This window comes from Myotis yumanensis, unplaced genomic scaffold (genome assembly GCF_028538775.1).
Source record: "Myotis yumanensis isolate MYYU_CA2020_CCGP unplaced genomic scaffold, mMyoYum1.0.hap1 SCAF_3, whole genome shotgun sequence".
Classification (NCBI taxonomy): Eukaryota; Metazoa; Chordata; class Mammalia; order Chiroptera; family Vespertilionidae; genus Myotis; species Myotis yumanensis.
The window spans coordinates 34155681-34227769 of record NW_027223754.1 but is presented as its reverse complement, the minus strand read 5'-3'; the positions used below and the strand labels follow the sequence as shown (position 1 = coordinate 34227769).

The 72089-nt window shown below is 42.2% G+C and overlaps 1 protein-coding gene across 1 annotated transcript; it reads right to left on the bottom strand.

Annotated features, from left to right (window-relative positions):
* Nucleotides 1-23156: 23156 nt before the first annotated feature.
* EFNB2 (ephrin B2) lies at nucleotides 23157-68634 on the bottom strand. The gene is made up of 5 exons (XM_070408616.1): nucleotides 68142-68634; nucleotides 45742-46025; nucleotides 29166-29258; nucleotides 28336-28449; nucleotides 23157-26895 (listed from the first exon to the last, which is right to left on the bottom strand). Exons 1-5 carry the CDS (start codon nucleotides 68261-68263, stop codon nucleotides 26507-26509), a joined length of 1002 nt encoding a protein of 333 aa, XP_070264717.1. The 5' UTR covers nucleotides 68264-68634; the 3' UTR covers nucleotides 23157-26506.
* Between the last annotated feature and the right edge of the window lie 3455 nt (nucleotides 68635-72089).

The window sequence follows — 72089 nt, the reverse complement described above, 5'->3', positions numbered from 1 at the left end:
CCTATTTTCTTTATCTGCTTGTTTTGTGTGTGTGTGTGTGTGTGTGTGTGTGTGTGTATGTGTGTGTGTTGTGTGTGTTTTGTTTGTTTTTTGCTCAAGTATTTTATAGGAAATCCTGAAGAGCATATCACTACACTTTCAAATATCTGACAAGCATGCTGATTCCCTTACAGGACTGTACGGCCATTATCACACCCCACAAAATTAACAATAGTCTCTTGAGTCATCTAAAGACCAATCCATAAAGTGTTTCCCCAATTGCCTTTAAAATGTCCTTTACCATTTGGGTTTAAATCAGGGCCCAAACAGGTCAATATGTTGTATTTGCTTGCTATGACTTGTAAGTCATGTGTCATCTAGAGTTATCTCCCCTGGTTTTTATGTTTGTCCATATCATTGACTTTGAGGAAATCCCATCTCTTGGTTGTAGAAGGTCCCACATTTTGGAGCTGTGTGTTTGTTTCCTTGTGCTATTTTTCCTTTTTCATCCTCAGAGGACATGCTTTTATTGGTTTTTGAGAGACAGGAAGTGGGCGGGGAGAGAAGAGAGAGAGAGAGAGAGAGAGAGAGAGAGAGAGAGAGATGAGAGTGAGACATTGATTTGATTTGTTGCCTTCCGAATATACCTTGTCCTGGGGATGGAACCCACAACCTGGATATGTGCCCTGGGAATAGAGCCCATGACCTTTTGGTGTATAGGATTATACCCCAACCAACTGAGCCACATTAGCCAGGGCCCTTGTACTATTTATTTTTACTATAGTTTTGAGCCTGGATGATTACAAGAATATTGAAATCACTGGCAGAAATAGGGAAATCTCAAGGAGAATGGTCTAGTCTAGAGGAAAGGTAGGTTGTGTTGCTTTTTAAAAAATAAGATTTATTTTTAGAGTAGTTTCAGGACAGCAAATTTGAGAGAAAGGTACAGAGCTCCCATATAACCCCTGTCCACACACATGCATAGCCTACCCCACTATCAACATTCAGGATGGTACATTTGTTACATTCAATGAACCTGCACTGATACATCATTATGACCCAGAGTCCATAGTTTGATTTAGGGTTCACTCTTAGTGTTGTACATTCTGTGGGTTTGGACAAATGTGTAATGATGCATGTCCAACATCATGGTGTCATACATACTGTTTCCACTGCCCTAAAAAGCCCCTGTGCTCCACATATTCATCCCTCTCTTTCCTCCCCTGGCAACCACTGATCTTTTTAAAAATATATATATTTTATTGATTTTTTTACAGAGAGGAAGAGAGTGAGATAGAGAGTTAGAAACATCGATGAGAAAGAAACATCGATCAGCTGCCTCCTGCACACTCCCTACTGGGGATGTGCCCGCAACCAACATGCCCTTGATCAGACTCAAACCTGGGACCCTTGAGTCTGCAGGCTGACGCTCTATCCACTGAGCCAAACCAGTTAGGGCTGATCTTTTTTATTGTTTCCACAGTTTGGTCTTTTCCAGAATGTCATATAGTTGGAATCATATAGTGTGTAGCCTTTTCAGATTGGTTTCTTTCACTTTATGCATTTAAGTTTCCTCCATGTCCTTCCCTGGCTTGAAAGCTTATTTGCTTTTAGCACTGACTATTATTCCCTTGTTTGGTGTATCTCAGTTTATTTTTCCAGTCACCTACTGAAGGACATTTTCGTAGCTTCCAAGTTTTGTCAATTATAAAACTTCTATAAACATCTGTGTGCAGTGTTTTGTGTGGACATAACTTTTCAAGTGCTTTGGGTAAATATCAAGGAACACGTGTGCTGGATCGTATGGTAAGAGTATGTTTAGTTTTGTAAAGTAACTACCAAACTGTCTTCCAAAGTGGCTGTATCATTTCGCATTCCTACCAGCAATGAATGAGAGTCCCTGTTGCTCCACATCCTCGACAGCATTTGGTGTTGTCTACATTCTAGATTTTGACCATTCGTGTAGTGATATCTCCTTGTTTTAATCTGCATTTTCCTGATAACCTCTGACATCTTTTCATGTGCTTATTTGCCATCTGTACATCTTCTTTGGAGGTGTTCGTTAAAATCATTGGACCATTTTTTAATTGAGTTGTTTATTTTCTTAGTGTTGAGTTTCAAGTGGTCTTTGCATATTTTGCAAAGAAAAAATAGTTTCATTGAAAAATAAAATCCTCATGTTTCCAGTTATGCCAGTGACCATCACAGTTCCTCCTCTGAACAGTCCTTGTTCAGATATGGCTTTTACAAATATTTTCTTCCAATCCGTGTCTTGTCTTTTCATTCTCTTGACAGTTTGTTTTACCAAACGAATTTGTAACATTTTATTAAAGTCTAGCTTATTGTTTATTTCTTTAGACAACTGCGCCTTTGGTTATGTGTCTAAAACACCATCGTCGAAGTCATCAAGGTTTTCTCCTATGTTATCTTCTAGAATTTTATAGTTTTGCATTTTACATTTATATCTGAGATCCATTTGAGTTCATTATTGTGAAGGGTGTGAGGTCTGTGTCTAGAATAATATTTTTGCATGTGGATGCCCAGTTTTTCCAACAACATTTGTTGAAAAGACTGTCTTTCCTCCATTATATTGTGGTTTTGATGTGGGTCTAAGCCTGGGTTCTCTACTCTGTACCATTGGCCATTTTGTCTATTCTTTCACCAAAACCAGGAGTCTTGATTACTGTGGCTTTTAGTCTTGAAGTTGGGTAGTAGTGTCAGTTCTCCAACTTTGTTCTTCTCTTCAATATCATGTTGACTATTCTGGGTCTATTGCCTCTTCATATAAGTTCGCTTTGAAAAGAACGCTTTAGACCAAATCTCCAGAATTAATTAATCTCCAGTTTATTTTCAGTCCAAATAAAATCCTATTGATTACACCAAAAACTAAAATAAACAAACAAAAAAACCCACTATGTCTCACCCTATGTTAATGCTATTTATGTCTGTAGATGGCTTCGCCTTAGGAATATCAGGAATTGTAAGGTCTGCAATGCAAGAAGGGCCTATTCAGTAAATTCCCTACTGTTTTTGCCCAACTTTTCCTAATTTTATGAATTGTTTTGAGGAAAGTTAAATAAAAACACTTTCTGCTTTGAATATGTTAAAGTGGATAAAAGAGGAAATGGTTAATGCATTATCTTTACAAGCATCCCTTTTCCTATTTCCAGAGAAAATATTTTCATTGAAAAATAAAATTCTCATATTTCCAGTTATGCCAGTGACCATCACAGTTCCTCCTCTGTGTTGCTTTGTTGTGCTCTGGCCCCAAGTATTTCCCCATTCTTCCAGGATTTGGGGCAAAACCAATCCCCTCGGCTCTCAGCTGGGTACTGAGGCTTCTTCCGCACCAGCCCATTTCCTTCCTTGAACTCTCTCCCTGTTTCTAAAGAACACTCACCCTTACTGATGTTCTTGTTATCAACACTCTAACATAGCATTCGGCTAGGTCATTTGTGTATAACACCAACATAGGAGTTTATACACAAATTATACCCCTTAAATTCCTGTTCATTTGAGCCTGTGTGCTTAGGGTCTGAATAATAGAAGATAAAATAATAAGATGTATTAAGTGTATAGCATGTGCTCGGCTATGTGCCAAGTGCCTTGGGGCGTGGTCTGAGGCTACTGGAGTTAAAGAAACTTACCTCTGATGGCAGAGGAAGTAGATGACTGAGCCGAGCTAGGACTGCAGTAGGCGGTCTGACTGCAGAGCCCCTACTCTTAACCAAAACAATGTGTTCAAGCCATTTTTATTTATTTTTTTATGTATATATTTTTATTGATTTCAGAGAAGAAGGAAAAGGGAGAGAGAGATAGAAACATCAATGATGAGAGAGAATCATTGATTGTCTGCCTCCTGCATGCCCCCCACTGGGGATCAAACCTGCAACCCAGGCATGTGCCCTGCCCGAGAACCAAACCAAGACCTCCTGGTTCATAGATTGATTCTCAACCATGGAGTCAAGCCAGTGGGGCCAAGCCATTTTGAATGTTGCTCTACAGCAACTCTCCCCTTGTAGTTTTCAACTGAGAAATGGGATGTTTGACTCTCCGAAGTGAATCAGCAGTATTCATAAATGCCACTTTTTCATGAAATCCCCCCAGTAAGCCCCATGCTATTCTATGAGAAGCAGGGAAACACACCCTTCTTTCCCTAAAAGAATGTGACAGAAAGTGTTGCTATATCACCAACAGGAAGTGTCTATATTTTCACAGCACATTGCAGTTTTGGCAAACACCACTTGAAATGCACTGCCACTTCTGAATTACATGCAGATCTTGCTACTTGATAAGCTAATAAAGAGGGTACTACTCTATCACAATTATTCTAATACTAGAGGCCTGGTGCACGAAATTTGTGCACGGGGGCGGGGGGAGGGCGGGCGGGGAGGTCCCTCAGACCAACCTGCACCCTCTGCAATTTGGGAGCCCTCAGGGGATGTGCTACTGATGGCTTGGTCCCACTCCCCGTGGTTCTCTGCTCTCTGCGGGGCCTGCCTGCTCCACACCACGGGGATGGGTAAGCAGGCCCTGCTGGGTGCTGCCTGCAGGCCCCCATTGCCTGCTCGCGGGTCACCCAGCAGGCCCTGCTGGGTGCTGCCTACAGGTTGCTGCCACCTCCTTTATGTTCAGAAATCATTCCTCCTCAGCTGTGAAGCAATCGACTTAAAAATGGTCAACTAGCTTCCTCACTGAGAGGAGTGCATGTCACATGGATGAGGTAAGTAAGCCTTTGCAGACGGAGGGTGAGGCCTGCGGATCTACAGTCACTTAGGTCTCACCTGGGAGGGCGGCCCCACTAGGGCTGAGTCAGCGGGAGGCGAGGCAGCTGTACCCTAGGCTGTGGGAACCAGCCAGGTAAGGAGCAGTGCCACCCCAGGCTCCTCGGCATTGGCATTTCTCTCTAGTTCTGACTTCTGGTTTCCCAGACTCTGTTGGACTCTCCCCATTTGGGCCCCATTTCTTCTGTCTGGAGTTTCCATCTCTGCTTTGACTGATCTTCAGGGGCCTGGCTCCTGGCTGCCAGAGCTCCTGCTCCCCGCCTTCTCCCTGATGAAGCCCATGTCTCTGGAAATTCCCCGTCTGACCAAGCTCACCCCTTGCCCTGATATAACAGAGAGGTGGAAGAACGAAGCTCTACTTGACCATGGAAATGCTTCTATCCACAATGGGAGGAAATCCTTTCTTCTCTTTTTTGGTCTCCTTCATCCATTTCTCCACACCCACCTCCAGGTCCCACATTCTGGCTACCACCAATCTGTTCTGTGTATCTAACCTTGTTGAGGTTTTGTGTGTGTGTGTATGTGTGTGTGTGTGTGTGTTTTAGATTCCACACTTAAGAGAGGTCATTCAGTACTTGTCTTTCTCTGTCTGACGTATTTCATAAAATGTCAAGTTTCAATTAAAGGTTCATGCAAATGAAGATGCAGGTAGGTTTGGTTTGGTTTGTTTCTCTGTCTGGGTTTACAGATCCCTGAGTAATATCCACTAACCCGTCCATCAGCCGAGTTTCTAGTCAAACACCAGCCATGGGTGACTGGAAAGGTAATTCATGTTTCTGGAAACATACTAATCTGGGGGTACAGTGCTCTCCATTCCACTCATGACTCAGTATTTCTCTCGCATGTCCACCTACCTTGTAAGCTTCTTAAATTCCCCTCAGTGAGCATAGGGGTTCCCTGGGAGGGCGGGATGCCCACTCCACAGATTCCCCAGGCCTGCCTAGAGATGCCACTGCTTCCCTCCCTGAGGCCCGTTGCTGCCGAGGCAGAGGTGCACACTGAAGTCTCACCCTGTGGCACTCCTTCCCAGGGCAGTGCTGCTGTGCTGCCTGCATGAGATGTCCCTCGTGGTACTGTCATCATGGAAAACCCTGCTGCTTGTGCCACCTGTGCCTTCAGAGGCGACTTAACAAAGTGCCTGCAGTGGTCAGCATGCTTAGGTGTTCTCTGCATTGAAGTGAGGCCTTGTGTTCTCACTAGGCAATGTGGATTTGGGTAAAACTGCTCTTTTAACTTGTGGGTTGCTTTGACCTCAGCCCCTTGCCCAGGCCTCTAATGTGAACATCTGAGGGCTAGGCGGGGGCTGTGGAGGGGGCAGAGTGTGAGGTTCTGAATCAGGCTTTCCCTCGGACCTTGGCACATGGCCTTGAGTCAAATTGACAAGCCCATCTCTTTCTGGTTTCCCACTGATCCTTTCCCAGGAAACCACTCAGCTCCTTATCAATGCAAATCTTGGGCAGGCAACACCCTGGCCCTCAGCAGCCCTAAATGGAAATGCATCTGGGTGATAGAGTTCAAGCACAGGTGGAGATCCCGAACCACAGGGGAGGACAAAGCCCAGTTCTGCAACTGCACGTCCGGCTGTCCTAAAGTTCAATTAAGTAAGCCACGCATTAGCTGAGCCTCTGGGGGAGGTCTTCGTAGCAGAGATGGGACTTGTGACTTCTGTAAAATAAAGGATTGCCGATGTTCTTTTCATTGGCCTATTGTGCCATTAATGTATTAGTGGAAACTGTCAGTTGTAATGTGGTAAAGATTATTAAGATGAAGCCCATGGGAGCTGATAATTTGAAAATATATGTTAATTGCAATTCTTATTGATGCTTTAAAATGAGAAGTGAAAGGAAGCCAAATCGTCAGTTATGGTTTTTTAAAAAGTTAAATAACCATTTAAAAATTATTTTTATCTTTACCCATTCACTAAATCTGCTGTACGTAACCATCACAACAATAATCGCAATAAACACTAATAATTTGACTATTAGAGGCCCAATGTGAAGATTTGTGCAAGAATGGGCCTTCCTTCCCCTGGCTGCCAGCACTGCCTTCATTCCGGCCCAGAGCTGCCTTTCCACCTTCCCACACAGCCCAGAGGCCCAGAGTGGCTGGGGCGGAGCGCACCACCCCAGCAGCTTGGCACCTGCATATGCAAATTAACCTGACATCTTTGTTGTGTTGATTTGCATACTCACTCCTGATTGGCTGGTGGGCATCGTGAAGGTACAGTCAATTTGCATCTTTCTCTTTTATTAGTGTAGATAGACACTATTGTTTCAAGCACTATACTGTTATTAACCCACCTAACCATTGCAGCAACACTATGATTGGTAGTGTTACTTTTCCCACTTTACAAATGAGGAAACTGAGGCACAGACTCAGTTAGAAACCTGTACTCGTTATTAGGCAAGATTTTAAGAAGTAAAACCATGTGGATGTAAGAATATTTCTCACTTTGTCAACTGCTTCAATGATTGTAACTTCATGCCCATATTACCCTGAATTCCTTTGTAGAATCATGAAACTCCTCTACCAGTAATTTCCAAAGTGTGGATTTGACCCATAGGAATTTGGAAGAAGTTGAGAAATAAATGTGGTTACATTGGTTTAAAAAAAAAAAAAAAAGCTGAAATAGAAGAGGTTAATGGAAGACCTATGTAATACTTTCAACACTAAAGATTAAAAGAAAATAAATAAATAAATACTGAAATAGAACAAAAAAAAGTATACAAATATCAGATTACAACACATATGATAATGGTAAATGTTTCATGAAACTTTTAATTGTATATTGTGTGTATGTGTGTGTGTGTTTGTCTGTTTGTCTGTGCTAGGTCACATATAACTGGGTTACAGTCAAAAGAAATTCGCAGGGTCTCCAGCCTGTGCCTGGCAGGGGCAGGACTGTGTGGGTTAGAGCTCATGCTGAGTTAACTGGACCTGCCTGAAAATGCTTAGCTGGTTCCTTGTCCCAATCACAGCTAAGGTATCAGATGCCCTTGCCTTTGGCACACAATAACAGCTATCTGTCTATTTCTTTCATGGTGAGATCAAAAGTAGCATATTATCTTCATGGCATGAGTTAATCGCAGAACCCCAAGAAATGGAGCCACACACACAGCATGATTCACGTAGGATGATAATCACAAGGGAACTATAACAAGAAGGCTTCTTTGCCCCTCCCCCGAGACTACCAGTCCTGAACAAATCTGCATTGTCATCCCACTGAGGGTAACCGTAACAAAGCCGGCAACCAGAGAGCCCTGTACAGGAGCCCCTGGTGGATGTTACCCCAGAAGCGACAGCCCCTATAGAAGCCCAGCCTCATCCTCCCTGGGGTTATAATAAGGAGCATCCTTGCCTATATTCTCTGAGGTGTGAAAGCCTCCTGGTGATTGGCTAAGCCATCTTCATCCTGTATCCCTGATGAGAAGCTGCCGTTCACTGTATACTGAGTGAATTTGAGGGGGTTTTCTTTTGGTGTGTGCGTTCATTTTGAAATATAATTTGAACAGAACCATTTAAAAAATAAGAATTACTTCAATAAATGCACAAAAAGTAAGTAACCAATATGTAACATATTTTGAGACTTGATGTATTCATAGTCAGCATAGTTGTAAACTAGGAAAGGAAATGAAGAGCAGCCCTTCTGGTCTCTCGGGCCATATTATTTTAGCCCAATGTTGCTGTCAGACTCCGAAACTTCCCTGGCTGTGCTGGGTTCAGCCGCAGCACTGGCCGTCCCCACCCCAACCCTTTGTGGGAATAGCTGTGGGACTGCGTGTTTTTGTTACCAACTTATCATAAACTTTGCAAGTATGAATCATTGGCAGAAAATTCCCAAGGGAATCCCTGACTATTGTCAGTTTGGGAGATATGAAAAAGTTATACTCTTGGCCATGGCACCACTTGCTGTTCACAGTTCTCTCAAGAAATGTAATGCTGCCACATAGATAAAATTAAGGATAGGGCAAACATTTTTTTTCTTGCTATATTCCATATCCTGTCGAACTCTCTCTGTGTCCTCATTCTTGACTTTATGGTAATAACTGCCTGTGGTTAATTACCTAATGTTATTTATCACGCTCTTAGAATGTGCTTTACTTTATGACAAATCTTTTATATTCACTGTCTCGTTTGATTTCTACCACACCTCATGTGGTAGGTACAACTACTATACCCATTTTATGGTGAGAAAACTTTGGACTACAGAGTTATGGGAGATTCCCAAGGTCACACACAATGAATGCAGACTGAGATCTGTTGAATTCCAGGCCCCAGATCCAAGCTGTGCATCTCTCTGTTTGGATGCCCAGGTTCCTGGTTGGCATCTGTCAGCCCAGTACAAAGAAACAGCCTGCTTCCCTAAAACTTCATTAGTCACTGCCTTATACACTTGAGCTTCTCAGTGTGTTTTGTTGTTGTTGTTGTTGTTGTGTTGTTTTAGGACAATATAGCCAACACTTTAGTCTACCTAGATAACATAATCCCTTCACCCAGATTTAAAGTATAATTTTTCAAAACTAGGTAGAAGAGAATCATGGCTCTCATACTGATATGAAAACAAACACGCATTAAAGATTTTACTTAACACATTAATGAGGCAACTAATAAGATGCCATTTAAAAGAGAACACAAAGAACAGAGCCATTCTTACAGATCAGGAATATTAAAATGGATGTGCAGATGAAGGCAAAACCAGCTTCTTCCACAATGGAGCAAACAAGTCCACAGAGCTCCTACCTCTGGATAGAATGGATCTCTGTGTCTTTAGACAGCGTTGTGTTGCTGTCAGTTATCCGTAACTCATGGAGTTCTGCATCAGTTCAAAGGCAGAGAAAAGCATGAATCGGATAGCCTTGTAGTACACTCTGCTCCAGGGAACTGCAAATCCAGCCACCACTCTACCTGTGAAGATTCATTGGAACACAGCTTCCCCCTTTGTTTACTTATGGTCCAGAGCTGCCTTCCCACCACCACAGCAGGAGGGAGTAGTCACAAGAGACTTCTTGTGGCCCCCAATGCCTAAGAGGTTGACCATCTGGCCCCTCACACAAAAGATTTGCCAACTCCTCCTCCAGATAATGTCTAGTTTTTCCCTGAAGCATCTTTTTTTCCTCATACTGGCTAAAGCACATGGCTTAATAGGCTATGGAAGGCAGGTGACAAGGAACAATAACTAATTGAGGAAGGTATTTGATGTATGAGTTGGCTAGAGCTGATATAACAAAAATCCAGAGACCAGGTGGCTTAAACAATAGGTATGTGTTTTCACACCACTCTGGAGTCTGGAAGCCTGAGGGCAAGGTGTAGGTTCCTTCTGAGGCTATGAGGGAGAATCTTTTCCTCTCTCCTTGACTTGTAGATGGCTGTCTTCTCCCTCTGTCTCCACAACCTCTTCCCTCTGTGTCTGTGTCCTAATTTCCCCTTTTTATAAGGATACCAGTCATGTTGGATTAGGGCCCATCCCAATGGCTTCACTCTAACTTGATGACTCTGTAAAGACTCTGTCTTCAAATATGGTCACCTTCTAAGCTACTGTGGATTAGGACGTCAGCACATGAATTTGGGAGGGGACACGATGCAGCCCATAACATTTGGTTAGAGGGGAATTGTACACCCATTAGCTGTACTGTGAAGATGGTCAGATTCTCTACCAATTTGTGAGAGCTGCACTATTACAGCCTGTCCAGACACAGAGCCATTCCCATCCCACTGCTTCTGGAACTCAGTGGCTATTTGAGAACATCTCTACAATTGTACTTACCTGTATTTGAAAAGTTTTGCTCTCTGGCTGCAGCTAGCAAGTGTGGAACACTGACATATGAGCAGGAACCTTAGCAGCAATGCATTCTATGTATTCCTTTATATTTTACAGCTACCATGTATCTTGGTTTATTATAATAAAACAGGAAAAACAAGGTCTTACTTTGGGTCTGAATCAGTAGCACCTTATATAAAGTGTATTTTGCCATTGATTTAAACAATAAAGGCAGAACAGTGAGGTGCAAAACAGTGTGTTCTTTTCTTACTCTGGAAAAAAAATACTAACAATTTCCCCTTCATTTAGAGACATTTAAAGATGCTGTATATGTACTGTAATGTTGTTACTATTAATATTTTCATGTCCATTAAAAGAAGTATAGCTTTTTACAAAAAAAATCAGCAACATGGCATTACTTGCGGTCAAGAGTAAAATCCATCACAAAGCCCAATCTTGATACCAGCTATTTGAAATACAGAAACTCTGTTCAAAGATCATTATTGAGTGGCTATTAACTTCTAGGTCCATTTTGATATGTTACTTCCACTAATCTTCACAACAGCTCATCAAGGTGTGAGTTAATAGGCCTCTTTTCATTGATGAAGAAACAGAGGTCCTAGGAGGTTAAGTAACTTCCTCATGAACTGGTAGTGAGCTCGGCCTGTTGTGGCTCAGTGGTTGAGCATCGACCTATGAACCAGGAGGTCACAGTTCAATTTTAAGTCAATCCCCAGTAGGGGCATGCAGGAGGCAGCCGATCGATGATTCTCCCTTATCACTGATGTTTTATATATATATATCTCTCTCTCCCTTCCTCTCTCAATTCAATAAAAATATTTTTTTTAAAAGAACTGGTAGCGAATAAGCAGTAGGCACTAGAGTCGCACCGCCATCCATCGCCAGTGGATATGCACTTTCAGCTATTTCATGAAAGCTGTGACTATGATAGGACTGTATTATTGAAAGAGCCCCTTTGCATACCAAATTCTGCATAATTTGCTTTGAACAGGAAGCCACCACCTGCAGATTTCACACAGTGCAGGAAGTAGGAAAGACGTGGTGATGAGCAACATTGCACTGAGTAGCAAACCACTGGATTCCAAACGCAGAGGGAGACATCACTGGCCGGTCCAGCCTGCTCTTCCTGGCAACAAGATCTTTGTCTAATGTGTTTTTCTAATGCTCCTATTAGACCTCCCGTAGCTCAGGTCCACAGAGTGCAAGCCGTGTGAGTTATTTCCCTGAATGTGGAAATTGGCAAAAAGAGAGGGAAAGAGCCTAGAAGAAAACAAATGGATTCCATTTTCCCTCTCCTTGGTTATCACCATTCGCTATTGATTGTATTTGCTGAAATAATTAAAAGCCTCGCCCAGTTTTTCAAAGCCTCTGAGCAAAAACTGAGAGCGTTCATGGTCCTTACTGTTTTAAAGAACTACAGACAAAGCCAATTCTACATCTGGACAGAGAAGGCATAATTTGAATGTTACAGAGAAGCTTTTGTTGCCAAAAAAATATTTCCATATCGACTTGCTCTGAGCTGACGTTTTATTAAGAAAAACAAGAAAAACGGGCATTGTCTTCAGAAGGCCTGAGTTAAATAAACCATGTGTTTCCTGAGCAAGGCCTTCTAACCTTTAGAAACTGTTCATCAGATTAGACAGTTGAAATTCGGGGGTGGAGGAGCTGAGATACTAAACAGGGAGACTTTGGTGGGTGTGGTTCATACCAAAGCACACTTGGCAGTTTAGTGAAGGGCTGAAGAGGCCCCGCCAGGAGGATACAAGGCCAGGAGGGCACAGGCAGGAGGCCCACAACATGTGGCCTGCATGGTTGGGAGGAAGAAAGAATAGAGCAGAGGAGCATAAAACGCATTCAGAACTAACATAACTATTTCTCTAAGGCCTGATTCTCTCACCAGTCCCTCCGTTTAAAGTCTCTTATCTGTTGGCTTAATCTCTATTCTACAATATCGGTAATATATGCAGGTAAGCGAGGCCCAAATGGGCATTGGGGAGGCCTAGAGAGTACGACTAGGACAGACTTACCCAAGGCAAAGGGGACAACCACACAGGCAGTGTGATCTAGGGTGATAGAGAGCTAAGTCTAGTTCTAACTCTAAGCAGTTCTGAATTACTGTCCAGGGAGAAATATATATACACATATACCTCCTCATCCCCTTTCCTCCTTCTTATCTGATAACTGGAATTATGTGAGAGAGTTTATGTCCTTTCATTGAAGAGACTGAGCACTGTTTAAAAGGAAATGCCCCCACAAAAGAGAAACGGTCAAGCTGTTATCAGCCATTTATATGTCAGCAACCATTGATGCTTGTTGGGATAAAAGGATTCCTTTAAAGAAAATTTTTTTTATTGGTTTTTAGGGAGAGAGGAAGGGAGAGAGAAAGAGAAAGATCGGTGTGAGAGCGGGACATCAATTGGCTGCCTCCTGCACGCCCCCTACAAGAGATAGAGCTGGAAACCCAGGCATGTGCTCTGACTAGGAATCAAACCGGCAACCTGTTGGGGCATGGGACAATGCTGAAGCAGCTGAGCAACACCAGCCAGGGCAAAAAAAAAAAAAATGGACTCTTAGTCACACTCTAGTCCTTTTGTATCTGAACCTCTGGCTTTGGATACAGAAAGCTCTATTTTATTTTTCTGGGTCTCCCACTCCCCCACCCCCAGCTTCATTGAGGTATAAGTGACCAAAAAAAAAAAAAAATGTAACATGTTTAAAATGTACATTGTGATGATTTGATGTATGTATAGATTATGAAAGGATTCCCCTTATTGAGTTAATTAACATATCTATCACTTCACACATTTCTCTTTTTTCTGATAAGAACTTCTAAGTTCTACTCTCAGTAAATTTCAATTAAAGTACAGTGTTATCAACTATAGTCATCATATTACACACTAGAGGCCCAATGCACAAAATTCGTGAATGGGAGGGGGTGTCCCTCAGCCCAGCCTGTGCCCTCTCACAATCCGGAACCCCTTGGGAAGGGTCCCTAGGCCTGGCCAGCGATCAGGGCCTATCAGGGCTTTCCTTCCCCCAGCTGCCAGCAGCTGGCCCCACCCCCGCTGCTGCCACTGCTTGCCATCGGTGCAGCGCTGCCCTCCACCCCACCAGCAGTTGCCTCCCTCTGTGGGCGACAGGCGTGGGGTGCCATCCCTTGGACGGCCTGGGCCTCCCTCTGCGGTGCGATTGCTGGCCAGCCCCGCACACCTGCCACAGCATCCCTGGCCGGTGGCCTGAGCCTCCACTCTGTGGGGCAACCGATCGCAGGGCCCCCAGATTGATCACCCTGCAGAGGGAGGCCCCGCCCACCTGCCGCAGGCCACCAGCCAGGTAGCCTGGGCCTCTCTCTTTGGAGAGATCAATCACAGGGCTCTGTGATCAATCGCCATGCAGGGGGTGGCCTGGGCCTTCCTCTGCCGGATGATCATGGGGCAATGGCAGGGCCCCCCGACCAATCGCATCGCATCTGTCTTGGCTGGCCTGGCGCCAGTGCGTGCCATAGCGTGGTCATCCGGAAGGTCGTCTGGAAGGTCATCCAGATCGTTGTTCTGCTGTTCTATTGTTCAGTCTATTTGCATATTACGCTTTTATTATTATAGGTTAGAATCAGCCGTGGGCAAACTATGGCCTGCCGACCGGATCCGGCCCATTTGAAATGAATAAAACTAAAAAAAAAAAAAAAAAAAAAAGACCGTACCCTTTTATGTAACGATGTTTACTTTGAATTTATATTAGTTCACACAAACACTCCATCCATGCTTTTGTTCCGGCCCTCCGGTCTAGTTTAAGAACCCATTGTGGCCCTCGAGTCAAAAAGTTTGCCCACCCCTGGATTAGATCCTCAGACCTTATTCATCTTAGAGCTGAAAGTTTGTATCTTTTTACCAACCTCTCCATATTTTCCCACCTCCCCAGCCCCCTTTCTACTCTGTTTCTTTTTCTATAAAAGTTTGACTTTAAAATATATTCCACATGTAGGTGATGCCATACAGTATTTGTCTGGCAGGAAGCTCTGTGTTAAAATGGGGCATCAAAGTTTACAGAACTAGGTTAGTGGAGAGTCATCATTTTTAGAACAATGTTTTATTCCCCCCCCCCCAAATTTTTTTCTTAATAAACAAAATTTATTTCCATAAAAAGAATATGTTCCTCCTGAAAACTAAGATTAAAGTACTGGGCTGTGGTTGCTACTTTTAACAGCAGCTTTATCTTAGGTGCTTCTAGTTCTCCTGCAAACTTCCAGCACAATTTTTGGCAAATGAGCAGTCGTTTGAGGAGACACTCAGTAAATCTGAGGTGAACAAAAAAAGTCCATGTCTCACGATGTTTATACAGAACTATTAACACATCCTCTTACTGCTTCCCGATCCCAGTCCATGTGCATATAGTAAAAACAGAGAAAGAAGTAAAGTATATGAAATTCATGAGAGAATTAGTTCCTCAATCTTACTAGATGAAATTTCTATTAGATCCTGGATACACACTGTGGTTTGCATTAGCGAGGTAACTGACTGTGACTAAGTGGCTTATGCTTGGGCATCTTCTCTACTAGAAGCAGAAATCTATGTCCGTGCATTGTGATCTCAGGTCCACAGCTCAGGAGATCCAGTTTTGGACACACTGGTCCTGCATTAGTAGAGAACACAAAAATGAACATTCATACATATTTATAGATTTGATTTATTCCTTCCCAGAACTTGATATCAAAGTGATGCATGCTGCCTTAACAGCTGCTCTGTACAGAGGTGGTACTTTAAGTACAACACACAGACAAACAAAAAGCTCCTGTTAGTATTAATCTTTTTTCATCCATTTGCCTCTTGTAGGTTTTACAGTCTATCACAGAGTAAAAATGCAAACACACTGGAGAAGGGAGGCAATGGAGTGGAGCCGAAGTTACATATTTACACCAGAAAAATAAAAAGGAGGAAATTGGAAGGCAATCTGGCAGTATCTATAAAAATTTCAAATCTGCATTCCCTTTAGTACAGTAATTCTACCACTAGGAATTTACCTTAAGGATATTACTTGGAAAAGTAGCTCTGGAAGTTAATCATGTATGTGATAAGAGAGGTGGCTTACCATGTAAATTTGATTTTTTATGTAACACAGGTCTGCCAGCAGAAGGTTCTGCTCTACGCGGTCACTCAAGGACCCAGGCTGACCAAGACTCCACCATCTTTGAGCTACACCCTTAGGAACTTGTGACATCCTCAGTCACAACAGCAGGAGAGGAGTGGAGCATGGGGAGCCTATACCTTCTCTTTTATTCTTCACACATCATCCTGGTACTGGCCCATTGCCCTTAACTTAATTGCAAGGGATGCTGGGAGCACTAGGGGAGTACATAAATTATCTGAGGAGCCCCACTGTCTCTGCCACTAACCATGAGGTATTGTGTGTAGAAGCTGAAAAATGGAATGTTGCTAGTGAGGGTTAATTTAAATAAACTGTGGTATATTATGTGGTTGTTGCTTTTTTAAAAAAAGTAGATCTGAATGTACCAATAAGGAAAGATTTCCAAGACGTATTATTTACCAAAAGAAGCATGACATAGAACAGTGATGGTGAACCTATGACACGCGTGTCAGAGGTGACACGCGAACTCATTTTTTTGGTTGATTTTTCTTTGTTAAATGGCATTTAAACATATAAAATAAATGTCAAAAATATAAATCTTTGTTTTACTATGGTTGCAAATATCAAAAAATTTCTATATGAGACACGGCACCAGAGTTAAGTTAGGGTTTTTCAAAATGCTGACACGCCAAGCTCAAAAGGTTCGCCATCACTGATATAGAACAATGTATCTCAGGGTGATCTCTATAAAGATCGTTTTTAAAGAAGCGTGGATTCACATGCAAATATATGCACACAACATTTTTCTGAACCACTGGACAAGATTCTATTTATGATGGTTATTTTGAGGAACGGAGAAGGGGATGGGAAAGGAAACATACTTTTCTACCAATGAAGCCACAGTACTATTTTTATCCAACATCTTAAAAGATAAAAAGCTAAATTTAACAGACTAGTTGATATATCATGACATTCTCATTAATTTTCTCAAGATCAACAATGATAGTATGCTTATTTGCAGGGGATTCCTTCTTTTCAGATGTTAAAATGTGGGCAAAAAGTTTCATGAGGCCTACAACTACTTTCAAATGCTTCTGCTAAAGAAGTGTGGTGTGTGTGTGTGTGTGCATGTGTGTGTGTGTGTGTAGAAACCAGAGCATGCAATGTATGTACAAAATGTTAACTTTTGAATCCACATTGTAGATACATGGGAGTTCATTGCCCTGGTCTGTCACCTTTTTCTGTATATCTGAAAAATTTCAAAGTAAAAAGCGAATGAAAATCAAATGAAACTAAATGATCAAAAGCATCCCACCATAAAACAAAGAGCTTTACAGATCTCCCGTCTTTCCACGTCAGGGGTTGACGTGGATAGAGTTCAGGAGTAGCCACATTAAGATGTCTGAAACAGACATCAAAATCTGAATTTTAAGACACGCCAGAGAAAGCAGTGGTGCTGCTGGTCTGTAGTAGAACCCGTTCTCTGAAAGCATTTCTGCCCCGGCCTATAAAAGGCGAGGGCAACCCTATTAAGCGTAACCAGACTATTTAAACTGCTTAATCACTGTTGTAATCACAGTGCCTGCTTGGCTGGTAATGCCGTTTAAAAAACTCTGTAACCTATTTCAAACGCTTTTCTGGAATCTGTTCCTCCAGTTAGCATAAGTGAGACTCTTAAAAACAACGCACAGGGGGATGAAAAGCCAGGTGACTTTATCATTCTCTCCAGGCCCTGGAGGTGGCGGTGACTGCAGAAGAAAGTATGTCCCCGCAGGTCATTCTTCAGGGGGCGCGTTCTGCTGCCAGTCCAGAGGACGGCTACCTCTCCCTGTGTCTTTCAGGGTCACTGCACACAGAGGTTTATTGCGATTCACACAAACTCCAACGTTTCCCACTCTCGGCAGTTCTCTGCAGCCACAACCCCGTCCCCACAGCGTGTGGCGAGGGAGCCTGAGAGAAGGAACCATCCAAGGCATATTTTTCATCATTTGACAAAATAAACCGTAGCCTCCTCTTTGGAAAAGGGAAATAGTGCTTCTGCCACGTGCAGGAGACATTTTTTACAAACATGTCTGTGACTGCTCCATGCAGTCTGAACTCGACACTCCCGCTCCTGGAAAGTGCTGTGGCCCGGTCCGCCTGACAGGCAGCCAACAGTACGGAGACATAAATGCATGCACGTTACAGTGAGATTAACACCGTCATTATTTTTATCGGAAATATTTAAGGGAGTTGGTAGGAGGCCCTTATCTCCTCTCTCCCCCTTTACAAGGAGGAGAGTTAAAAGGCGTTTCTGCAGGAGGAGCCCCGCGTCTACCCTGCGTCTGAAATGCCTGTAACGTGCAGGGCGCTCTGGCCAAGGTCCAGAGGCTCCGACTCCTTTTTTCCCTGCTGTTTGTGAGCTCAGGGCTGACTACTGTTAGCAGACATAGAGCTCTCTGCAATTCTCCCCTCAGAACCAGCTACAAGAAAACTACCAATTATAGCCAAGAAACAGCCTTTCAAATACACATACCACTGTAATGCGGGCTGGAAACCAATTGGAAACATTTTGATTTGCCCTTTAAGGCCAGAGGCAGGCACTTAAGGCAAAGTCCTAGGATGTTCTGAAGAGCAGTCGGACTAAATTTAGCATCTAACCAGCAGTTGGCATATATGTAATGAAAGATTTAAAAGGGAAAAAATTCAACCCACAGTAACAGAAGATGTAAGTGGATGAGAAAATAAGGCTCCTAATAAACAAATGCCTTTTTCAAAAAAAAAAGGGGGGTGGGGGTGCTACTCCAGGAATAAAACAGATTGGTTATAATGTTGTTACTCCTTCTAATACATGCATCTCAGTTGCCTGATTGTTATTCATGAAAGTTTGTAAGTTGCTGACTGAACTGTGAGCTCCCTAATAGGAGGAATTCTGTCTTTCATGGCATCTCTGATGCTTAGTACGCTACACTGCCTGGCGCATGTTAAGCACTAAATAGATGCACATTGGTTAAGTGAACACATTAATGTGTGGGTGTTCACCGTACGGAAGCTTCTAGACTTGTAGATAAGCATGAGTCTGCGTGGGTGGGCTGGTTGTGAGCTTTGTGGACCCGTCTAATGAAAGGGCTCTAGGTGGGAATGGCTGAAACCAGCGTTTCTGCCTCTACATCACTGCTCTTGCTCTCTAACTAACCTGGAAGTCTTCGCTGCTAATAATCTACAGTTTCAGAGATAATATGTTTGGATCTGTCATGTTTTATAAGCAACACTTCAGAGTGAGATGCATGCAGTCCACTTAAACCTTAGGAAATCTCCATGAATATCGCAAAGAGCCCACATTCGCATGGCTAGCCTCAGTGGAGGAGCAGCTGTGCAGTTTGCCTGGGGTCACAGAAGGAGCCAGAAGTTCCAGACAGAGGTGTACCAGATGCTGAGAGTTGCATGCTTTTTCCCTGAGTCAACTGACACGTCATCGCAAGGATGGACAGGAATCCAAACTACACTAAATGACACATATAAGACAAAGAAATTCAGAGTTATGTTTATCTTGAGTGATTACCAAGGTGGTAAAGAACTGAGAGGCCAAATACTTACAGATCTGAATGAAAGATGAGCCTTGAGCAATTCCTACAGCTGTCTTTTTTATTTTCTTTCTTCACTTGATGGACTCTAGAGTTAGACATTCATTTGTACCACTTTTTTTTTTTTGGTCTTTTAATGTTGTGTTAGTGAAGCCACTTTAACAAAAATGATATAACTGAAGAAGAATCTTGCAGTGTTTGGCTCCAATTGATTATAAGAATTTTTCTTTGATGACTTTTATCTCCCCTACTGTTCTTGGACTTTTTAAGATAGTCACCATAGCTCTAAAAACAAAACACACACACAAACTCTAATCTTTTCATTAAGCACGAATGGCACTTAGGAAATAATAGCACTATTATCAACTAAAAGATGTTTTTTAGTCATACAGTTCCTTGCCACAGAATACAGAATCAGAGGTATAAATAATAAAGGAGGTATAAATAATAAGGATGTGTTCCAGATACCAGAGTGAAAAAAATTATCAAGTAAGTAAATTAAGCTCAAGTCTACAAGGATGACAACGTGAAATTGAGCTAAGTTAACTGGTGGCAGAGACAACCACCAACACCTAACAGGTTTCCTGGTCCATGGGGAGCCCTTATGAAATATTTAAATAGAAGATGGAGGCCTGTTTGCACAGACCTGAAAATGCTTTTAAAATAAAGAAAAAAAGATCTATTTAATAATTATGCATAAAAAGCTGAAAACACAAGAGCATGGCTCTCAATTTAATCAATATATACATTGTTATTGGATTTTTTGAATTTTGATGCTAGGAAGAATAGAGAACCAACAGTAGAACTCTGAGCCCTGATGTGGGTTTTGATGGAGGTAGTAGTAGGTGAACGGTCAAGTGCAGTCAACGGTGTGGGGAAGGTGGCACGTTAATTATGAGCCACTCCAGTGGTCTTCAGAGCTTCGCCTGTGGGATAAATTGAAGCTTGCATTGAAATGCTTTTGTACAGCTGAGAATGCTGATGGCTTTGCTTCAAATCCTGGGCAAAGTTAAAAGCGACCTTAATGTGTTCGAGTCCCACCCTCTACTTCCCAGGTGAAACTGAACGGCACAAAACATGAAGGGATTTGCTCAAAGGCCATGGGGCAATCAGTAGCAGAAATAGAGCTAGAAGCCAGGTCTCACCTTCCATTCATTTAACACATTTTATCAACTAATGCTTTGTAATACACACACACACACACACACACACACACATATATGTATATGGGATTCTATTAATCAATTTAACACAGTATAAAAATCTTGAGATGAATGAATGTATCCTTAGCATGTTTTTCTTTTTTAAAATTAATTTGAAAGAGAGAAGGAGAAAGAGAAACATCGATGTGAGAGAAAAACATTGATCGTTTGCCTCCCATATGCACCATAACCAGGGATTGAACCCGCACCTAGGTACATATCCTGACTGGCAATCGAGCTCACAAACTTTCAGGGTATGGGATGATGTTCCAACCAACTGAGCCACCCACCAAGGCATATCTTTAGCTTTTGGTGCACAGTTTAATCACTAAAAATTGTTTCATCTACCTGGTATGCTATACTTTATTACAACTAAGTATAGTACTTTAATATTCCCCAATCAATGCTTCTGTACTGAAGTGAGGAGTAGGATTTGCCTTCAAGTATGTCTGTACTGTAAACATCACAAACATAATCTCCAATCCACTGAAAACAAAAACAAAAGCAGAACCCAGGTTAGTGTCCTTTGCACTACCGTAGCAATTCTGTCTCCTCCTGAGCCACCAGAAGGCCTATTTGCTACAACCAAAGAGTAGGCTAATCATCCTTTTCTACATGCATTAAGAAACTGAGTTTTACTCCTCTGGATTTTACTTTGTTGCTTTCGCTGATTCTTCTCTAGGCTAGGTGTAGAGACTGACAGTAAGCCGTACAGTCCAGGGACTGAGATTTTATAGATTTTTTTTTCTTCTCATTTCCATCGTGAATCTTTATCACAGCGTTTGAATGGGCAACTGTTTTCCCAAAAAGGGAATTGACAACAGCGAGAGCTGTTCTGAAGCACGGCCAGCTGGCCAGGACCGCACTGGGTGATGCAGTGCAGTGCTGTTGCCACAGCGGGCTCACCTCTCAGAAGCACCCAGGGAATCTGGTTATACAACCTCTGCGGGCAGTTCCTGTGTGGGAGACTCCTCGCCAGTTAAAAGGAAAAACAACTGGGCCCATTCCGTCCTCTCTTCACAGAATTTGACTTACTCCATTTGAAAAATGTGGTTTCAAAAACAAAGTGGAAACAACATGCTGTATTTGGTCATTTAAATAGAAAGAGAGGTCCCAAAGTACATTTGAAAATGCAGTGCTTTTGTCCCCCCCGACCCCCCCACCAGGGAGATTTAGAAACATCAATGAGAATCATTGATCGGCTGCCTCCTGCATGCCCCCTACTGGGGATCAAGCTTGCAGCCCAGGCATGTGCCCTTGACTGGAATCGAACCCAGGACCCTTCATTCCACAGGCTGATGCTCTATCCACTGAGCCAAACCAGCTAGGGCTTTTTCTTTCTTTCTTTTTCCCAGACTAATCATTAGTGACCTTGGTACACAGAGTACAGCATTTAACTTAGTGACTTGGCTATAAATTGTAATGGAAGGCAGTTAGGTATAGCAGAATAAAATGCTAAGATGAAACTACTATTTGAGCATCAACTAAAATGTGGTCCTCTGGAGTTATTTTATTTTTTTATTGATTTCAGAGAGTAAAGAAGAGGGAGAGAAACATCAATGATGAGAATCATTGATCAGCTGTCTCCTGCAACCCCCCCTACTGGGGATTGAACCTGAAACCCGGGCATGTGCCCTTGACTGGAATCGAACCCAGGACCCTTCAGTCCACAGATTGATGCTCTATCCACTGAGCCAAACGGGCTAGGGCCCTCTGGAGTTTTATTTGTTTTTAGCAAGGAGAGCACTTGATAAGCATTTCTTTGGTACAAGTACTACACTAGGCAGACACGGCAAGATCCCTGCTTCTAAAACTAGCCTTTCAGGAGAATTTCCTGGGGAGCTTTTGAAACATAAATATTCACGACTAGCACTATGATCTTGGGCAAGACAATTGTGCCTGGAGAATTTTCTGGATCATTTCCTCATTTCAGTTTACTTTCTCACTCCCCCCCCCCCCCCCAACACACACACACCTAAAACACCTCACCCCTTGTGGGAAGGATTAACCTGAAATAGTATGGAGATCTGAGCACTTTTCCCCAACTAGTAGCTGCCTGCGGGTGATGGAGATGTCCCCTGAGGGAGGGAAGCCTGGTGACCAGTCTTTGCACCTCCAAGCCCACAAGAGCAAAGAAAACCTGCAAACCGTCAGAGTGCCAGTCACCTTGGTCACCTTCCCCTGGAAGGCCGGCCTTGAAATGTGGAATTCACTGCTGGCCTCTGACTTGCCTCAATTCAGGATCACAAAACATGCTTTTATCAACACTACAATTTCACAAAGAACATTTGACGTTTTCCTTCCTCTGGGATTAGTCCCTGAAGAAAAATGAAGCTGCCGATAGCAAACTGCTTTGCTTGAATGGAAACTAGATCAATGCGGATTCGACGTTGAGATAACAAGAGTGTGTGTCCCTCCTTTTCCTCTCACAGCTCACTTTGTAGGTCACTGTGCAGACTGTACCACCAAGTGAAACTCGAGCTATTTTCTGTTTGGGAGGACTAGGACTTTATAAAACTTCATGGCAAAACAATGCTTGTCAAGTGTGCGTTCAATAGTTTTACGGGGAAACCAAAGGGCTTATGGCTCTTTGCAGGATTAGCACTCCCATCATGTGCAAGGCCTGCTTTAAAAACGGGCAACAGAAATGCCCGCGGGCAGAAGGCCCCAGTTAACAGTCATCATAGAGAAAGGGCAGAAGGTAAATTAAAATAACAAGCAAACAAACAAACAAACAAAAAGGAAAATGAAAAGAAGAAAAGGAAAATACGTTGAAAGCGCTTTTTCCATAGGAAAAAAATATTTTATTTTTTTAAGAACAAATTCGGTTTGAAACAGACGTGGAACGTGACTCACGGATTTCATTGTCTGGGGCTAACTGCAATGTGGAACTAAAGCAGACTGAAAACCTATGACAGGCTATGAAAATAAAACAAAGAAAGAAAAAAATATTTATAACTCAAGCATAATACTGTGTTACTTACAAATTGGACAACGAAATTTTAAATAAATATTCATGGTACATAATTACGGCACAAATATGCAGCAATTTGGCAACCTTTTATACCATTTTTTTTCCTCATTACAGTGCAAAGGGGAATGACACTGCCGTTTAACAAGCTGTAGCTAAATACATTGCAAAATTCAGATTTTATACAAAACATCTTGCTTAGACTTTATAAAAAACCAACATTGCTCTATGTACACAATCTGGGTAAGAAAAGCCATTTCTGTCTTGTTTGCATGTGTATTTTTATTAAAAAGGTGAATAAGGCTACTGTAACACCCCAAATCCATATACAGTAAAATCTGGACCTATATACAGCATCTTCACTTAAACATTATGGTGCAAATTCCAAAGTCGGGTGACTACGGATGATAATACAAGCAAGGCATTTACAGTAACTTTCCAAAGCTGAACCAACTTCAAATAAAGGGACAGTTGGTAGATTGTCATATTCTGCACCAGACACAAAACAGACGCACAGAACACTTTTCAATTGGTCGCAGGTAACTCTTCATCAATTCATCTGATTTTTCACAGTTTAGCATGTAACCAAAATGTAGCCAACTGATGATACACACATTTGATTTCATTACAATCAGACTATTTCCCATTTTTTCCCTTCTTGCCCCTCTCCCCCATACTAAAGGTAATTTTTGATGGCTTACAAGAAAATCTTGTATGAATGCACATAAAGGAGAAGGTTGGGGTGATGGAAAGAATTACATATGTACTGTGGCTGGTCACCATGGCAACCTTCCACAGAAATATGATATAGATATATATAATATATATTGCAGATATATATTATACATATATGTACACACACCCACTCATACATACACACACGCACTTTGGACCAACATCATTTTCAGGTTCAGAAAATAGAGAAGAATAATTTCTGCTGCAACTCATTTTTGCAGGTATTCACTGAAGGTTCGAGAACCTTAAAATGCTGTTGCTAGTTTTTGTTTTTTTTTTTCTCCCAATTCAGAAAGCAACGTGTTACCATAGAAACAGGACTATGTTAAAGATGTCTATTTTGCATAGCACATAAAAAGTAGGTTTCCTGTTTACTCGTTTTGTTTCCCAAAAGGGAGGGTTTGGGGGTAGGAGGAGGGAGAAGGGAGCTAAAGCCAAACTTTCGGCTGAACCGCCCCCCGCTGGATGTGACCCGGTGGATTCTAGTGAACACTTCAGCCATAAGGCAAGGGAAAACACAACACAGAAAATAAATGCCGGAACATCTTGTCATTGTTAAATATATGATGCAGTAACATCGATTTCCTGGTGTTCGGGGCTTGCATTTCCTAGTCTACAGTTACGTGAGACGCCTTCAGAGGACTTGGTTATTTTTGTATTTGCTCTCATTATTGTTATTTTTGGAGTGATGTTGTTTTTCCCAGAAGTAGCTGTCCAATTTTTTTTTTTTTCCTTTTGTAAAGCACTGAGCATTGGGACCACTTAATTGCCACAAGTGAATTTCACATCTTCTGGTGTACATTGTGTGCAATCTTAAAATATATATTAGTAAAAATCTTTCACTTTATATCCCTTGTGTTCTATACACCTATTATAAATACATCCTACCCTCCTTCTCCCCCTCGATATCATAATTTATTTCCATCTTAAGGACTCTAAGAGGTTTGCCATATGTGCTTCACCTTGACCCAGAGCACCTGCACTTGGCCTTGCTCAGTACCTACGCCGCGGTCCCCGCAGCCCGGACAGCACCGCCATAAACCAAAGTGTTATAAGGCTCGATCGGGAGGAGGGGTGGGGAAGGGGCTTTGGGGGGACAGGGGAATCTGACCTACCTTTTACATGAGAATTCTTTAATAATGTTAATGATGATGGAATTACAGCCTGTTTGACCTTTGGCTTTTGAACTTCTAGGTCAGATTTGGCTCTCTGCTCTTCTTCTAAATGCTTTCCCTGTGTTTAATAAAATGTGATAAGTATAGCAGCTGAGTCTGCTTTAGACATCATCCAAAGCAGACCGACTTTCCTACAGCCTCGGAGCTGTACATCTTATTGCCAGTACCACAACAGTCCTGCGGGATCTCTCCCCGCCCCGCCTTCTCCCTTCCCTCTCCAGGCCTGTTCCTCTACCAACAATCACCCTTTGTTCCACCCAGTGAAGAGGGACTCTTCTTTTCCTGCAAGTTGCTATTTGATAAGAGTGAATTCCTTCCAATGCACCCTAATCCACTGTGTGTGTGTTGTTGTGTCTCCTACTTGCCTCTTAAAATCGTAGTGAAACCAAAGTGCTGTGCTACCTAATTGGGTCCCCCGCAACCCCCTTTCCCAACTTTCTGTTTTAGAGGCAGCAGCGTTGAACTGTGTTCGAAGACAGCCCTTTCCCCCTCCCCCCCTTCCACCGGCTCCCAGTCTTCCTCGCTGGCAGCCTAGCGTCTGGCTGGAAGGCTCCTTCTTAGCAAACACAATTTCTAGAAATGTATCATATTATTATCCATTCGACTGTAGCTGTTTGTTGCCAACGGATGGAGTAGGAGACCCCCAACGTGAATGTTCCATTAGTGATGCAGAACGTGGCGTGAGGGGAAATCACATGGGAAGTACGGCAGAGCCCTGGATAACGGGAGTGTGCAACCGCGAGGCCTAAACGCTAGCGCTCTCTGCAAGCCCCGCCGAGCCAGAGGTCTATGCGACACACGTCGAGGGGCACACCCGAGGCAGAAGACGGCGTTTCCAGGCGGGGCATCCCAGGGCATCTATGCCTGGGACGCTCAAGGGCTCTCTCGCGTCCACCCGCCACGGTCTTCCCTTGGCTGCGGTGCAGGCCCGAGTGACCGCGGCACATGGCTTCGAGGAGGACAGAGGTGAGGCGAGCGCCGGTCCCCACGGGCGCCTTCTACACAAGTCTTCCAGCTGTCGGTGCGCATCTGGATTCACCACGGCCGAAACGCTACAGACTAGGTAAGCTGTCCAGCTCAACGGGGCCCTTCGGAGAAGGAGTGTCCCCTCCGCCCCCGCTGTGCTTCAGTCCACTCGAGACACAAGGGGTCAGCCGCGCCCCCGCGGGCGGGCTGGCGGGCGGGCGGCAGCGGGACAGTCAGTTTCCTCCGGGAAAGCGAAGGCACCGCCACGTCTCAGACCTTGTAGTAAATGTTCGCGGGGCTCTGGGGGGGCATCTCCTGGACTATGTACACGGGGTGCCCGTAGTCCCCGCTGACCTTCTCGTAGTGGGGGCAGAAGACACTGTCCGCAGTCCTCAGCGGGATGATAATGTCACTGGGCTCCGAGCCGTTGTTGTTGCCGCCGCGCTTGGGGGTGGCCAGCGTGCTGAGCGACAGCGTGGCCGTGTGCTGCGGCGAGTGCTTGCGGTGCCTCCGCCGGTACTTGAGCAGCAGGACCACCAGCGTGATGATGATGACGATGAAGATGATGCATCCTGAAGCAATCCCCGCGAATAAGGCCACTTCGGAACCGAGGATATTGTTCCCGGAATGTCCGGCGCTGTTGCCGTCGGTGCTGGAACCTGCAAAGGCGGAGAAAGCACCACAAGCGTTAGCGCTGCCCCAGCTGCTGCTCGTAGGACCCTGGGAAGCGAGGACATGAAGCGGGGCCGGAGCTTTACCGGGCGGCTAGGCTTTGACAAACCAATTACCTCGGTTAATAGCTAAACGGAAAAGGCAGAAGTCAGCAATCGATGTGAAAGGAGATGCGACTCGAGGTCGGATTTTCATGCTGCTCTCAAATCACATCGTTCCCTTTTCATACATCCGTCCGCCGCCGGGATGGGCCGTGACAGCCAGCCCTTGCTCTTGCTTCACGCCTGAACCCACGTCAGCCAGCCTGCGGCCACAGCAGGCGCCTGGCTGTCAGTGTCTGCTGCCCACGCTGCACTGCCTGCTTTCCTCCAGGAAAGGTGGGTTCCCGGGAATCCAAGCCTGGGATCCAAGCCGCCTGCCTTCTCCAGACAAGCCCCGCCCACTGGCAGAGCCGCGCAGGCGGCCCGGCAGTGATGGGGCCTGGGAAAATGTTCAACTCCTCACTCGTTTGTATTATTTGATTTACACTTAAAATATATTTGGAAGGCAGCAGAAACTCTCATGCTGAACAGACTGCCAACCCAAATGTGAAGCACTAAAAAATTGCCTGGCATCATTATATCACCCATTTATCAGTTTGTCACAAGAATTTGACACATCTTGTCACTGAAAGTTAGAAATAACAACTTCCCTCCTTGACGCTTGGAAAGAGACGGAATATTGCTACAGATGCTAAATTCACACGACTACCAACCAGGCGTACGGATCCCTAATACAAAACTGCTGAGGTCTGCTCAACCACTTCCATATAAAAAAAAAACCACTCATTAACATGGTAACAAATACATAGCTGTTTGTTCAGACTGTTAAGAAAATGAAGTTAAATGACAGCCAGTTTTATCTGGTATTGTAAACTTTTGCCAGGGATCTGTTTAATATTTTATATTACACTATGTAAAAAAAGTTTTTTGATGATAATCACCTGAAAAACACAGCATTATGTAATATTTTAAGATGTTGCCATCTAAAATGTAGCAGAGGATCATTCAGGCTCTTTGTGGATTAGATATAATTAGATGAGGGGTTAGGACATTAATTATATATACATTAGCATCGGCTTTAAGCTAGTGTTGCAACCAGCACAATAAAGTGCCAGCCAATGAAAATAACTTTGTTCTGAGAAAACAGTGCTAATAATTGGCACTTACATCTGATGAATTCCACTCTTCCGATTGGAGGACTTTTACAGGAATGAATTATTTTGTTCTTACTGAGCAATTAACAACAGCTAACTGAGAGCAAAGATTACTGACTTCAGTAACTACGAGGTAGTCCTACTGGTGTAGAAGTACGTTGACTCTGCTCTACCTCTTGAGATACTAGGAGTACGGTGCACACAGACTACACACACAGTCATGCTGCTATACCTGGATTTGGTTTGACAAAGGGACTTGTTGTTGAGCTTCTTCCATTTGTACCAGCTTCTAGTTCTGTACGTCTTGTTGGATCATTATGCCTGGTTGACCCAGCAGAACTCGCATCTATATGAAAAACAAATGATTACTTACCGCACAGACATCTGATAAGATCTAGCTTTAGGATCTGGATATATATCTCAAGAGGCACGAATAGCAATGAACATAAGATTCTTTATGCAAAGGACTACGAGGTACAAGAATATAATGTTCCTTTTAAAACAAAACGGTTATACTAGTTATTTCAGAGGTTTAGATTGGGAGGCCATCTGTGGAAACTATAGGGATTCTTGCATTTGGCAGGCAGAGCATTGCAGATGACATTTCAATTTAACTGAGCAAGTTGATTGACTACTATACCAATTTCTAATTAGAAGAGTAATTCGTTCTGCACAATAGGTTATCTATATGTGAAAAGGCTCAACAAACAATAGTCCTCTGTAGTCAAGATGCAGAAATGGGCAAAACTGCAGAAACTTAGTTTTCTTTCTGGATATTTTAATTTTGAACCATAGAGGTGGTTTGCTTTTGAGAAGAAAAATATACATACACGTATATGGCAATAGACATTCTACCTGGCTGACCTTAACTTTTCCCTCCAATAAAAGAAATCTGTTACAGTGACTTGAGGAAATCTCAGTGGCTCAAGGTACAGAGAAAGGTTTGCTTTCGAAACTAAACTGAAGAGTGACTGAAGGCGAGTGTTAGCAATACTGGTGCCACGCTAGCTGGGGGGCTCAACCAGATTACAGTGGCTTCATGAAGCAGCAGATGGTCTTTACCTTGTCCAACTTTCATGAGGATCTTCATGGCTCTTGTCTGGCACACCCCTCCCTCCTGGTTATCCAGGCCCTCCAAAGACCCATTTGATGTAGCTGATTGAAAATAAAATGGACAAAACAAAAAAATAAAGAAAAATCAGGAAATCAATAAGCCAACTTTACATGAACATGAAATGTCTGAAAACAATTTGAAAAATAAGAATTCACTCTTAGTCATAAGTTTTCTGAAAGTATGGGATGCTGAAAGTCAAAAATAAAAATAAAAAAGAAAGAAAGAAAAATGGATACTGTCAACACTGCCGCATGTATGCTATCTGGTTTCACATTTACTTAAGCACTTTCTCCTTCCTTCATGACCAAGTGGTTTAGTTAAGAGTACACAGATAAAAGGCACAGCATCTTCCAAAAAAGCTTACTGACTATTTCGGGGTCAGACTCAAAAGAGCAAAGTAGTTACTACGGTAATTTCAAAACGTGGTAATCATCACACAACACCTGCTTCCTCTACTACAGATTTCCTGCTTCAAGAACAATTAGCTTGATGCGCCCTGTTTGTCAAGCATCCAAGTTCTGTAAACACGAAAAGATTCCCACACCCCCTTTTTCTTTCCACAGCCTTCCTCGAGCTTAAAAAGTACTGTATACGTCCTAGAATTCAGCTTTTCAAATTCTGAAGTTTGCTCCCCTCATTTTGTAGTCAACTACAAAGAACGAGTGTGTTGTTATTAACTGATGTCAACCTTGGTCAAAGATTCAACCACGCTCCCTGTTTTGGGACAAGTCTGGATGGAGAGAGGGGGACCCACACATCCCACTGCTCTGTTTGGTCCTGGATAGAGGGCGAGGGTTCTAGCAGCCACCTATCTCGTTCCCTTTCTATTTCAAGAGGAACCGAAGGAGGAGGGACAAGAACATCTGATCACATTCAGAATTTCCTTTTAAACAATCCATGCTCTACTCCATTTGGACATGTTCTTGTTCTGTCCTTTTAGGACGGTGAGTTCTCTGAATTGCTTTGTAACTAGAGCTGTAAAAAGATAGGCTGCCAGGTACTTTGCTGAGGAACAGGATTTAAATTACAGGTCAAGTTCCAGAAGAGAAAAGAAGGTGGAGAGTGCTAGACATTTTCATTCCTCCACAGTTCAAGGGGCAAGGAACAGAAGTGTTTCATAATACACTTCTGCAATGTAAATCATTCTCCACTTTGATTATGAAAGTCTTCTCTACTAACATTATATATTTAAAGGCACAGAAAAGGGGACAGACTTTCTGATAAAAATAAACCCAAAAGACATTTTTAAAATGGGCTGTTTGTTTTCCAAATGGTGGGTGGGCCAGCAAACAAATTCTGGATGCGTGTATAGAAATATGAGTGTCATGGATAATTATATGAACTGGACAATAAGACACTTATTTACTTGTCTCTGTATTCTTGAGTTATCGACTTTTACTTTCATGGTTTTCCTTAAAAACAATGGCCACCTCTTGTATGTATAAATATCTCTTTGCTTATCTGAGTGTTTCCTTAAAGTTCTCAGTCTCACAATCATATCTCACTCTTCTGCTATTGCTGATTCTGATTTTCTCCTGGGAAAATGGGCAAAAGTTGCCATAATAATTTTAGGGGATAGAAAGTAGGTAGTAGCCTCTTGCAGATTGTTAAGAAAATGTGTGGCAGCAAAGCTAAAATAAATACTTAAAAACTAAAATATATGAATCTAAATAAATAATCACCCCCCCCCCCCATTTCTTCATTTTTATCTTTCCCCTTTCCCTTCTCCAAAACGGTGCCTAAATTTCAAAGTTCCTTTTTCTCTTAAAGACCTAGAACAGTATGGGGATCTATGAGCAGGCACTATTTCTGGATAAATATAGAGCAGTGTTATAGTTTTTTTCTTAATTATTTAGAACTTTCTCATTTGATCTTCCTCAAAAATTAAAATATGTTTTCATACAGAAAGAAACTAGAAAACTAATGTCTTTTTTCTGGCTGCTGGGTTTACTTAGTTCAAGTGAAATCTCTGTTTTCAAATGCATACACACATAAATGCACCCACAGGCAAATTTACCCAAACTCAAAGATAAATGACTTTTTCTTGTTTAACACTAAGCTGGCAAGTGATAAAAATAGGAGCTGAAGGGTGCTGTGGAGAAAAAAAAAATAGGAAAAATATAGATTTATTTCAATCTTGAGAAGGAAAGGTCAAAGATTTAGGTCTCCAAGAAAAAAAATGAACAGCAGAAAGGGTAAGACAAGGCAGGGCGCAGAAGAGTCACTGGCAAATACAATTAAAAACGACATCTGCAGAGGTAGAAACGAGGTAACTACTTCTACTCTGTCACCCTGGGAGCACAAGAGATGCCCATAATTGCAGTGATTTTTTTCTTTAGATTTTATTTGTAGCTCAATGCCTTTCCTCAATACCAAAGACTCTGTGCAGAGCTCTCTTGGGTCCAGATAACCCCCAAACATAAAGAATGCTAAAAGTATTCAAATTAAATTGCGATCTATAATTTAGCAACCACAGACTATAAGATGGCAGGAAGAACACTGTGAGAATGACACTGCGTTGTGCCCTGAACAGTTGAAATTTTGTGTATTCCTTGGGGAGAAAGAAGCCTCTAAGCCCTGTTGTTGCAGAGAGGGGAACCCATGGATGCTACCCTGGCAGAGGTCTTACACAATTGAAGCTACTGCTGACGGTGGAGGGTGGGGGTCAGTGGGGAGAGTGGGGCCAAAGGGGAGAGCTGGCCAAGAGGCAAAACACTGTGAGTGAGAACAGTTTTTCTCCTACATTCTGCTTCATTCCACTTTAAGTCAACTCGGAAGTTGCAAAAGCTACTGGAAGACATTGAAAAATTCATTACCAATGTTAAAACAGCACAGGAACACTTGGCTATTTAAAAAGGGGCTAACTATTGGGGGAAAAGGAGACATATGTAAAACTTGACAATAAAAAAAAGAATAAAAAAAATTAAAAAGGGGGTAACTTTTAAAATACAGTTAGATATTCTGCCATGAAAATATTTTTGCCCTAAATTAGGAATGACCTAAATTGTCACAGAAAACCCTGCTTTAAGATGTTACTACCAACTGAAATTTCAGCAGGTAAACTTTATAGCAAGCATAAAATAATTCAGAGTAACCTCAGCTTATTTTATGTTGGATCCCACAGTCCAAATTGACCTACTTCCTCTCTACTACTTCCTCATGGGGAGGGTAGGGGGTGTGGTTCTCATTCTAGGGGACTCCCTGCCCCCACCTTGAGAAACTGCAGAGCCAAGTGGCCTGCCCTGATTGTGCGTGCCCCTTGACTGGCAGAGAATGCTGAAATAAAGCCACAAGCCCCGTCGTCGGCTTTCTCCTGCAACAGCCAGTTACCAAGAAGCTTTAAAAGGTTGAGTGGCTGACTTTGAAAAACAACAAGAAACTGCTTACGCGTGGGAATAGAATCTATTTCCATTTCAGAGGAAATGGAATTATTTTTATTGCAATTGTTTTTATTATTGATTGGAATGTATTGGGGGAATTTTTAACATAAAGGAAGTAAAAATAAATTGTTACCTCATTCTACATTGTTTTTCTTTGTATCTCTCTACAAGCATGATCTAATCCCACCACCATCAGAATTACTAAATGGATAAAATTGCACTGAATCATTTAGAGACAGAAGAATAACATGGTTATACCCAAGCTTTTTAGGCCCCAGACATTTTTGTTCCTTGGCCCAGGGTAAAAAAAAAAAAGACTTTATAAAATTAAAAATTACTAGAAAAATTTCTCCATGCAGTTAGCAAATCGGTTTAATAAAAATACATGGGCATTTTATAGCCTGCTTTTAAAAGCTTTTGCTTCGGGGATCTAATTGCATGTACTGAGTATACTGAAAGCACTATATTGTTCCCCCAGGGCCTGGTTTTCAGTGGGTGGAGATCATTGCTCAGCAAAAAAAGTACCCTGAGTTCACACTGCCTAAAAGTCTTCTTCATATTTTAAAACTACACAGCCAACGTCTGTGGTTTCCCATTAATTTGCACATGAACTTATCTGCAGTTCCTGCTCACTGGGAATAGTACACTGGTTATCTGAGTAGAAAAACAGAGCACCAGTGAGTAAAGCAGACTGAAAGGGCAAGAATATTCCTGGCCGTGTTTTTTAGACTGTGACCAGGGAGAGGAAGTAATATTGCACTTAAAACATGTCTTCATTAGGCTGTTATTGCTCTGCACCCAGGAGGCTAAGCTGCTGCACTGGATCGTGGCTGTTTTTTAGTCCATTGTATCCATAATGTTGTGTTAATCAGATGGAGAATTCAACTGCTGGATTGGTGCTGATATATGGGTCGCATTCACAAAAAGGTTAGAAATGAGGGCAGCACAAAAAAAAAAAATCCTACAGAATCATAGCTTCACTCTGAAGGAAAATTCTTAGGTTATAATGGAAAGAATGAATCATCAACATATACTAATGCTTTGGAGAATATTTCAAACTACTCTAAAATGTAGCTTATTGCGATGGGGCTGGGTGGGTTAGGGAGATGGGTGGACACTCAAAAGCAAATATTTTTATTGATTTCGCCAAAGAAGTCCACCAAAGAGAGAGAGAGATAATATGTATACAGGGTCAGGAAAATCTGAGTTCAGTTTTCTAGCAAGAATGAACATCTTGTCTTTCTATAAAGCTTATGCATAACATAGTCACTCTTATTTGAGTATGAAACAGCATTTTATGAGCATTCTCAAAATCACCCTCTTTGCCCTTACTCTCCTTTCTACCACATCATCATATGCTGGCCCTGCTAATTTTGATTTCTTAGACCAGCCTTCCTACACACTAGTCTCCTTAAGCTCAACACAGTCTTCTGAAAGCCAGAAGCCTATTACCTGGCAAACATAGGAACTGAAAGAAGCAGAATCAAGTGAGGAATATAGAAAGTAAAGCCAAGACATTAAAATAAACATGGCACTGAGACAAGGCTACTGTTTTCCTCTACCAGGGCTAAAGACTCTGAGTGTCTAAAAGGAAAAAAAAAAATGGAAATGAGATATGTAAGTTGAAAAACAAGGAGGCTGATAAAAATATAATTACTTAATGCCAACATACAACCCAGGAAGCTAAGCTCTGTCTACTTAACACCCCGACATCAGTTCAAATTCAAATGTGTGATGCAAATTCAAAATATATACTAAAGAAAAAGAGATCCCATTTTCTATAGCTCAAATGAAGGCAGTTTAATGCCTTGGGTACCATGGTTCTCCTTTCTGATACCAAATTAAAGGAAGGCGGGGGGGGGGGGGGGGGTGCGGGAACCAATCTCACCTGGAAATGATAATGTTCACTGAGTGCCCAAAGGTCAAGACTTTTTAAAAAAGTAATAAAAATTAATATACAGAAACATCTGTACATGTGCCAAAAGGAAGAAGAAAGATTCACTTTTTTCTAACTTCTCCCCCTTTTTGTGTTTTTCTTTGTTCGATTTACTGTGAAAGAAACGAGGAATACACCACCACTTTCCAACAGCCCTGTTATTTTTGCTTGGCATATTATTAAAAAAAAAAGCTCCACATTCTTTCAAATAACATGGCAGTTTATCCTATAATGCCTGCTCTTAGGGTAAAAGTTTTATGAATACTTCTTAGATGGCCTCACACAGGAGAAAAATACAAAGGCACATATTTTCAAAAGAAACTGTATACCCACAAAAGCTTCTCTTTTTTTTTTTAAGTTCTCCACTTGATGAGATAGCGCTCAGTGGCATTTGATTACCTGATTTTAGTGTGTGGGGAATAGTTCCCAGTTAAAACACTGGATAAGCTCCTCGTGAGGCAGGGTGTGTGTGTTTCTCACCCAAGAAAACCATGTTCCAGTTGTGAGAGGAAGAATCATTTAAATTGAAACCACATCGCTATGGCTGTGCTGGGAAATTTTAAAGCAGTAAATCAGGCATTAAGAAGTAATAACTGTCTCAGCACCAGTGACTTCCATACAACACAATTACTTATGTTTCTCCACTAGACAGAACGATTTGGAAAAATGAAGTCACAATTTAGACCTTCCCTCTTAGATTCTAGCATTAAAATATGAATAGAGATACCAGGTATTGAGTATAAGTGGATGGTCTTAATAAAATGGTATAATTTTATTTCCACAATTTCAAATGTTCATCATGAATAATAGGATTAGGATGTTATATTGACAGCTCAGAAAAAAGAGTTTTTAAAAAATGTAACAGCCTTAAAATAGCTTAGTAAACTGTCTTTTTTAGTTCACTGAAAGATTTAATGACATATATTACTTTGCCATTTTACATTATTTTTTGGGGAAGACAGGAGACAAGACATTGTAGATGAGAAAATGTGCCCCTCTCGTGGCATAATAGTTTAGATGGACATGATTTTATTTGCTTTGACAATCTAGACACCAATGGTAAGTCCAAAGGTACCAATATGATATATATTATTATAGCTCATATCTCATACATCAGATGAGACTTGGACATTGAGGGTCAACCCACTGAGAGAATAGTAACAATATAAAGTAATAAATACCACATTTAGAACATAAGAAATTCTGTCATAGCTTGCTCATAAAAATTTTTTATCCTCATCAAGTATATGTTTATTGAGTTTAGAGAGTGGAAGGGAGAACGAGAGAGAGAGAGGCATCAATGTGAGGGAGAAACATCAATTAGTTGCCTCTTGGATGTGTCCCAACCAGGCCGAACCCACAACCTAGGTATGTTCCCTGACCAGGAATTGAACCTGGGACCCTTAGGTGTATGGGATGAAGCTCCAGCCAACTGAGCCACACTGTCCAGGATACTCATACAATCTTTTCACTATTAAAAACTGTATACAAAGATCAAGTGATGATCATTGAAGATGCGAAGACCCACAGTTATCTTCAATAAATAGTCCTGAAAAGTCACTGATTACATGCCATCCAAGTGAAAAAGATGGGAAGAGAAGTAGTGAATGTGTGTGTATGTGTATGTGTGTGAATGTAAGTGTATGCACACCTCAGGGGTATATATCACTGAAAAAAAAAATACCCACCAAGTATTAACACTTTTGTGAGAAAGATCAAATAGTCCTGGCAATAAATTACCTGTCCTCCCACTTTTTTATGAGAGGCCTGATTAAACACATGAGATCATTTCTGACTGGTTTACTTTATTTCCCCTTAAAATATTGCTTGCAATACATGTTGTCTTGATTTTTAATGAATTCTGCTGAGAAAAAAAAAAAAACATCCCTTGCTAAGTCTAAGATTTTATTGCTAAAAAATGATAATGATTTTATGCAGGTGGAATATCTCATTAGGTTAAAAAAAAATTCAACATGAGTCCATAAAAAAAAAGGCTTTTTATCTAACATGCTTTAGGGGAGTTTGTCTTATCATCACAGTGATTCAGACAAAATTAACATCATGAGAATGTGATAATCAACAATAAAAGGATAATTACTTTTATACATAAAAGTGAACCTCACCATGGGCCAAAACCTACTAAAAAAGACGAATTGTGTTTTAAAAATAGGTGTCCAGATGACTATTTTAATATAATAACCACACTCACATTTAAAAAAAGAGAGAATGATGTAAGAGTTCTAAAGATAAAACATAATTCCCTATTGTCTATATTAGTTTAATTTAAGTATTCAGATTTTTAAAAATGAAGCTTTCCGGTCAAAAGATCCTGATACTATCCAATGAAAATATTCTGACACATGAAGAAGCATGTGTTTGAGTGAGTGATTCTTTCTAGCACACACTCCATCGCTCACGCCTGAGTTTTTAACAGTCTTAATCACTAACATATCTTTGTGGAACTATGGAAATGTCTAGATAGCAAAGGGCCAGAGTAAAAAGTTCCTGGTGGGGAGGGGTGCACATCCCACAAACCTCTTGCTCATTCTACGGTCACTAATTGCAGGCAATGATATTAATGACCCCGTAATCGCCAGACCCCAGCACTGAAGTGGAAAACATCCATCTGAGGCCCAGCACAGCGCTGGGTGCTGGGACGTCACCAGTGACTGCATTAATGTTTGCTGACAGTTGAGAATACAACACTGCAGATGAGAAAATGTGCCGCTCTCATGGCATAATAGTTTAGATGGACATGATTTTATTTGCGTTGACCATCTAGACACCAGTGGTAACCTCAATAAAGGGCCCTGTCTGAATCTGCCCTACACATGAACCTTATTTTGTTCAGGGCAACATGCTCTGTGCTCTAAGAATCCAGAGCAATTTTCCACACGTTTGCTTCGATAAAGGAATACCTTCATCTCCTGGTTTAATATCAGGGACAATGAAAGAAGGCTACCTCACTAATGCAAAGAACCACTTGCTAAGCACAGCTTTCTTTTTCAACACACAGCCGGGCTCCTCTGCCAAGTGATCAATTGTGCAACTGACAGAGGTTCTGCCAATCAGTCCATCCATCCATCCATCCATTCATCCATCCATTCATCCATCCATCCATTCATACAAACTGCAGCACCTGTACCTAATCTCTTAATCCCTCTACTCTGAGAGATTTTTATTGTATAATTTCACTATTTAGCAACTTTCTATTGAGGGCCTTAAAGTGCTTGGTCACATTAAAAAAAAAAAGTAGCATAGTCTTATTAAAGAAACTGAATTAATAGGTGGTAGATCTAAAAAGAAAAGAAAATTCAGAAGATCTGACAAATTGCTATTACAACCACCTTGACCCAATGGCTCTCTCTTCTTCATTCAACTTTGGGGCATATGATTGCAATTAGTTATTATTGAAGTTAGTTCCACAATGTAGGGCAGGGCATCAGGCCCAACATGTTTGATAGAAGCATAGAGTCCATTGGGTATCCTTATCACGCGAGGGTCTTTGCTATTGCTATGGATGTGTTATGAGTGTATAGACATATACTCTTTCCTGCACTATGTTTGTGATGTGATATATGCAAATACTAACGTCCCTCTCGCTGTGTATACATTCATATGCTTAGTGATGCAGGGGGCACTGTCACATAAGTGACATTGGTGTAAGGGTCTGGTTTGAGTTTTGGCTCTGACATTTCACGGCTGTGTGAACTGTATTAAACAACTCACACTTTGGAAGTTTCGGTTTTCTCTCAGTGATAAAAATTTCTCCGTCACCTGTGTTTCGAGACTTCAAAGGGACACAGAGTCTGTGAGGCCGCAACACCTCCCCCCGAGTGAGCAAACACCCAGCCTGAGACTTCAGAATGTTAGGAACAAATGTGCGACTCTTAAGGACAATATAAATCAGTTTTTTTTCAAAGTAATCTTTTTTGTGTGTCTGTCTATGCCTCCTGGCTATTTCCTAACCTTCTTTATTTTGCTTTCAATTTGGATCATCCTGATGAATATTTAAAGGCTATTAAGAAAGAAACTTGTTCCCTCTCACGCTTGTACTAAGTCTCTGGTATTGTTCAATTATTTAAAAAGTCTAAGTGAACCTTTAAAAAGCTATAAATACAGGTGCTACAGATATTAAGATGTATTTTATGAAATAGTAAAGGCGGTTTTATTCTGAGCAATTCCTAAATAATTTCTTTTTCCCCCCTAATTAATCTCCTTCATTTCTCACCTGCTCTTGCTTTGCTCTTATTCTGCATGAGGTGTTGGTTTCTCCCATCGCTTTGAGAATCAGGGTCACCGTATTCTTTTGTTGGCTATTTGGGAGTTAGAAATAGTGCTCACAGGACTCTCTCTGTCTACCTCTAAATGAGATAAGCTGTCCCTACGGCCTGGTGAGGCCATGGACCATGAACAATCTCACTCTACCACAGCCTTCCCCGCCTAAGCCCTGAGTGAGCTGGGATGAATACCCCAATGGCCACGACTCCATCAGACCCATGCACCCTATGTCTCAGCACAGTCTCCAGTTAAGCAGAATCCCAGGCTTCACTCCCTACGTGCAAAGAACTGAGGCTCTATTCATACTAAATTCACCAAGGAGTCTTCCTGAGATACTCTGGGAGAGCCTTCACTGCAGGCAGGAAAGGATTTCACATAATGTTAAAAAAATAATAAAAACAAGCTTCTCATTATCAGACTAATGAAATGATGTACTTTCCCGGCTAGTCTCGGTGACAAGGCAACTCTGACACATTTCTTTTCTAGAAGAACCTCTATACTACATTAGGATGCTGCTAAAATTACCAATAAAAACACAGCATTGCCTTTGTGGGACAGGGAACTGAGAAAACGCCGGGCAAATGGTTAAAGGCAAGTGGGGAAAATGATCAGGCAATTGGAAGATTCCTCCCGGTGCATCTGCTTTGGGTCTTACAGAGGATATGCTACCATGCCTGGGCCATTCCACCAACTAAAACATACATAAATGCATGTTTCCTGGCAAGGGAAGCCCAGGACAAAGGAACTTTTATAACACTCTAGGAAAGGCAGAGAGGGAAGATCTTATAATTAAGCTATGCAGCATTCCTGAAACTTGTAAACTTTCTGGAGTTTCATAGTATGGATGGCTTTCAAATAAATGATACTTTCTGAGCGCATCTTCCCCGCCCTTAGCTTGCAGGAAAGCATACTAGTCGGTTTGTCTGGTCTTCTGTCTCATACATCCTCCCCCATGTCAAAGAGACCCTTAGCCGTCCGCGTTTGGTGCCAACCATGGAGGTAAGCACTTTACACATATTACCCCCCATTTAAACGCACATCATCCTGAGAAGGCAGGTACTGTTATCCCCAATTTACAGATGAAGAGTTGAGGCAGAGATTGGTTAAGTTACTTGTTGAGGGGCATTCAAGAAGTCAGGTCTGTCCACATCCAGACTCTCAACTGCTATGTTAATCGTGTGTATGTGATTCCCCCAAACACCAAGATTCTGATGAACATCCTATCACAAAGATGATAGCTATAGATTAAAAATAAAAAGGTGTTAACATGCTTGAATTCAGCAATTATATGCAAGGCATCAAACATAAATCCTCACCCCAAAGTCAGAGGACATAAGTGATAGGCTGATGTAGCCATATCACTAAACTTGATGGAAATGTAGCTTTTATTACATTTATCATATAAATAATTAACCAACGAAAGCATATAATCACTTCACAGACACCACAGATCCTATATAATAAAAGGCTAATATGAAAATTGACCGAACGGCAGAACAACTGGTCGCTCTGGCACGCACTGACCACCAGGGGGCAGACACTCAATGCAGGAGCTGCCCCCTGATGGTCAGTGCGCTCCCATAGGGGGAGCACTGCTCAGCCAGAAGCCAGGCTCAGGGCTGGCAAGTGCAGTGGCGGTGGTGGGAGCCTCTCCTACCAAAGCAGCGCTAAGAATGTGGCTTAGGATTAGGCCTGGGGAGCGGGACCTAAGCCATCAGTTGGACATGCCCCAAGGGCTCCTGAATTTCGAGAAGGTTCAGGCCGGGCTGAGGGGACTCTCCCCCCCTGCCCCGTGAGGGCATGAATTTTGTGCACCGGGCCTCTAGTTCTTATACATTCTTCAAAAAAGCTAGGTGTAAAAGAATATTTGAAAGCTCCCACAACTATTTTAACTATTTTCCTGGGGAAAATTCAGTACATTCAGTATATTTTAGTGCCATTTGCCCCATCTACTCCCCAAATACAAGGAAATAAAAAAACAAAAACAAATATATAGACACATTCAACAAAAATACAGAAATGAAATCTGTTCTTCTGTTTTGATTCTTTAAAAATAGTGTTTCATGATATTTGTGTGCAAGTGTTTTAATTTATTTTGCAATTTTGCTCAGCAGTGGAGTTTATGCCTAAAAATAGCATAGCTGACTGTGGAGCCTTCCCATTTTATATGCTCTGATAAAAAAAAAAAAATGCTTTGGAGAACTAAGCCAATAAAGGGCCGAAGAATGGTGACTCATTCTAACTCATCCAGTGTTTCTCAGGGAAGAGTTTCCCAAGGCACGGAAAGTGAGGGATGGCTTTCGGAAGGATGGCAGGGTGTACCTTCGAGAACAACTTTTAATGGAAACAATCAGACAATTTCCCACAAATCCATGTCTTGGCTACAGATTTGAAGTAAAATAACATAAAAGCCACATAAGCTAAACTGGAAGGTGCTCTGAGCATGTAGTGTTCTTTTACTAGCACCTCTGTCCTGGCCACTGTTTCCTGACACAGTATTCATCCAATGACACTCATTTTTGTCTATCTTCTGACTCACATAATTTTGTCCTGTGATGAAAACCTCTTCGTGGCTATTTTGCAAGATTTTAAGCGAAGGCTGGTTAACTAACCCACAGAACCTTTATCATGTTGGATGTTGCAAAGGGTCAACACACCAAAATTATTGACTCATTCAACTCTATCACCTCTAAAAAGAAATTCAAACCAAGCACCAAGAGTGTCTATAAGAAAACTTTAAGGTACAAATATGGATGAAGGCTGAGAACAGTTAGAAATGCTTTCCTAGTATTAACTGAAGCGTTTACTAAGAACTGCCCTTGACAACAGGCAACTTCAGAGATAGTTATTTCATAAACTCTTTTTAAATTTTAAGGACCTAATAAAAGTAACTATAGGTTATGTAAAATGCTTACTATGATTTTAAGGTAATTAAGAATCTGAATGCAGTATAAAATGGGGCTTTTTCAGACCAAATGACCTTAACATCCCTACCTTTGGATCATTTAAGATTAAGAGATTTTATTATGCAAATTAGGCCTGAGGCTAATTACAAAAATAGGTCACTTGAAAAAGTCAATTCTAAACATTCAGAAAACCTGCATATATCATTTTGCCACATGTCAAAGCAAATAACCAACTATGAGATTTAATGAGGATTCATAGCATTTTGTCATGTGATGAGTATATACTCAGTAGGCTTAAAATATACTTCCAATTAAAAATTAATATTTACTTCTGGAACTCAAAAGTATGATGCCTGTATTTTAAATATGGTAATACTACAAGTCAAATTAAACATCTTTAAATAATTTACAGCAGATCCTGTCTATTTCAACAGGAGAAAAGCTACACTAACAAGAGATCCTATATTGGCTGTGTATGTACAATCATAGTTGGGAACTGGAGACTTCCATCACCAGCCAGAACTACAACAACAACAGCAGTTTCTAGAGAAGAAATTAAAATTCAAAGAAATAAAGCTACTTTCTTATTAAGCTCAGGCAGCAGGACTAGAACCCACATCCCTGGGCCCAGTGCTCTAGAATCAGGAAATCTAGGGCACCAATTCAGTCCATTAGCAATTTGAACTGTTCCCTTGCAGGGTAATGCAGTACTACTCCTAACTATCAATTCTCTTCTTTCTCGCCATGGAAAGAAAGCAGCACACAATATTGATGATTTTAATACTGATGATGAAAATCATATCAATGATTTTCTTAGTTATGAAGGTGCTAAGTAGACACTAAGATCTGAAATTAAGCATATGCAGCATATATTGTAGCAACTCAAAGACACCAGTATTATTTATTGACTATCTCAAAATGAATTGATGATTTGAAGTGTTAAACATATACTTGAAAATTTTAGGGTTTTTTCTTATACTACCTAGTATAGTACTATTTTAAGTAGAATGTGCCTATGAGAGAGAAAGAGAGAGAGAGAGAGAGAGAGAGAGAGAGAGAGAGATTAAGATTGTTTGATGTGTGCCCAACTGGCGTGGCTCAGTGGTTGAGCATTGACCTATGAACCAGGTCAAGGTTCGATTCTCAGTGATTGGGGCACATTCCTGGGTTGCTGGCTCCATCCCCAGTGGGGTCATGCAGGAGGCAGCCAATGAATGACTCTCTCTCATCATTAATGTTTCTATCTCTCCCTCTCCCTTCCTCTCTGAAATCAATAAATATATATATGTTTATTTACATATACATTGTTAAAAGATTGTTTGATGTGAAAAGTAGTCACTTTTTTTTTTTAAATATATTTCACTGATTTTTTACAGAGAGGAAGGGAGAGAGATAGAGAGTTAGAAACATCGATGAGAGAGACACATCGATCAGCCGCCTCCTGCACACCCCCCACTGGGGATGTGCCCGCAACCCAGGTACATGCCCTTGACCAGAATCGAACCTGGGACCCTTCAGTCTGCAGGCCGACGCTCTATCCACTGAGCCAAACCGGTTTTGGCTAAAATGTAGTCACTTTTTAAAATCTCTTAATTGTTTTGGTGCCTTGGGATTCTTGAAGAAGCAAAAAAAGTTAGCATTAACTTTTTAAACTATTTTAAAATGTGTTCTTCTCATCATTAGTCTCTTTCCCAGGGAAAGCTGTGTATCAGTGAGCTTTGCTGTAGGCTGGGTGAGAAATCGGTTTCTGCACTTTCCCAACTTCTGAAAGGTCTTCCTATGTCTGTGACGTGGCGGAAGCCTTTCAACTCTCTGCGGAGAGCCTGCGTGGACTTCCCGGCACACTTCTGAGCTCTGGGCCCCTCACCCAGCCCCGTGACAATCACCCAACCAGCAGCATTCAAACCGCCTCTCATTGTTTCAACCTTGAAATGCTCAACTCTATTTTAAGAACAATTCCTTTACCCCAGGCTTTTTGCACTGTAAATCAGAACTCTACGGAGAGTTCTGGGGGCCAGCAGAGCTCAGCTACCTGCAATGAATCTAATAATGAGTTTTTCGGGAAAGAAAAATAAGAGATGTCATCATTGTGTCGATTAGTATTATAATTAATTACAAAGTAAACCGTGGTTCTAAACACAAACCTATCATGTGTTGGTAAGTCATTTATTATTAAATGCTCACTACATTAAACAAAAAGATGTTGCTTATTTAGTATTTATATTTATTTCCTGCATATTCAGACTAAAGACGAGCCCCATGTTTGCTGAAATCCTACTTGCACTCACTGGGAACTTAGAAATGAAAAGCCATCTTCAGGAAGTCATAAACTAAAGTACATGGAGGAGAGAATCTGGGTCTGTTAACTGGTCTGCATGGGCTTGGGCTGCAGGTACAGCTCTAATGACATACATCTAACACCACAGGCACATCTGATACTCTACGGCATCCGCTCTTCAGGCATCCCCCGCCACCTCCATATTCTTTCTTTCTTCCACCCTACCGAGGGGAATTGACCTTCTTAAGGAATTTATCTAAAGTCACTTTCAGTTCCCTATAAATGGTATGCTAAACATTAGTGTCCTTGGTAAAGTCTTACTTAAATTGTCGTTAAAAAAAAAAAAGCCACTAGGCTTCCAAAAGCTTAAAGTTTCCATTTATTTTTACCTAATAACTATTTTAGATTCTCAAAGATTTCTCTATTATTTTGTACACTTTACCACCCAATCTACTTGTTTCATCCCTTAGAATGCTCCTATTTTCATTTTACAATAATTCTTTTTTTAAATATATAATTTGCCACTTTTCCTTTTTGTGTGTTTTTGTTGTTGTTGTTACTTATTCTTGCTCGGCCACTCTCTGTGTATCAGGTTCACCTACACATAGGGTTTCAGTCTCTGTGGTATTTAAGGTCTACAGCAAAGGACAACAAGAGAATTGGACGGCTGTGACCACTTCTGTTTTCATTGCTAATGTAGTAAAAATAATATGTTATTGAGCACTAAGTCACTATCCAGTGAGTTACTGATCCTGAGCTTTAAAAAAAAGCAGCTAATAGGCTGAGAAAGCAGAGTTTTAACCTGCTCACCCACAGATGGGAGGGTGCAGCCAATGGACAGCAGTTCAGTGTTCCCTAAGGAACTGAAGACTATGGTCACAGGTAAGTGAGCAAAATTTTAAACAGAAGAAATTAAGAAAAAAATACTTCATTGCTTTAGTGACGTGAAGAGCTGTCTCAGTCACCCAGACTGCACTGACAAAACCCTGGCCCTAGAACGACCCTGGCTTTGTGCGAGGATGGGATTTGCACTGAGTAGGCATGTGCTCCAGGGGGTGCACCATGTGACTTCACAGCCTTATGAGAGGACAATGGTTCAGATATGACTCAAAGGGTACATAATATCTGTTCCTGATGCAATGTATCAAATTGCTAAATAGATTTTTAAAAAGTAATTGGTTGAGCAACCCCAACTTTTGTCTTATTCGTCTAAATCTGGTTTTGACGTGCCCATGTACAACTGTGGTTTGTAACACCCATCCTTCGAACCTATATGCTCCATCTCACTGATGCCTTCATACGGAAAAGGTACTATTATACCCTTATTACTGTTGAATCCATAGTACTTAGGTACAGTTTCTGGCACAGAGGAAATATAAATGAATGAGTGAATGGATAGATGGATGAATGGATGAAGAGAAATGTCACAGCACAAGAGTTACCCAGCAAAATCTCACCAATGGTCCTTAAAAATGCTTTTGTTAGTAGAGATGCTGAGTATATTCATATATATATTCACTTATTTCAATGCTATAAAAACTCTAGGATGTTTTTTTCTCTTTAGGTATTTATATTTAATGAGTACTATTAGTATAGGGTCCCACGTTCAATTAAAGTTTCTTTCCCAAAAATGGATTATCACCAAATATTTGCCACAATAATACTTTTAAGGAAGCAAAACTAGATACAAACCTATTTAGCTTATCCTAATTTCTATAAATAAATAAATAGAATTATACTTACATATAATGTAATAATCTTTGTTCTTCTGAAATTCTAGACCCCAAAGGTTAGGGCTGAATTCTTGAAACTTGATAGTGAATTTTACATCTTGGTCTGGTCTGGCACAGTTGAGGAGAGGGGTATTTTCCTTTTTAATAGTGCATCTTTCTGCTTGGTCTTTATCAACCATATAAACTTTATAATATTCATACTGGCCAATAGTTTTAGAGTCCATTTTGGGGCAAATAATATCCAATTTGTCTCCTATCTGTGGGTATAGTACCAGTCCTTGTCCAGGTAGAAATCTAAAAGCATAAAAATAAAAAAAAAAATGAGTTGACAAAAGTTAACAGTATTAATAATTATCACAAAATAGCCAGACGATGCCAATAACTCCAAATTACAATTTTATAAACCCAAACTTTTATTTGCCAAAAGTATCTTAGTTCAGATCAGCATGGGATGAATGTATTTAGGGATTAAACCTTAGAGAAAAGAAAGAACCACTCTCCTTACTTGACACCAGCAATTTTCAACCTTTTTCACCTCATGGCACACACAAACTAATTACTAAAATTCTGTGGCACACCAAAAAATATATATATATATATTGTCGATCTGACCCCCCAAAAGGCATAATTTTGATTCATTCACACCGGATGGCTATTGTTGTGTTGGCTGTTGCCATTTTTTACCTGATAATCCAAGGGAAAAGAGGTCAGTGCCTCTGACTAAATAGTCAGGCACTGCATGTTTTATTTTTATTTTTTTAATTCTTGTGGCACATCAGTGTGCCTCTTTCGACACACTGGTTGAGAATCGCTGCCCTGCACAACAGGACCAATCAGCCTGCTGACGTTTCTTTACTACCCCCTCGCTTTACTAGCTCAGTACTCCTTTGTGTAACTTTACAATAACTTTTCCTGCTGGTGAGTCAGCCCTCCCCACCTGTTTGTTATTTTTTAACCATTGGCAGCTTTCGTTTATTGGGCATGCCACAGAAAGATGGCATCAGCGCCAGGGAACAGTGGGTGCACTAATACTTTGTTGTCTTGTTAGTTTCCATTGGCTGTTGATGTTAATTAACAGACAAGTTTCATCAAGAATGCTTCAAATTACTTATCATAATTAGTCAGTCACTGATCAAACAATGGGTTTTTTATTACAGTGAACAAAAGAAATGTCTTACAAACCCATAAAAGATAACTAGAAATAATTAGTTGTAGTATTGATTCAGCTGCAAGATGAAGAGCCCCTGACTTGCAAGGACAGCAGCTACTGTCCTTGCTCCACCAACCCTTTCTTCCCTTCCCTGGAGATGTATTTGCTCCAATTAATTCTCAGAAGCAAATCTTTAGAACTAAGACAACTGATACAATATCCCCTTAATGCTTACAGCTAAAAGCTTTCCCCCTCCCCTACCTCTTTCTTGCTAGCCATGCTGCTGAAAGATCGTTCTTAATGGGGAGTTTCTCTCAGAAACTGAAACAAGAGCTTCCTAATGAACATCCTTCTACAAGTGCTAACACCAACAACACACTTAGAAATCCCAGCTCTTTCCTCTGTACGCAGCCAAGCCTTCAGGCTCATTAAAATATTAAAGCCCGAGAACAAAGCGTCATGTCTGAATCCCGAATCCCGCCAATCTGACCCTTTATTTAAGCAGGGAAGCCCACCAGCCATAACAATTAATGGGTTGTAATTCACTGAGAGAGGAAGCCAGGATGGTGAGGCACCCCCAATGTCAAATCCGTACTGAGGAAACAGGTTATGATTTATGCTAATGAATGGTATTAATTTTCTGAAAATTGCATGAGGGTGGTTATGAAGCATCACAGAACATAACAGAAATTACATTATAGATTTATATTAAAATCCAATAGTTTTTATGGCAGGAAAAATGCATGTTGCCGACAGTGGTTTATCATTTTCCTTGGGAACGCTACTTTACAATCCCAAAGAGAGAGGAGTCCCCCCTACACACACTTTATTTTTGTTATTAAGCTTTTATAGCCAGGACATATGACATTTATTCATTAACAAAAAGAAAAAGAAAGAAAGAATGAAAGGAAGGGAGGAAGGGAAGGAGAGCAAAAATCACCTAACATAATATCAGAATGAATATTTTTCATAACAATGACGAATTTCATACAAACATGTGTGCATACTTGAAGAATTCTCTAGAACTTTAGACAAATGAAGATTACCAGTTAGTAAGGGTCTCTCTTTGATTGTCTTGACCATTTTTCCAGGTTCCTGGGGAGATGCTTTAGAAATTCAACTCCAAAGGACTGAAGGACTCCTGGGTACTCCCCCAACCTCCTGAGCGCCAGTGTGGTCTCTCTAGGCAAGTCCATCTTTGTGAGTAAGAAAACAAAGACTCTAGGTTCTGGTGGAGGGATGGAGTCAGAAAGTCTGTGGAAGAGCCTTTTTAGTCTCTACCCCTGCCCCTTACGTGCTTCTGATCTGTCCCTGTAGTCAAGAAGTGGGGGCAGGAGGCCTGGCAATCACTACCCATGAAGTCGTGTGAGCCTTACCTCACTCACCTGCCTGACACATCCCTTTTCTCAGTTTTATTCCTTAACCTTCTTAGGAAACCTTCACTGCAACCAAGAACCAGAGGCCAATTCCTGCCTGGGGTTCCCACCTCACGTCAAATATTTTCTACCCTAAATCTTCTCTTTTAGTAGCTGACACAGAGCGACCACCACATGTAGGCTGTTGTTAGAAGTATTCATAAATCACAGCCAAGGCCCGCACCAAGATATCTGTATCCTGCCTCCTCTCACAGCCCTGATCTTCACACCCATCAGTTTTCACCCTGGACCAGTGACCCCGGGGCTTGCCCGGGCCTCAGGCGTCAGCATCCTTAGCAGCCAGATGGACCCATTTTCTTGTCCATCCAGTCAATTCTTTTCAAAATATGCATCAGCTCCCCCACCCCCGCAAGCTGTATATCATCTCTGCATATCTTAGAACTCTCCCACATCACACCCTATGTCTAAAGTTTAGCTCACTGAGCTCTTCCTTCATCCAAAATGCTCCCAAGATCTTGCTTCCTTCATGAGATACATTTTCTTCTTGCTTAACCAAGGACTCATCGGAGATGTCCTCCCACCCATGTAAGTAACTCCTCATGACTCTCTCTTCACTCACCAACTCGGAATTACAGCTTTTGCTGGTGCTGATGGGTGAGGCCTAGAAGACGTGACACATGGGCTGATGTGCCAACAAAGATCTCCACGTTCTAGACCATATTTTCAGGAGGCACAAATCCCATGAAAAGTGGTAACAGCCAGTGATGGGGGAGCCATAACCCATAAAGGGAAGGGGAAGAACCTCAGATTTCAATAAGCACACCTAATATGCTCAGGGAAAGTAAATCTCGATAAAACTCACTATTTCTAATGCTTGAAAAGAGTCCGTTCACTTTTCAGAATATATTGTAGCAAAAAGTAAAGAATGTTACCCTCTCCCCTGAAAAAGTAACTGTTTCAAGTGTTCCTTAAAAATCTGATTGCTTCTTTATGCAAATCCATAGAAAAAGACCCAATAATTGAGTGCTTTAGAGGTTTGCTTTGTAAGCATGTATATGTATATAAACTGGTCAGCATAGCAGTGGCTTTAATTGATGAGGTTATGGTTTCCCCATAGACAAAGGGCGAGGCCGAGTTTGAGCCTGAATCACAGATTTCTTGTACACGTCACCACTATATGCCTTCGAGCCCCTGCAGCCACTTTCTTCCCTCCCAGGAACCCTCGCTGTTTCTAAGGCAACAGGGGAACAAACAGGAGGAATGTGAGTATAACAACGAAAGCGCCGTATTTCATGCCAGACTCTCAGCGACAAGAAAAAGTAGAAGATCCTGATCATCAGGAATTTACAATCTATCTCCCTGAGGGCCAGCGGGTCCCAGGTGTGTCTGATTCAATAGCGAATGCCCAAGGGCTGACATATGGTAAATGCTCAATAAGTAATGTATTCGTTGAAAAAAAAAATATGGAAGGACAAATGGGAGCCAAAATATACACAAATAAAGTTAAGTCAAATTAGGTGCCACAAACTATTTGCAATTACAGGCATGGAAGGAATTCCCGAGTTCAGACCACCTAGAGTTGGGACAAGGGTGTGCTGCGAGCAGAGATGAGATTTCCAGAAGACAGCATCCTAGGCGTGATGTTTCTGGAGAACAAGGAGCCGTGCAGATGGAGTTTCAGAGCTGTTCTCTCTGAAAGGATTTATGGGTATGAGCAGTCTTCTACAATCGCTTTCTATTAAAACTGCCAGGCAATTAAACACCTCCAGAACCACTAATAACAAAAACACTGCTGCTTTTGAGCACTTACCCTGTGCTAAGCACTGATCAAAGCACCTTACATCACATTCTCTTCATGTAATCACTGCACACGTACCCAACACGCAAAACAGGTGAGGATACACCTGTGCCAAACACCAGGCACAACAGGAAAAGCCCCCTTTCTCTGCACACTTTTCGGTTCTTACTGCATTACATGAAAGCATAAATCTGGTTTGTGAAATGAATTTTTTCTTAAATTGAGCTTTTCACAGCCAAGCCATAAAGTTAAAAGAAATCAAGAGAAAATCAGTCTGCACACAAGCTTGCAAGCACCTCCGTCTAGCTCAGTGGTTCTCAACCTTGGGTTGCGACCCCTTTGGGGGTCGAATGACCCTTTCACAGGGGTCGCCTAAGACCATCGGAAAACACATATATAATTACATATTGTTTTTGTGATTAATCACTATGCTTTAATTATGTTCAATTTGTAACAATGAAAATACATCCCGCATATCAGATATTTACATTACGATTCATAACAGTAGCAAAATTACAGTTATGAAGTAGCAATGAAGATAATTTTATGGTTGGGGGTCACCACAACATGAGGAACTGTATTAAAGGGTGTGGCATTAGGAAGGTTGAGAACCACTGGTCTAGCTCCATGCCAATCACTTTGGTTGTGCCTAAAGCCGAGGCTGCTTCTGAGGTAAGAGAACCAGAGACCACAGCTCATGAGGGCAGCAATCTGGTATCCCTGCCTTCCCCTAGAGGCCACGAGCCAAAAGGTATCCAAAAACCAAAAGAAACTTCCCCAAATATTTTGCAATATTCAATAATACACTTCTGTTGACCTAGGATGTGTCAAAAACAACTATGATGGTGACAACTGGCTCATTTTAAGTGACTAAACTGGCTATCCAGAGTGGAAGTCAAATATAGATTTCTTTTTGTGTGATGAAATAATGTTCATCTTGTAACCAGAAGGAGCACAGAGGAAAAGCCCCATATTATAATACGTATCACACAGGTGAGGTTGTTTTTATTAAGCCAAAGGACAAAGAAAATCAATAGTGCTTCATGTCCTACGTAGGAGAGAGAACACTGTCAGGCCAGTTTCTTCTCTGAGCCAGGCTACGTAAGGGCAGAGCAGTCACCTTGCTGCCTTCCTGAGAGGGGGAAGCCGGATTTGCCTCCACATCGGGAGACCCGGGACTCAGCACTGTTTCCCGGACATTGGTGCTATGGCTTCTCATGGAAGGGCTTCCATGCTATGAGAGTGAGGCGGGCTGAGCAGAAATAGGCAACTCCTGTGTTTTTCCCCCCAATGAATCATTCCCAAGCAAGACAATAAATGTGATGACTTTGGATCAAACAGAGTATAGACACAGTATAATGTGGAATAAAATGGACACCTGAAGTAGGGTTCCACATGTAACCTGCCCGAAATGAAATGATTCCATGTATGTTTTTATCTTCTGATTCCCTATTGAACTTAATCCAAGTTTTTAAAAGTTACTCTGAAAACCAGACTGTAATTCTTCCCTGGGGAATACTTTGAATCAATCTAATAACCTAAATTAGACATTAATATTTAATAATCTAAATTAGATCTCTAATAATCTAAATTACACATTTCAACTTCATCTTTGGAGAAATTATTTTTACAATACAGACATTGTGTAACATGGTATTCTTTAAAGTTTAAATCCACTCTAGGAACCCATGCTTGTTTAAAAAGCTAGCACAATGCATTTAAAGCATAAACCAGCCACTTAGGAGTTTAGGGATTGTGACACGAAATTTTCTTGGATAGAGCAGAACACCACAAGTTGTGATCTCAAGCCTGGGTTCTTCTATTGCCCCGTTGACTTCTGAACCTGGCTGGATGGAACGAGAGGATGCCTGGGAAGCCAGGAGCTGAGGTGCTTGGGGATAGCTCTGTAGTGGAACCACAATTGCACTTCCCAGCCACCTGCGGGTGCCCCCTTTCCCTTTCTCTTTTCTCTCCTACCCTCTCCTGCCTTGCTCTGACCATAACACATTCACCTCAGGACAACCATTCAAAGACTTCTTCCACTTTTCTTCGAGGTTCACCTAGAAGAACAGCCAAATGACTGAATGGCCCCTTTGATCCTGATACTAAGTCTGTGAAAATAGACATGAAATATGAAAGAGCTGGGTCTTTTCAAAGAAAGCAATAAATATGCCAAACTACCATGTGAGCAAGGGCAAATCAAAATGCTGTAACAAATGCAAAAATATAAAGCCGATGCAGAATAAAAGAGATGAAAATAAAGACATATTGACCAGAATGACCAGTGTCTGCGACCTAACAAATGATTGGATCAGGCAAAGCCCCTCCAACCAGACATGACAACGGAGTTTCTAATTTAAAAAGTGTCAGCTCAGACCCAAAGCCATCATGTAACAGGACCAGTGCCAGTCCTGCCAACGTGCACGTTGTGGGGACAGGAGATCTACTCGGGACGATCTGTCTCTGGAGCGAACTGCCAAGCAGAACTGGAATCAGAAGTAAATAATTACTTCTTTCGTGGAGTATTGCTTTTATTTTTCCTCTCATTTCAAAATTATATCATCAGAGTATATGCTTTATACTCTAATGTTTAGCTGTCTGGGTTTTTTTCCCAAAAGTTTCTGCAATAAACACTACATGATTTTGTGATCAGATTGGAACATTATTTTTGTACAGTTTCAAAGAACAAACTATCATTTCTTGAGCAAGCTTTCATAACTCTGGCTTTTAAAATAAGCATTAAAAATATTTAAAGCCTGTAGACTCTTCAATTTTTGACGCAATTCCTTAGAAAACTTAACTGAAAAGAAGTCATTATAGACCTGGCAGTTGGTTGAAGCATCATCCTGTGCACTGAAAGGTTGCGGGTTCAATTCCCTGCCAGGAAGCAACGAGATATATTTCTCTCTCTATCTCTCTCTATCTCTCTCTCTCTCTCTCTCTCTCTCTCTCTCTCCCTTCCTCCCTCTTTAAAATCAATTTTTTAAAAAAGTTATTATAGTCTGAATTGGGATCTATTTAACCAATCCGTTTTTGAGTCCACAAAAGCTGTTGTAACAGCTACTATGCAATGCACTAGTTCATTCAAACACACACAAAAAAACATATGGGATAGACAGAATTTAAGCTTCATCACTGAACTGCACCAATCTGGGAGTTGGCTAACAGTGCAGGGACGCGGAATGCCAGCTTCAGGAACTTTAGGGACAGGTTTACCTTAGCAGTTGACGTACCAAAAATCACAGCGTATCATAAAGTAGACTGATTCACAAATCAAGGTTCTGTCTTTTTACCACATTTTAGAAAACACGCACGTTTCCCATAAAATGCTTTCGATTTTCATTTTACTTAAATGTCAAAGGCTGCAGGGAGGCAGAGCAGTCAGTTCATAAACTGGGTGAGTCTGAGATTCCGAATGAGGAAAAGCACTCTGCTGCTTTGCTGTAACTGGCTGGTCTGTCCAGTTACCTGCTGACAAAAGATGCACGCTGCTCTAGGTAAGCCCAAGCCCTTGACCCGTAACTTCACCATGCACTTGGGCCTTGCAGTCTATAGGGAGATAGAATAGGATTAACACAGAAGCCCAAGATTCCTTTCAGAAATGCTCTATGCACTTGGGGAATAGAAACACCGTGGCAGAAGGACACGTTCATGAGTGTGTGAATTTGATGGCACATTTCATAAACAGGCAGGATATTCAGTCTTGTATTACTTTCATTTAATGCTAGATTGCTGCTACTGCTTAATAAGATATTTTTCTAAAAGCCCCAAACAGGAGAGTTTGTTATAAAATAAATAAATGAATAAATAAAAACAGGGCCCCCCAAAAGACTTAGGCAATATCGGCCATAAGAAATACTTGGGGAAATTTTTTTCCTTTTTTGTGCATAGCACTTTACTGCCCCCTTTTGCACTTTAACATCAGGACAATTTTCTTTACAAACATATTCTGAAACCAGAGAGATAGTGCGGTGTAGCAACTGGGTGTCAGGTTTATACGGAATTAGGTTACCAGATCCCACTGCTTGGGATCCCACAAATAGTTAGGTTACCAGATCCCACAAATAATTACCTTAAAACTTCCAGTGAGTGTACCACTACCACCTCCGTGGCTTTAAACCTCCAAGAAACAAGGTGGTAACTGGAGGCTGTAATGGACATTTTCTGCTTTAATTCGAATGTGTATGTGTGCTGGAACAATTGTCTGTTTTCACAGGTGCCCCTTCTTTCACACTTTTCTGAAACAAATATTATCTGCAACATGAACCTGATGTATTCAAGGAAAAGAAAAGGGGCATAAAAGCAGGCTATACAATTTGGGACCATTAACGTGGTATAAATCCGAGAACTAAGAGGAGGGGTGTGCATTTCAGACTTCACACCAATGACAAGCAAAATCTTTTCAAGAAAGGGAAAGATGAGAAGCACAGGAATTCAAGTGCACTGTGAGCCTATAGGCCCGTAAACCAGTTTAGCAACTCTTCAAGGTGAGGCGCTACAGTACTTGTGCCTCTTCATCTGTGCATGTACTTGAAAAAAGCATTCAACTAGTCCACAGGAAAGTTTTACTTATAAAATTCTAATCTGCAATACATTCTTGGCCCAGTGACCTCCACTTGCATTTAACAGTCTGTGCGTGCTGATGTGTATACTTTTATTTAAACTTAATCCATTTCCCTCTGTCATTCTGCAATTACCATACAAGTCAAAATAAGATTAAATTTCACAGCCTACAATGCTGCACAATTGAATGAAAACTGACTCCTTCTGATGTTAATCTTGTCTTTTATTTGTGATATAATGCTCAAAACACTGGTGGCTAGAATAAATTTTATTTTTAAATCCTCAAAGGTAATATTCTCATAGCTTAAATTTTCTTGCAGGAAAATAACCCAAGTCATTACTTCACTTTTATCCACACCACGATTTTCACTGTCATAAAAATTTGCCATTCACGATAGGACAGCCTATCGCAAGCTGAGGTTAAAAAAGGTACCTTCATCTATGAGCCAAACTTTAAGTGTGTGATGCACAGATATCATTGTTTTCTTTTCACAGTTCACAGAGACCCGTGGCTCTAAAACACCCCCTCCTTCAAAACTTCCCGAAAAAGAAAATCATGCCATGAATGCTGCACTGACTGTCAGGTAAAGTCACACCGAGGAACTTGAATGCAATGCCTGGGATGCAACACTGCAGTGGGAAAACGAAGGAGAGAGTGAATCACTAAGGCCAACCTTTGTCATGCTGGCTTGACCACGCTGGCTCCATTATTGAAACAGGTGTTTCACAACCCTGAGAGGGCAAGAGACAGTACAAGCTTCTTTCCCAACTGTAAGCTGTTTGCACCTGCACGGTCTTGTTCCAAACCATGCTTTTAGCCAGAGTCTATAAAGGAAGGTGGAACTCGCGTTATTTATAGGTGAGGCCCCAGAAAGAAAAATGCCTTTCATAGAGAAAGAAATTTAAAGGGCATTTCCAGCCGGTTCTCTGTTGGTTTAGACAGAAGCGTGGAGATCTATGTGATCATCTACCCGAGTGGGAAAATCACAGGGATGAAAGGCACGCGTAAATCATTCCAGGGGTGGGTTGGCATGTTAAGAACTCAAAGGAATGGAATTAAGGCCTTAGCACATAGCCATATCACAGCCTAGAATTTGGGTGTATCTTTTTCTATCAACCCCTCCCATCCCTTTCATGCCCATCATCACTTTTTTATTTTTATTTTAAAGAATCTTGCCTATTTAGAAAAACAGTTCACCCATGTTTTATGGGTGAATGAAACTTTGGTGGGGCAAACGGCTCTGAAAGAAAGGGTGGGCACACCAGAGGCGGCCAGTGCCTGCTCTCCAAGCTGAAGTGTGCCTCTAGGACTCAGCCTGTTGCATTTACTCTTGGACCTCCGCCCCCTGTCCTCCCAGTGCCTGGTATAGAATGGGAGGCCAATAGGTGTCAGTGTAAATAAAGAATGAATACTTTAGTAAGTAAGGTTTAAGAAGAGACAAAAATTCTTTTCGTTTTCTCTTGATGTAAGATGAGATTTTTCTTGCCAGCCAAGCATAATAAGGCTAGCAACACAATTTATAAGGCTGTGCATAATCGCTTTATAGCCGCCTCCTGAATACTTCCTCCTTCCCGGCTCCAGAGCAGGGTCAGGGATAGGTGGGAGGTGGGCATGTGACAGGAGACATTTTCCTGCACCTTCTATAGCCTGGTGACAGCCCAGAGAGTGGGAAAGAGGGAAGAGAAGCCAGACAGGTTACACAACAGCCAGGTCTGCCCTGCTAATGTGCGAAAAGAATAAAACCAATCGGGTTACTACTGACTTCCCTAAAGATTACCCCAAAATTGTGTATCCTAGAAGCATGTGAATGATGTGCCATTGTAATCCTGTGGACAATATATTTCCTGCTCAGTCACCACAAGCGGCCTGGCATTACCTTGACCAAAAAACAAAACACCCCCAAAGTTAAATCCACTAAGGTATTCAGCTGCTCCTGAACTAAAAGGAAGGCAATCGGACAGGAGGAGATAAGAGGATGCCCTGGGGCTCTCTAAAAGAAATAAAGATCTGGTGATTTGGCCCTCCTGCTGGCTGCTCGTTCTATAGGTATAAGCAGATGATAAGTCCCAGGGAAATGCCATCCGGGGAGGCTCAATCCCGAGTCAAGAGAACCCCAGGCTCACCAATACTTGCCACCCGGCTTCCTGAAACAAACGGCTCAAAACTTGCCGAACATCAAAAGCCAGATGGGCTATACTGAATGAATCCACAGGCAAGACGCCAGAATCCCAGTTTGCTGTAGAAATAGGCCTGGACTTGATTTGAGTCTTCTCAGCTCTGACAAGCTGGAAGCTGGCACCGCTCCCAAAATCCAAAATAAAATGGCATTTAATTGTGACTAGACTCTAAAAAAGATGTCATACTATCTCCTTAGCTTGACACACACTCCGCATAGAACCAAATGCAACTCTCCTAGGAAATCTGACTTTTTCTCCCAGCAAACAAACAAGCAGATATTAAAGGAGTGATACCCACTAAGTGCCTTAATATTATACACTTTCATAACTAGTCCCCACTGGCCACAACCTTGTTATGTCAAAGACTTAAAGGATCAATTTAGAATCGCATGCCCACCAGAGAGAGAATATACGTCAAGATGGACAAGGAAAGAGTTGTACCCAAAACTTTCCTTTTATGTACCTTGTGTGTACTGCTTTGAGCAAACACATAATTTAGTACACAATTTCTATTTATTCCATGCCACAGCATAAGAAAGAGAGGCAGGGAAGTAGGAGAGGTTCTGGAACCGGAGTAATCAGGTTCAAGTGCACACTGTAGCACTTATTAGCTATAGGACTTTGGGCAAGATAATTAACCAATCTGTGCCTCAGTTTCCCCACTGGTACTATGGGAATCATAAAAGCACCACTCAGATGGTTACTATGACAGCTGAATGCATTGGTCAAGCAATTAGAACAGCAGCGGGCACATAGTAAGCTATATGCAACCCTGTTCAATAAAATATACTATGCCCACCAGGTAAGTAGGTTTCTAAATAAGAAATACCATTTTAATATTAAATGCTACACTGCCCTCCCTACAGGCTGAATGTGTTTTTATTCAACAACCCAATCTCTTACTGTACATGCAGTAAAACACACAAAGTGAATTCTGCACAGACCCTCCTCCCTCTCTGGTGAAGTTGAAGAAGTGGGGCCAGCGCTATGAATGTCACAACAAAGCATCAGGGGTAGAAAGCACAAAAGAGAGTATCCAATTTTGGTAGTAGAAGGGAAATTAAAGGTGCTTCATAGAACAGAAAAGTCTTAAAGAATGTTTAAAAGTCTGGCAGCTAAAAAGCCACAATGGAACATCAGAGCCTATAAAAGGTGCAAGTGCCACGTGAAAATTTTTATTAACATTTTACTTTCATTTATTCTGCGTTTGTATGTGAAAGGCAAATTGAACCAGAGCTAGGCCCACAGTAGATATTCAATTAATTTTAATTAACAATAGCTGACATCTATTGGCTCATTGTGGCAAGCACAAAGCTAAATAAGCTCTTTAAATCCTGACCACAACTTTATTACTCTTTTATTCAGTACTATTAGATAATTATTCCCATTTTAGAGACAGGACAACTGAGAGACACATAGGGGATACTGCTTCCAAAGTTTCACAGCTAAAAATGAACTAAACTGGGATTGGGCTCACACAGCCAGATTCCAAAAGCATGTACTCTGATCTCAACTAAAAGAGCACTTACCTGGTTGTCTTTGCTAAATCAAATTGCCTGACCTTTCCATGATCAACACAAGCCTTTTGAAATAGGATACTGCTAATTATCATATTAATAAGGTAGCTGAATAAGCATTGGGTTCACTCTCCCACACGGTCGATTTGTTTCGTTTGTGGGTTCTGTCTCTGAGTTATGCTCTGATAAAATAATGTAGGTGTTTGCAGATGTACACTTTATAGATACACAGCTCCCATAGCTGAAATGTTATTACTTTGAGTTGCTTATTGCAGACATCTACTGTGTATTTTGCTTTCAGATGCCGGCTTTCTCTCTAGACTCAGTTTCCCTTCCCCGGGGCTGCTTTTCTGGACACCCCTCCGGAATGAACACCACTGCCTTTCTCTGTGTCCCCAATGCACACAGTCCCAGGCACCACAGCACAAAATGCCTTTGCTCCCTCCAGGAGTCCCTCCACTCCCCTTAGGATGTAAATCTTTTGAGGGTAGAGATTGTTCTTTGTATTCTCAGAGTGTAGTAATAGACCTCACAGTTCATAAATACTTGTTGAATAAATCAAGGAATTATCCACCGTCAATGATCTAGATTCTAGATCATTTGGTCTGGCCCTGCTAAGGCCTTAGGGGTGAGTTAATGAAATGTTTGAGCAAATATAGCAGGCTAATTTTTAAGTTGATAATTTTGTATGGCCCTCGAATGATGTTATAAATACCCAAACGGCCCCTTGCTAGAAAAAAGGCTCCCTACCCCTGATCTAGATGATCCCTTATAGCCTCCAAGAGGCAAAAATGGGGGCACACAGCAGTGAGGCAGGGCCACAGATTTCTTCAGAGATCCTAAAACAGCCTTTCAGAGGACGATGACCTAATGTTGAATAGTTTTCCAAAAAGTTTGCTCAAAGGCAAAGGTTCTCAAGGTGTGGTCTCAGACCAGCATCAGCATCAACTGAGAGCTGGTTAGAAATGTAAGTTTCAAGTCCCATTCAGACCTCAGGAATCCGGAACTGGGGGGGGGGGCAGGGTGGCAGCAGTCCTGTTTTAACAAGCCCTCCAGAGATTCTGAAGCCTTAACGTTCTAGACTAGAGCCCTTGGTCTAAAGATAGAGCGCCAGTAGCAGGTGATATGTTAATACAAAGGAGGCAGCCATAAACATACATTTGGATTGTGTCTGTTCATTCAACCAATACTTACTGGATGTCAATGCTAGCCCATAGATAATGATGAAATTAAACCATTCTTGTCCCTGCCTTGTAGGGATGGGGAGGGTGGCAATAAAGGGGATTAAGACTTGCATGTGAATCATGACAGTGCAGCATAAACCGATCTTCCTATGCCCTGGGTATTTAACTAAATTGCTGTGGGATTACAGAGAAAACATTTAAAGAAATGATGTTTGATCTGCTACATCATAGAGAGAGGACACTCACCCAGGGGAAACTGTGAACTTTATGGGCAGGTTTTTATAATAAAGATCCATTTTCCCACAGACAAAGTGGGGTTTGGGAATATTTGTTTTTATCCAAGATGTACCCCAAATATAGTTCTGGCAGTTAACTGAAAACTGACATATTCTAATCTCTTCTGCAGGTTGATAAACATTCTAAGCTGGCCTTGAACATAATTAGCCCAGCCTCACTCACTATTATGGCAGTTCGTCTTCAGGGCAAACGTTTTCAGGCCAGATTCAGAAGCATTTCATCCGGTGGTGAAACCACGCCGGGCCTCAGATTCCCAGGCTGGAACACGAGAGGCTGAAGAGAAGCTGGAGGAGACATTTCAGACACCCTGGCCCTGTAGGTCAGAGAGTCTGAGATGCGTAGAGCTTAGTATCCTGCAGGGAGTGCAGGCTGTGGAGCTACAGTGGAATAAGCAGAAGGTAGGGAGTTGCACCCCCCTCACCCCAATGTACACCCCTACCAAACAAGCAGAAGCCCAGGACTGTCTATAGTCACGTGTTTTTGTCCAACACAAACACACACTGACACTCCGGTTTCAAAAAAGGTGGGTAGCCCTCGTACCTATTCTGGGGTGATAGAGGAGTAATCCATCCATAAAAATAACAGAGTAATGCCTCAGGTGCTATAGGTGCTGAACTGGCAAGTATTGGATGAATGACACAAGTATTGGCCTATAGTGAAAATCGGATGCAACCAAACTTAAATGGAGAAAATGAACTGAACTGTTTAATAGTTTCATACAGAAAGCATGCAGCCTCTCCAGCGCCTGCAAAGTTTTCAGAGCAAGGCAGAGCACCAGTGTTTCATTCCCAGTGTTCAGAATGTCTGCCCACTACTGGGTATAGTCAGCGCGTTTATCCATCCATGCTTTAGAGAAAGAAAATAGCGAACTATTAATACTTCACTACTGCCAAGTTTCTCTATGTTTTCTTTAGAGAGTTACTAAGGGCAGAAACAACTTGTTTTTCTTTAATGGAGCATTCTCCTACTATGTTATTTATTTGAAAACAGCAAGCATGCACTCATCTGTCACAAAATGCTGTGGACTAGAATTACATGTTTGAATTTATATGTGAAAAGGAAAATAAAGCGCCACTGCTGATTTGCTGCAGGAGCAACAGAAATAGGTTTACCTGGCATTCAGTGGGCACGGAAAACATTTCATAATTGATCACCTATTCTTTTTACTGGTGAGCCAGATTTGACCATTCTTACGTGTAACACTTCTGAAATATGTTCAGAGCAGGTAGAACAAACCTAGCCGTCGAATGATGGTTAGTTACTAAACAAGTGGCAGGGCTTTTTCCTGCATCATTTCTCTAATCACTTTAACCCTGGTCCTCATAGAAAGCTGGGGGCCAGGGCAATTCAGCTTCTTCTTTTGTCATCTGCCTGCCATAAATATGCACCAGTCTGCAACTGAAAAGCTGAAGGAGGCCGCAAGCTTGCTGGACATTTATCATGCTCTGTTCCCTGTTAACAAGCAAATACTTTAGCTGAATGGGCCATTAGCAATCATTGTCAAATGTAGAATGCAAGGTGCTTGGATGTGACCAGCTTGTAAATTAGGGGGTGTCCCTTCTGTGTGATGAATCCAGACAAGCGCAATGGATCTTTGGATATGGATTACTGAATTAAGTTAGAGAGGAAGGTAAAGCAGTAGGCCTTGGCTTTGGCAGGTCTATGTGCAATCATTTAAAAAAATGGTTTTACTAGTAATCTATGACAGGCACATAATAATGAACAGAAAAACAGGCAACAAATGCAATAAATCTACAGCCCAAGACAGATGGTCAAGTCAGCTGTCTGAGAATTAGGAATAAAATCAATGAAATGGGTCTGAAATAGAATATTTGGGATTAATGAAGATCTTCACAGATCTTCTACTCACAGAATGTGTTAGTCTAGAAAGGCCCCATGTAGCTGTAAGGAAAACAGCGCCGAATCCCCTTGAGCCAGCCACTCCATCAGGAAAGACACTGGGGGCGTTTGTAGCGTTCAGTATTGTCAATGTCTTAAGAGTTCAGACTCTCCTAAGGAACTGCTGAAACTTTTCTTCAACGCCAAAGAGGAGGCAATAAAGCAAATATTTCCTTTCTGGCTTGACCCAATTGCAGATGTCACTCTGCATGTAACCCAATCACGGCTTCAATGGCTTATTTTGTTTAATGACTAAAATGGAAAGTGTGGAAGGCAAACACAAAAGTACAGCTTATTTACAAGGTTGCTCGGTACAGGGGGCAATTAAGATACAACAGCATGACGATTTTGTTGTTATTGTATTTAACGTTAAAGCTGGGCAGAGCTAACATGTTTACAAGCCTTTTATTTACATGAAGGGTGCCTATCCCATTGGACTCAAAGGTTAAAACTCGAATTTATGAGTAAAATATCACCTAGAGAGAGCCCATCGGATTACTACTGACTGGAATGAAAACTAAATTCCCCCTTTTATATATATATATATAATTATTATATATATAATTTATTTATTTATTTATTTTTTCTAGGGTGGGAAGGACAAAACTCAGAGAAGAGCTCTCTGGCTAAGGGAGAGGGACAATACATAATGTTTACCTTTTCTTCTCCCGCTCTGCGCTTGATGGCTCAGGGTCTGGGAGAAGGCTGAAATCAAAAGGTCTCTGTTTTCTTTTGCGATAACTCCAGCCCTACCTCTCCCCTCTGGTCTCTGTTCCCTGCCAGCATGCCCCTGCCTGAAGCCCAAATAGATTAAGGCAGGGACCGCCAAGTGCAGTTAATCCTACAGAATGGCTGCCGCTGTTAGGCCAGGAGTTAAAAAGGAAAATCTTGCAGGCCTTCACAACTGCAGTGATCTGAAGTTTTAATCAGCCCCAATCTCAATCTCTCAAAAAGGCAGTCAATGAAATCTACCTTTGCCATATTATCTGCCACCAATGAGCAAGAACTGAGCAGCTTTTCTTTCCTGCTTTCACCGTCCCAGGCCACAAGTAGGGCTTTCATACTTTCTAATCCGAGTTTCCAAGTCTGTGTGGTTCTCACATAATAGGCAACAGCCTGGAGCAAGGGCCTCCGTTTCTACACCCTTTTCAGAGACGTGTCATTTCCAACATCAAGCTAATCTATATGTTGCCATGGCTTCACCCTTTATCTGCCTTTACATCTTATGAACTGCATGGATTTACCACATTATTTTTATCTGAAAGACAGAAAATGGTGGTTTTATTGCCATACAATCAGATTACTGCTGCTAGTTTCTCTATGCCTTTTTACCATACTTCAATCAAAGGGGATCAGTTTCTTTATACTCTGCCCTTGATTTACATTACATCTGTAAAGACCTAGTCTGGGTTGTAATCCCCTTATTAACTATGACCAGGGTTGATTTGCCTAAAAATAAAAGCAAATTGTGTCAGACCCTTTCACTTTGTTTTTGATTCGGAACTACAAAATGGATTACAAAAGAAATCTTCAGAGTTCACACGGCCAGTATAGTACTGAATTTAAAATGAGAATTAAACAAGTTAAACAGGGGAGCCATGTCAACGGTTTACATTTTCCATCATGGGAGAAGGGCTGAATTGCTGATGTCTTTGTATTATTTGGCTTGAGAGAGACAATGAAGCCACAGGAGTTTTTCCAAGCTGTTCGGAACACTGTCCCATTCGCTATCCTTCCTTCTTTGCTTTTCTTATATTCCTCTCCCAGCCCCATTCTAATTCCTCCCCTTAAAAAAAAAAAAAAAAAAAAAAAGGTGGGGGGGGGGCTCTTCCCTGAAAGACCTAATTCCTAACTAGAAGCTTATAGTTCTATGGGTTCTGCATATTTTAATCAAAATATTTTAAACAGTCGAACACTCCTATTTAAGGCTCTACTCCTCCACACAAAGGGTGAGCTCATAAGCAAATCTATGTAGATGTATGATAAGTGACCTGAAAAACAGGCTCTTTATGTCAGCAGCAAATGAAGGCAGCGATTAGGCAGGCAGGAGTACCATTTTCATCATTATTTCTTAAAGAAGAGCGCTTCCTTTTTTGTCCAATTTGCAATGGGAGAGTTTAAGAATAAAGTTTTCATAAAGTGCTAAAGGAATATCCCTCTTTAAGACTTTTTTTCTCTTCTGGTGAGGGTCTAGTCTTTCCCTCCCCCGCCACTCCCATTCCTATGACGCATCACTGCAGTCAGGTTGGGGTCTCACATCTTTTCCTCTTAGAACACACTGGGAAATGCTGCTCTAAAGTAGATGTTCAGAATCAGCCTCCTGGGAGCTACCTGGTGCATTTCAGTGGAAGGCAAGGTACAAAGATTTAGTTGCTCCATTTGAAGGAAATTATGGTGGTGATCCACCAACTAAAGGATTTATCTCAGTAAATTTACAGAGAAGAGGTTTTATGGTAATTAATTGAAATACACCCATTATTATTATTCTTCAGCTGACTCCATGTGGAGAAGCCATAACAATCTGTAGTTTTTTTTTATTTTATTTTTTTTATTTTTTAGCTGACCTGGGAAAGATGCCTAATTCACCTGTCCTCATCTTTCAGCCTAGGAGTCAGAAACATTTAGGGATGTTGAAGTCATTTGCATTTCTTTGCATCGGTTGGACAAGTGTCAACAGCTATGCTTTGTGGAAGATTTAGAACCAAGTGCTTAACAAATCATCTTAACCCCCAGCTCCCATTTCTGAGGCTGAAGCTGTAATTGCTGAGGTTAGAAAGTGCAGTCCCTAGACACCCGATTCCCAAATAAATTCTCTTCTCGTCTGAAAGAAGGCTACCAAGCATGTTGTGAGATATCGCTTTAGCTCTGTCTTTGTGCTCTCTCTGGCTCAGTTGTCCGGTGGAACGACGACAGTCCATTACCTACAGTTTATCATCCTGACAAAACGTGAGGAATGTGGATGTGAAAGCACTAACAATTCCACCCCTGGCGCTTTGTGCTTTTTTCTCTCTATATTAAAACCGACAAGATTAACCCAAACGCAAACTGTGGAGCATAGTTCAAGGGGCTATTCAATCAGTGCTGAATGTGCATTTGTTTATCTACAAAAATAAGAATTTCAGGCACAATGGAAGGCAGGCTGGCTTATATATGGTATTGAATGGGCTGTTTAAACAGCACTATCCATTGTAGTTTATTTTATCAATCTCTGACAGGTCTGTATTTATTCGGAGCCTGACTGTGATGGAGCCCATGTATTATAGGTTATCTGGATATTATCCGGCCATTCTTTTCTATCAAGTCAATCAAAATCAGGAATTTAGTATTATGTAAGGAAAAATGACATGGGAAAAGCAAAATGCTTTGTCAACTAACTAGCATGTGGTGCATAGGAAATAGCACCCCTGGACATAAGAAATTAATGCTCAACTGAAATTTGCAACAAAGTTGGTGTAATTCATTCTATAATACCATACCAAAACAGACCTGCTTCCTCTCAAGTGAAATCAATGTTTTTATTCTTTTTAAAAAGAGACAACACTATTTTATTTTGGCAAGAACATCATGTTTGGAAAAAATTGTCCTACTGAAATGTTAACTAGAAATGAATGAAAAAGCCAGGTTTTGCTATTCTCTCCCAAGGTTAACACACACACACACACACACACACACACGCACACACACACAAACTGCTTAAACAACCTAAATGTCTAGAACTAAACCAACTTTACTAGAGCACATGGATGCAATGCTAATAATCAAACAGGGCTAGTGTTTCAGTATCTAGAACTTCTTTCAATTACTGCATACACTTTCAGGGACGGGAGCAGCAGACAGTGTGATTCAAGTAGTTATGGAGACAGTGAATTTACAAAGGATTTTCTGGACTCTGCTTCCAAACAGCTGCTGCATGCTCCCTATGTCCACCACCTGCTAAAGAAGCTGACCCCCAGATGAAACAAATCTAATTACTGATGGTTGCTTCATTACAAATGAGTTGTTCCCCAGTTCATATGAACTGATGTGAAACTTCACTGCATTTGATTGCCTCCTTACACATCACACTGACCGACCAACTTTTCTCTGGAAATAAATATGCAACTTCCCCAAATAAAATGAACCCGTGACATGAGGGGTTTTTATTCATTCCTCCAGGAAGAAATCTTTCTGACCTTTCACGCTAGCATTGAGCCACATACTTTGTTAAGTAGACCTTTTCCAGGGACAAATTACCCAGTCCTCCCAGGCAAGCCATTATCATGAGAACTATGAAAGAAATTCTACTCTTGAGGACTGGAGCAATCAAGCCAGCAGCTACATCAGCAGTGCAAGGAGGCGGGCTTCTTTCTCTAAAATGCAGGCCTCCAGTAGGTCTCTGAATCTGTGACCACAGCTAGGAAAAACAGACTAATGCTAACAATCATCAGGACTGTGAGTAAATAGCAGTCACCCCCACACACATTAGGAAAAGAACTATTAATGTCTACCTTACATTGAAATAATTATTGCTCTACGTTTTTTTTTCCAAGTAGGTATTTCTAATGCTCCTCCCAGATACACACAAACTAGTAGCTAATAATGCAAAGATATATATATATATATGGAGAGGGAGAGAGAGGAGAGGGAGAGAAAGAGAGAGAGAGAGCTGAACGCTGGAGGGGTTAATGGGGATTTCTTTAAACTAGATTTAAGTACAAATATTAAATCCCGATGAGGATGGGGGGGGATCAACCCCCAAAGATTGTACATCAGTGAAAGTGCACAGCGGAGCGGCGCAGGCAGCCTGGGGAAGAGGTAAGGTCTGGCGCCGAGCATTGCGCATGGAAGAGTGACCTCTGTAGGCACAAAGCGAGCACTGGCTGGCCTCATCCGGGCTCCCCGCCCGCAGGGCTGGAGGACACCCGCTGCTGTGAGCAGGTCTGAGCCCGGCGCTTTCTGGCACCACCTGGTGCCTCACCCTTCCGTATCGGCGTAAAGATGTTACTGCCGCTAATTTCTCAGCAAATACGGTATCTTCTATAAAGGAACAACAACAAAAAGACGCCCATATAAGATGAGGCTACAGGGAAGGGGGTTGCATTAACTTTTAGATGTGAGCAGTGTTGTGAAGTGCCGGCCAGCATCGCGCATGAATGTGTTTGATCTGATTCAGTGCTGTGATGTTCCTCGCCCTTGTCTTTGGGAATTTCTGGGTTAGCGTGTTGGTGAATTTGAAGTTGACCACTTTTAAAGGAGTGGATATGATTCTTTAATTAAGATGTGAGTTCTAAATCAATCCCCCATCCCTTTACTCCTAAATCCACGGCCAACTTGCTCAACTTCAATTAGGCCATTGATTTTGCTTCTGATCTCAAACGCTAACTCCAGGAAACAGCCAATGCCTCCATCGTTTTCCCGAGGCTGAAATTCCATGGTTCTGTAAAATGTTTGGCTAAGATTCAGAATGCATCCCGAGAATGAGGTAATATGCAAGACTGAGTGCACAGACGAGTAGTTGGGAGATATTTAGCGATGGATCGCCTTTTCTAAATTCTAAACGTACTCCGGTAGCTCACACTGAAAGTTAATCTCCACGAGGCCTGGCTTTCTCCTGGCTGCACCGTTTGGTAACAGCAAGTCGGTTCTAAGGACCCCATTCCAGCCCAGGCTCCCCAGGCGTGAAGGCTTCAGCTAGGTCGGCTGGGCAGGGCCTTAAGCTTTTAGAGCGAACGTCCTTAAAATCTAGTCAGCTATCGGACCGCACTGAGTCCATGGCCACTGGTTTAGAACAGAAGAGAGAGGCCGGCGTGCAGGGATCTCCAGGAAAACCCTAAGGCCCCTCTATGGGACGCGGAGCAGTGAGCTCGCCCCTGGAGTTCTCCCGCGGAGCTGGCGAGCTCTCCCTGCGCTCTCGGGCAGGCGGCGCGCCTCCGAGGCGCTCAGGCTCCGGGGCGCTACGGGCGGCCCGGGGACCACCGGCTCCCTTCTCCGGGGTGCGCCCCACTGCCAGGGGCCCGCCCGCGGGCCCGCACCGCGCTCGGGCGCTCGTCGGGGGCGCGGCGTCCCCGCCTCTCTCCAGAGCTCGCCAGCCCCTGTGCGCCTGCCAGCCCTGTCTGTGGCCCTGTTCTCCAACCTCGAAAAGAAGGGGTCCAATTGCCATCGGACACCTTTGCGGACGTGGCACAGAGCCGCCAGGAGCTTTGTAACCCCCTGGAGCTCCATGGGGAAGGAAGGCGGGGAGGGAGCATCTGAGCGCTGGCGCTCGGATTAGAAAGCCGAGCGAGGAGACTCTACCCAGTGTAATGTGGCATGGATGGGAGACGGGAATCGGGGGGCTAAGGGTGGGGGGCGGGGGGAGACCGAGGGTCCAGAAATAGGCTCTGAGGCTCCGCGGCCCGACCTTTCTCTCGTACGGACCGCGCGGCGCGGCAGACCCCGGGTGGCGAGGGTGATCGCGGACGCCACTTACTTGGAGTTCGAGGAATTCCAATAGATGGGCTCTAAAACTATCGATCTGGAAATCGCACTTCTGCATAAAACCATCAAAACTCCCCAGCAGTACTTCCACACGGAGTCCCTCCTCGCGGCCATGGCCAAGCCGCTCCCAGCTCCGCGCACTCGGGACCGCGGAGGTGTGGGGTGCGGGCCGGAAGCCCTAATTCTCCAGGCAGAAAAGGGGAGACGGCAGGCAGATCTGGGGCGCGCTGAGCTGCTCCAGCGGTCACCGACGCCAGGAGCGCTCCCCTGGGGGCCCTCACGGCGAGAGGCTGGAGCGCACACGCGGGGCGCGGCGGCGCGGCGGGCTCGGGGCTCCGGGTCGCCCCGCCGGACCCAGCTCGAACCGCCGGCTCCCGTGCGACTCCAGGGTGTCGGGCGCGGGACGGCAGGGAGGGCGCGCGGCCGGGACACAAAGGCGGAGAGACGACGGGGCGCGGGTGGCGGGCACTGCGTCCCGAGCGGGGCTGCCTCGCACTATAGATCCAGGAGGACGGGCAGTGGCCCGAGCGCGCGGGCGCCGCGACGACGCGATTCCATGTCCCGGAACGCAGAGCGGCGAGGAATGTCTCCAGAGCGCGGGGGCCTCCCCACTCCTCGCGGCTCTCAGCCTGCAGAGCAGGCAGAAGGGGCTGGGTCCCAGCCGCGGGCGCCGGACGCGCGCGGGCCTTTGTGTGCGGGGAGGGCGCTGGGACCCGCTCTGCGCGCAGCTCCTAGATCCCGACGGCGCAGCTGCCCCTGCCGAGGAGAGTCAGCGCGGCCGGCGCGCTGTCAGAGCGCTATAAACGCGGGGCCCCGCCCCGCACAGCGCAGCCCATTGGTCCTCCGCACGCCGCGCCTGTTGGTTGGGCTGCTGGCCCGTCGGTCATCCGCCCCCGTCCGACATTGGGCCCCGCCAGGCGGGGCGCCGGCTGACAGGTGAGCCCCGCCCCCCGGCCCCCGGCGGCAGCGCGAGCGGAGCGCAGGGAAGTCTGCGAAGAAGAGGAGCCGGCTGCTCGCCGCGCAGCCCCCGAGAGGCGGGGCAGGGACGCGGGCAGGGCCGGGCCGGGAGAGTGGGAAGCGGGGACTGCAAGGAGTCACCTGTCCCAGTTCCCAGGTCGCGACTTCATTGCCTGGCAAGTGTCCTAACTTTGAAAGAGGGACAACGTAGAGGGCGAAACTTTACCGACAGAGTCGAAGGCAGTGCGTTTCCCCGTGCGTCTTCCTTCTTTAAATGAAGTGATCCCTCTGTATGGTCTGACTCCACCCCGCACGCGCATCCCTTCCTCTACCAGGCCTCTCAGTGATGCGTTTCAGACCTGATTTTGGTACCAAACGTGAGCAGGGGCCCAGACTAAGTCAATGGAGTCTTGAGTTGCCAAATGATTCCCAGGGACCGGGCGCGGTGGGGCAGCAGACATGGAGGGCGTGGACGTCCTGGCCCTGCATCCTCCGCGCCTCGCTTAGCATCGAAGGCAGCGCTTCTAGGAAGTGTCGCCGGCCGCGGGACTTTTCCCTAATTAGCCTCCGGGACACACGCCTCCCCAAGGTGGCTGGGAATTTAAGGGTGACGGTATCAAATAGCGCCCAAATGGAGAGGTGGCAGGAATTCACTTGGGTTCTTGGCGAAGTGCTTTTCCAAAGAACCACTTGGACAAGCGCCACCCTGTCGACTACTTCCACGGACCCACAGCGCCCACTAGCGGCCAGTTTGTCATCTCTGCGTGCGAGAGCACAATAGTCTGTCTACCCACCCCGACCCAGTACAGCATCCCCACCCCCACTTTTCCCCTCCATCTAATCGCGCAGAAAGAGCCCAAAAGACAACCTTGCTTAAATGACCAAGAGCTGACGAACACGGAGGAAATTAGGCACAGTACAGATGTACAGTTCAGTTTGGAAAAAAAAATTATGCCGTATATCCTCAATATGCTTTCAACCCCCCGCCCCCTGTTTACTCCAGAATTTAATGTTTCAGATGCAAAGAACTGAGCAGTATTCCTACAGTTGTAGTTCTTTATCCAACTTATCCGCAAAGCTAAATTTAAAACAGAAAATGTTAGAAACATCGTGTTTAGATACTAGTTTGCTTTCACCCTTGTTTTTAACATTTGAAGATTTGTATGATGCATTAAGTATTCGGTTTTTTTGAAATATTAGCCATAAATTAATGTATATTTCAACAGGGCATGTAAAAAAATAGTAAAGGCTAGTTTAAGATCGAAAACGTTATTTAGGATACGCGAGGTTGTGAAAACATATTATTCCAAGTTGATCTTTACTCGAGGAAACTTTATATTCAATGCTAGTTTTAAGCCTCAACTCAAGGAAATAATTTTTAAAAGACTCAAAGGCGGTAAAACCGATTCCAGGGAATCAGCAGATTTCCAGAAGGGCTAAAAAAACACAGGAAAGGACAGGCAGTATTATTCAAATTCACAAGGGTAAAAATAAGTCGTTTTTAATAAGCTTAAAGCATTCAAGAAATATATTTCTTAAATTTCTAAAATGTTCTTAAATTTCTTAAAATTTTATTTAAAAGCTACTAGCTTTAAGATCTTTTAAAAGAACTAAAAGTGAGTATTTTAGTACGTTTTTATTTAGCAAACGTACATTGTGAAGTTTAAGTTGTGACCTCTTAGCTCCTACATCCTCTCTTCAAGTTAACTAGAGGAAATAAAGGAAATTTGCATTGTCTGAAAATAACCATAGCTTCCATTTTTAGTAAATCAGATATTCTCACGTCCACAGCATTTTACCTTGAGAAAAATATAAATGTACGTATAAACTCACTTCCTATTTTTGACAAAAAATTAAAATTCTACACAAGATTCCTGTTGTATAACTTTGGATTGTGTGAACATTTATCAACTTTCAGTAAATATGAATAATTAGCTATATATACTACGTGAAAAGCATCAGCAGCAACTTCAACATGCTAATGTTTCACTGCTGCTTAGACAGTAATTTCAGCAATTAAAAGCATCACCTCAAATCATATGTCATGCCAGGCAAAAAAAAAAAGTCGTATGTACAAAAGACAAAGCTGAATTTTTAAGTATGGGAACCCAAGAAGAACCAATCACATCAGTTATTTAATACTTCTTTGCATTTAAAGGACTTCATTTTACAATTAAATTCTTGAAGAAACATATTTTTTGAAAATCTAATTTGCCAGCACATTATTAACCCATCAAAAATAAATTTTATTTTAGCATAAAAAGTTACTTTAAACTATTTCTAGAGTTAAGGAAGAAATTTCTAAAAATCAAATTTAAAAAATGGAATTTAGTCAATTAGAAAAATAGATATAAATTTGAATGTCAAATGAGGTGGCAAATGCTTAATGCAAGTTTAAAAAAACAAGAGGGCAATCAATTTTCCCCAAGTAAATTCTTACTAGTTATGTTTCTGCCCCCTTTGAATTCCTGAGCATGCATTTATCTTTAGAACTTAAGTTTCTTATATATTCCTTGCATGGTAACCTATCAATTCTAATAAGTACTTCAAAAGACATCTTTAACATAACTTCTGTAGAAACAAAGAAAAAAGCCTTATCTAAATTTAACATTACTGAAAAAATTACTGAAACTTTATGTACTTAAATGTTGTCCAAGCCATGAACTTTCTATGGAGCTCTATATTTCTACTAAAACTGTACCTTTGTTTCCTGGCATTGCTTGCAATTTATTTCATACAAGTCACTTAAGTTTTTAGAACTCTTATGCAAATGCTCAATTTACTGGGGAAAACTTTGAAACAAGTAGAAAATAAAACCCTTCCTTAGATCAACTTTGTCATACACTCCTGCCCCATCAATAAAGCTCCTAAAATTCAGATCACACATTAAAGCTTCTTAAATCTACTTATGTATGAGTTTGGTAGAAAAGTATTAATTACAGTGGGTTCTTGATCAAAAGAAAAATTTTCCCATTGGGAAATT

Coding starts and splice junctions, on each gene's coding strand:
- EFNB2 (XM_070408616.1), bottom strand. CDS start 68,263: ATGGCCGCGAGGAGGGACTCCGTGTGGAAGTACTGCTGGGGAGTTTTG. Junction 46,026..68,141: donor TGGAATTCCTCGAACTCCAA/GTAAGTGGCGTC, acceptor TTATGCTTTTAG/ATTTCTACCTGGACAAGGAC. Junction 26,896..28,335: donor CTTTGTCAAACCAAATCCAG/GTATAGCAGCAT, acceptor CCGCCTTTGCAG/GTTCCAGCACCGACGGCAAC.